The sequence below is a fragment of the Leptodactylus fuscus genome, chromosome 2, assembly GCF_031893055.1.
Source record: "Leptodactylus fuscus isolate aLepFus1 chromosome 2, aLepFus1.hap2, whole genome shotgun sequence".
NCBI lineage: Eukaryota > Metazoa > Chordata > Amphibia > Anura > Leptodactylidae > Leptodactylus > Leptodactylus fuscus.
In genome coordinates, this window is record NC_134266.1 from 100,273,799 (window position 1) to 100,345,887 (window position 72,089).

The window sequence follows — 72,089 nt, forward strand, 5'->3', positions numbered from 1 at the left end:
GAGCAGCCTCACCTCATCATATCTTCTCAAGAGATGAGCCCCTCAGATTTCTACTCTGCACCTCCACTGCATTGTTCAGCTGCCATGTCTTCTCCAGTTGTCCTAGCTGCAGTGGTGAACCTAGCCTCTCTGCTGCCTGAGGTGGACGATCGAAAGACGCCCGGGGGGGGGGGGGGCTTCGGGGTGATGTTCATCTTCTGATCGTCAGCCAAAGACAGCAGGGGGGGGGGACATTACAATAAATACAATGCAGTAATACTCACAGGAGATGTCTCCCCACATTTCCAGTCTCTTCCCTTTGGACCGCCATGACCACTTCTTTCAGCTGTGACTTGACTCTGTAAAGTTTGAAACATAGACATCTTTGACGCCTCAATTCTCCACGCACCCAACCCCTATATATATATATATATATATATATATATATATATATATATATATATATATATAAATATCCCACAGCGGCCCCTGCAGCCTATATTATGCCCCACAGTGGCACAATAGAGGTTGCAGGGGGGCTGCTGTGGGGCATAATAGAGGTTACGGGGCCACAGTGGACCCTCCAAGCTCTATTATGCCCCAAAGTTGCACACCCATGAACTATTATTATACTCAGGGGTCTTTTCAGACCCCCGAGTATAATAATCGGAGCCCCAGGGGAGATGAGGGAACATAATAAACACTGTTACTCACCTCTCCGGGACCCGATGTTAAAGAGGACCTTTCATGGGTTTGGGCAAAGGCAGTTCTATATACTGCTGGAAAACTGACAGTGCGCTGAACTCAGCGGCCTGCCCGGGCCTACTCACTGCCAGTCTCCGCGGCCTATAGTACAAGGGGAAGCGGGGGCGGCAGTGAGCAGGTCTGGGGAGGTAGGTAAATAGGCCGCTACCTGCTGGAGATACTCCAGCAGGTAGCGGCCTATTATAAAACAAAAAAAGAAGTTTTTATACTTACCGATCTTGTTGTTGCTCCCGCCGCCTCCGCGATCCTCTTCTCATGCAGGCTGACGTCTGCGTAGACGGCGTCACTAGGCCGCCTACGCACGCTGATACGTACTCAGACGTCTAGGTATCAGCGACGCCGCCCACGCTGATACCTAGACGTCTGAGTACGTATCAGCGTGCATAGGTGCAAAATACATGTGTAAAAATGAGACTCCCATTGACCTCAATGGTATTTTTTACATGTGTAAAAATACACCTGTAAAATGTCATTGAAGTCAATGGGAGTCTTATTTTTAAATGTATATTTTTACACGTGTATTTTGCAAAAATACATGCTCGTTTACTCCATGTGAAGACTCCCTAACCTTGTGTCCAGAAGTCAGTTGCCTGCACATTGCACATGGGTATTCCAGTAGAATCTAGGGTTGTGGGATAACAGAAACACTAGGGCTGCATATATTCTGCCACGTGACCCAACATACCCACATAGCCTAAACAGTGTTACGCCTGGTTACCACATACACACACCTACGCACATACATATACACATACACTTATTTATACTAACCCATGAAGAGCCGCCGCGTCGAGGCAAAGCTCACAGTCTGCAGTCAGTGTAGGCCGCGGACCACGGCCTACACTGACAGCTTTCAATTTTCACATCCTGTACCGGATTCCCAGTTAGTGAACCATCCAGGTGACGTCGTGCGGGCCACATGTGGCGGGCTGGACAAATGTCCGTGGGCTGTAGTTTGAGGACCCCTGCCTTAGTCAGTCCCAAGAGGAAGCCATAGCAAAAGAATTGAATGATCTGTTAGATAAGAGGCTAGTAATCCCCATCAAAATACCACTGAACCTGATTTGGAAAAAGACCCGAAAAAGGAACTCCTACAAGTTTCCTAATGGTACATGCTGTAATGTAACTGTGATCAGTACTCCTCAAGTGCCCAATTCATACACCTTGCTTATGTAACATTCAGGAGAGCCAGGACTGATGTCACGAGTAGTATGTCAGATGTGGCCGACTTGTAGAGAGGCCCTTGATCCCAAATGTGCGCAAAGCCTTTTTGATGTCCCCGACTACCCGCCCCCACATGGTACCTGACAGTGACAACAGACAACCAGGTCTCGGGGGTAGTCGTTGCTCTTTTTACTAGCAGGACGAGGTAATACAAATGTACAGATGGAGTAATTCTTCATGTACAATTCTGTGATCTCTGCAGGTAGTGTCCAGTTAAGCAGGTGATGGAGCTTGGAGCAGGAATACTTTGGGCTTGATTAACTAGTAGTTGCTTGGGTAGTTAAACTTCGATATACTTGTAAAGATGGCCTGTATCCAGGCGGTTAGTCCTCAACAAACTGGGTACACGTATGTAGAAGAGGAAATAGTGGTGTTGACAGCGGGAGACCCTCAAATTCTGTCAGACTAGCTATGGGCTCCTTAAATATAGATTTGTCCCAAAGATTTACTTGCATAGAGATACATGCGGAGTTCCCAGATGTATGGATAACAGGTCAGTATACTTTAGTACTTGCAGACTTGGGTCTTCAGAGGAAAACACTCTTTGAGGAGAATCTTGAGCACAGAGGAAGAGACATCTCTGGTTCAAGTGCTCTGATGCTTGGCTAACATGTCCAACTCTGCTCCACATGTGCAGATCTCTTCACACACACACACCGATCAACAGAGTTTCCAACCCTCTCCAGAGAGGGCTGTAACTCAACTCCTCCTCCAGGCCAATCAAGGGAGCTTGATTGGTTTTGAAGGTCACCTGATCATACTGGACACTCCTTTACATTAGCACACTAGGATGATGCAACCACAGACATAAATTAAAATGGAAAGTATAAGCAGGTGCAGTTCACAAAACATCCACAAGATGGTGAATTAATAGACCCCCATGTGTTCTGGCTCTTGTGAAATATATATATATATATATATATATATATATATATATATATATATATATATATATATATTAAATATATAGGAAGGAATGGGGAGATACCTCTTTACTTCATATGCAAATGTCCATACCATCTTGGTCTGCAAGGACTATTATAGGGAATGGGACGAGCAGTACCGGGACATTACACTTAATCAGGTACCTTTGTAAGATATATGTTTTAGTGTCATTGACCTCATATGTACTTTTTTCAGTGACCCTCTTCATCAGGACTGTTGGCCCTATTTTACTTTCTCCTTTAGAGGGCAGCAGTATGCTTGGGTTGTATTGCCAAAAGGTGATACTAACTCCCTGACATCTTTTCTACTGCTCTAAAATCTGTATTACAGAGCTGGCACCCTACGCATGCAGATACAGTACTCATACAGTTCATTGATGATCTTTTGTTGTGCTGTATTGACTCACAGAAATGCAAAGATGAAGGTTTTATCTGCAAATCCCTTGCAAATGATGGTTGCAAAATCTAACAAATCCAGAAGACACCAGATACATCCAGCAAATGAGAGAACCAAAGGACTTTGTATAAAACCTAACATATAATCACCATGATATAAAAGTACAGATCCATCAGGAAAATTAATACAACATGAAAACACAGTGAATCACTTACATGTTTAGGGCCTTAAAGTCACATAGTCATAGCACAAGACTCACTGCAAGAACATTACCTTGAAAACCTTTCAGGTGAAACCAGGGTCAGACTGGGGTGTCTAGGGCCAACTAGTGGAATTGTTTCTAGGGTCCCACCACCAGGACCACTCCAGATCAGCCGTACTTAGACAAAGCAGCTAAAAGGTAGTGACATTTCAGGAGTCATGCTGATCACCCGCCATACAATGTTTACTACTGCACTACCTAAACCCACTGCTACATCCTAGAATTGTCATCATTACCTGTAGCCGTCCTGTCCTGTAAAATGGCTGTCAGACCCCTGCAGATGTAATATTGATGGTATATCCTAAGGGCAGGCCATCAATGTTAGAAAAATGGATAACTCCTTTAAAGATGTTGTCCAGGAATTGGAGCAACCCATGTAGCAAGCGTTGGGTGTAAAATAAAAAATAAATAAATAAAAAAGCATATTCACCTGTCCTCAGCACCCTGTTGTCTGCTGACAGTATTCATTCAGTCTTGTGCTGGAACCTTCTTGCTGGCAGTCCTGCACCTCATGTGACTGCTAAGACGAATTAGGTATAGGATTTCCAGAAATGAGGTGTTGCCATGGGACAGGTGTTTTTTTTAATTTTTACACCTCCCTGGCGACCACAGTGGTCATTCCAATTTATGAACAACGTCTTTAAATGGGTTGTTTGGACCAAATTTGTTTCTGGCCACTTCACTGGACCCCCCATACAGTGGCCTCTTCACTGGTCTCCCAAACCGTATGGAGAGCAGTGATGGGGCCATTATATTATGTGGGAGCAGATATGGAGGCGAATATCTTGTGGGGGGACATTAAACTGTGTGGGGCATATTAAAGGGGTTGTCCAGGGTTTATTATTTTTATGGCCTATGCTCAGGATAAGCCATAAATACCTGATTGGTAGGGGTCTGACACATATCCCCCATCAGCTGTATGGAGTCACTTCTGGTGCACGTTCTGTACACAACAGAGGACCAAAAGCAGAAAGCTTCATCAGCTGTATAGACGCCCAGCGCCTTCACTGCAGCTCAGATCTCACTGACTTAAATAAGTGTTGAGATGCAGTGAAGGTGCCCAGCTAATATACAGTAAACGGAGTTTTCTGCCAAGTATTGTGTACAGGACGGGTGCTGGAAGTGACTCCGTACAGCTGATCGGTCCAGGAACCAGGTATCGGCTCCCTACAGATCAGGTATTTATGGCCTGTTCTGAGGATAAACCATAAAAAAATGATGTATGGACAACTCCTTTATGATAAATCCTAATATCCCACACTTTAAAGAGGTTGTCCAGCATAATTGTTTTTTTTTTTTTTTTTTTTTTTTTTTTATAATTAAAGGGGTTGACCCAAAGCAAGGATCCTATCTATACTGCCAGTTTATGTGGATTTAAGACTTTTTCTAAATACATTGCTTTATCAAAACTGCTTTGTTTGGCCGCTATCTTAATTTATTCACTTCATTGTTTACATGCGTTTCTATGACCACGGGCCCCGGACCATGGACTTATATGCTCAGTCCCTCAGTGATGTATGCTGCTTGCTCTAAGGGGGGGAGGGAGGGGCTGAGTGCTCAGCAGCAGCTCTGAGCTGTGTATGTCTGACAAGTAATGGAGCTCCTCAGATAGGGGAGGGGGGGAGGTGAGAGCTCCAAAATTTTTGAACTTTTTAACTCCTACTCTTCCACTTATCAGCCGGTTTAATTGAATTTGGCTGATAAGGGCTGAGATAGGGAGTCCAGTACCTATGTATGTATTACAAACTGACTCAAATCCTGCTCTGCTACATCAGTTTCTATGTCAACTTCATACTGTGGTAATGCATTTACAACCAATCCCTCATTACTGACTGCAAACATAGCAGATAGCAGAGCAAGTGAAACCCTGCTCACCAATGTGCCGAGAAAACCAGGAAGTGAAGAGAGCACACAGCCTGCAGGTTGGTGAACAAGGGTTATGGGAATACCTCTTTAATCTGGGAGAGATGGGAAAAAAAAATCAAACATACAAAAAACAAACATACCTGTTCCTAGTGCTCCAATGTCCTCCTAGCATGGCCCGGTCCTGCGGCTCCGCTGTCTTCTTTTGCCAGAAGTCCACACTGGCTGTGATGTCCCATATTCCTTCCCTTAGGCATCTGATTGGCAGAGGGAACTTCCGCTTGAAGAATACAACAGGGGTACAGGACCGAACTATGCTGGAAGACACTGGGGATAAGAGAGCGATGTCCAGGCTAAATTTTTAAAGTTTAAATCTGCTGGGGGCAGTGCAAAAATTTTTTTAAAAAAATTACATACTCACCTATCCCAGTTGCTCCGTTGTCGTCCCATGCCTGCTCTCCCGGGTCTCTTCTGGCATTGTGCTGAAGCCACTGATTTACCTCAGCGGCCTCAGGAAGAGGACCCATGATGTCACAGGTAGTGTCATTCAGGCTCTTCGCTGATTGGCCTCAGCAGTCAGCAGCTTCGGCACAATGCCAGAAGACACCATGGGAGCAGGTAAACTGGGAAGCACATTTTTTTCACTGCCCCCAGCTTAGTTAAACTTTAAAAGGATTGCCCATTTTTGCCTGAACAACCCCTTTAATGTTCCCCAGGATATTGGCCTCCGTCACTGACTCCTTTCCATCCACATTATAATGACCCCATCAATGGTCCTCATACAGTATAGGGGGAGTCCACTGAAGTTGCCACTGTATGGGGGGGGGGCACTAGTGAATTGGGGGAATAGTGAAGGGGCCACTGTATGGGGGGGCAGGTGAGTTGGTCAATATATGGGGAGAATAATGAAGGGGCCACTGTATGACCCATAGAGTATCCCCTTCACTGGTTCCCCCCCATGGCAGCATTAGGTCAGTACTTACCTGTATGCACACTGGTCCTGCTCCTTCTTACTCCGGGTGCACTGATGTGACATCATGTGTACTCGGAGCAGGAAGAAGCAGAAGGCACCGGAGCAGTCAGGTAAATATTGGGGATTAGCTTTGTAGGCCTGTGGCCTACAAAGCCATGAATGGTAGAACAAGAAGCCTGTGGCTTTCTGTTCTACTAGTGGCAGAACCAGGTCGGCAGCACCACTTCTCCCCTGTTTTGCAGTCCAGTTATTAAAACTGGATCGCAAAACTGAGGAGAACCTGGCGGCATCCCTTACCTCTCCCCACTCCTACTTGTGGCCTCTCCTCTTCCTGCTTCAGCCTGGGCCCTGTGTGCTGCATATTACAGTGATTTTTGTGACATTGCTGTAAGTTAAGTATTTATACACCACCATTTCATAGCGGTTATTTATTTGGTATTTACTGTATATGTTAATGTTTTATACTTGGTTTAACAAATCAGCTTGTATAGTCCAATTTTAAATTCAAAGATGGAGTCCTGGTCTTTATTGAAGGGGTAAGCCAGAAATGAGGGGAAGAAACGGTTCAAATCTGGTAAGCGAGAGGAGTGGAACTATATTCCTCCTCCTCGAGTCATGTCTCTGTACTTCGTCCGATCCATTCACTCTATTAATTATCTTGGTCATCGTTCTCTGCACTCTCTCTAGTTCAGTTATGTCCTTCTTGTATGGTGAGGCCCAAAATTGCGCACAGTAGTTATGTGTAATCGGGTTTTATTGAGATTTTTACAGTACAACAGAACAAAATAAAGGAAAAAAACAAGGGTCATCAAACCAGGCACGCAGGCCCCAAACAGTATAAATGGGGAAGGGGGGGAAGCCCCCTAACCTCGCAACTCAAAAGACCACATGGGCCGCGTAAACGCAAAAATAAGGGAAGGAAAATAACAAAAACAGGCCAAAACCAGGCCACATTAGGAGAGCAAAAAAAAAAGAAAAAGGTGGGAAGGGAAATACAGCAACAACCACTATACGGGGACAAAAACGACCAACACAACAACGAGACAGCCACAAAAGGGAGGGAAAAGGCAGACACGGAGGGAAAGGAGGGTAGCCAAGAAGGAGGAGGGGGAGGGAAAGGAAGGAGCAGCCAGAGACTAGTCAAGGAAGAAAGACGAGAAAGCAGAAGATTCCTGAAAGATCACCCAGGGCCGCCAGAGCCGATCAAACCGGGAGGAGTCGGGAGAGTCCTCCGCGATCAGAGCCTCCATTCTACGCATGAGGAGAAATTCCTGTAAGAATTCAAGCATCGAGGGAGGCGTAGAGCTACGCCAATGTCGCGGGATGACGGCCGTGGCGGCAATGACAAAATGACCCAATAGATTCTTTTTAATCTGGAAGAGCTTACCAGGTATAACTGACAGTAAGGCCAGCTGGGGAGTAGGAGTGACAGGATGATCATATACCTTAGCATAGAGTGAGAAGACTGCATCCCAGAAGGGCCGAAGAACGTCACAGTCCCACCAAATGTGGATCATGGTGCCCCTCTCAACTCCACAGCGCCAACACTGATCAGAAACAGCAGGGAAAATCCTGTGGAGAAGGTCAGGACACCTATACCAACGGGTCAAGATTTTAAAATTCCGTTTGTGCGCACTACAAGGCAAAGCCAATCTATGGGACAACGTGAAAGATTTACTCCAATCGGCAGACGGCAGCCTCGAAGGGAGATCAGAATTCCAAGACTTCACAAAAGAGGGAAGCCCTGGGGTGGCGTCGTTAAGGAGGAGGTCATAGAGGGCTGAAAGCGCGCGCGGAAGGGGAGCCGAACCCGCAGAGTAGGATTCCAGCACAGTCAAGGGCGAGGAGAGCAAGGGAGGAAGAGAAAACTTCCCAAGAAAGGACGACAACTGACCGTATTCCAACCAGGAGAGGTGGACATCAGGATGGGAGAGACATAACTGAGCAAAAGGGGGAGAGAGGAGTAACCAGCAACCTGACGAAGGTAGATGTCGTCTTCTCTACGCCAACAGAGGAAGTTAGCCACAGATTGGCCCGGAGGAAACATAGGGTTGCCGAACAAAGGAGACAGAGGTCCCGGAACCCTAGCCAACCTCCCATTAGAGCACACTAGATCCCAAACTTTAAGGAAGTGGAGGGAGAGAATGGAGTGGCCCGTAGATTTGGGCCGAAAATGAGATGGGATCTACGGGAGGGAAGAGAGCGAGGGGGAAATCAAGTCTGCCTCTATGGAGACCCACTGTTTGTCATTGAGGTGGAATCGCCAGTCAAACAAGCGGAGTAGCACCGAAGCACGATAGTGCAAACGAACGCCAGGCAGGCCCGCACCCCCCCTCTGTTTACGCCAAGTGAGGGTGCGAAAATTAAGCCTACTTCGCGACGCCCCCCAAACAAACTTCCCAAACAACGATCGAACCCAGCTAAGATAATCTCGAGATAACGGAATGGGGAGGGTTTGCAATAAGTACAAAAAGCATGGGAGAATGTCCATTTTAAGAGCATGAATGCGACCGAACCAGAACAAGGACTTAGCGCCGTAGGCACGCAGATCAGACGTAACCTTATCGAGAAGCGGAAGGTAGTTGAGGCGAAAAAGGAGGGAAGGGTCCGGGGGGATATGTATCCCGAGGTATTTGAGCGACGACGACTGCCAACGGAATGAAAAGTCACGCGCCAGATGAGCGACTTCTGCCGAGGGGAGAGAGACGTTAAGAGCCTCCGTCTTCGACAAATTAACCTTGAAGTTACTAAGGCGTCCCAAGCGAGAAAACTCCCGAAGGATGGCTGGGAATGACACGCGCAGTTGCGAGCCATATAGAAGAAGGTCATCCGCATACAATGCTGTCTTAACAACACGGGAGCCAAGTTGCAGGCCATGAATCTCCGGGCAACTCCGTATCGCAACGGCCAAATGCTCCATAACCAAGGCATAAAGCAATGGCGATAGGGGACAGCGCACAGTAGATATAATGGCCATAGCAGTGATTTGCATAGCGGCACTACTATGTTCTTGTCATCTATTCTTTTTTTGATGCATCCCATTTTATTTGCCTTGGCAGCAGCTGCCTTGCACTGTTCACTAAAGGTAAGCTTACTGTCCACTAAAATCTCCAAGTCTTTTTCAGTGGGAGTCTTACCAGTAATTTACTATTAAGTACAAGATCATATATTTTATTTCTTTGACCAAAATACATTATCTTATATCTGTCGACATTAAACTTTGCCCATGCTTCCATCTTCAGCTCCTGTATTCCTCCTCAGTTTTGAATACTTTACAGATTGTAGTATCCTTGCAAATATGGACACCCTGCTCTGTAAACTTCTACCAACCCATTAATAAACCAATGAAAAAGGAGAGGTCTCACTACCAACCCCTGTAGAACCCAACTGGTGATTGTGACCCAGTCTGAGTATTTTCTACTAGCTAGTACACTGAGCCAGTTATTAACCCAAATGCATATCTTTTTTGTCAATCCCAACATTCTCATTTAGTAATTTTGTATACGAACATTTTATGTGGTACACTATCAAAAGCCTTTGAAAAATCCAGATACACCATGTCCACTGAATTACCCATAATAAATCTAGAACTGACCCAGAGCTATAGCTTGAAGCTCCTGGCCTCCGATGCAAAATATGAAGTAAAGCCCCTCTTTACCCTGTGGCGATTAGAATAGTAGTATCTTTTATGAGTTATACGACCCCACATAGCCTGCTACTGCTGCACCCCGCATAGCTACACCAGTAATCTTCATAGACGCTGATCAGATTAGTCATGCTGATTTGGTGTTATAATATTATTTTCATTGAGATAGCTTTAAAATATTTTACCCACCACTATAGGTAAGCCTGTATCACTTTTTGTATATTGGCATACATTAACTATGTGCCACTTTTGTGGGACATAGCTTGATGCTATAGAGTTCTTAAATATTAGTTGTAGGGGTCTATCACTATGTTTAATTCTTTCAGAACTTAGGTTGAATACCATCCGGATCCAGTGATTTGTCTATTGTAGTGCTTTTAAAACACCCCCTTGCATTTGCTCCTGGGTTAAACGGGTGACATTTCATAGAGAACTTGTCATACCAATCCACTCATCTACAATCTAAAATTTGAGAAGAACAAACAAATTAGATAAATTAGAAATAAAAATTAGGAATACACTCCTTTAAGGCACCAGTCAGAAGTTTATGTATATTAGTGAAAGCATGATACCTAAGTATCTAAAGTTCACATTTAGCCCTCTAGATTTTTAAGCAAAAAGAGCTTCATTTTTTCTGATTTATAGTTTCCCAATTCTTTCCTGTATTCTTCCACTCTGTTCTTTCTGTTTTTCCTGTTCTTGCTGATCATATAGTACTAAGGAATGCTTGGCTGTCTCTCCTGTAAAAAATCTGACTTTTATTAACACAATGCAGAACCCAGGGAGCCTAAGAGACCTGTGCGCTGGCCCTGACGTTTGGTCCAAACAGAAGCGCTGTGCTTGCAGTTATTATGTGACTATTTGCAGCAAACTAATACTATTAATGTAAATGAATGGATTACACAAACACACACAGTACATTAATAATGACTGTATTACAGTTATATTGTATGTTTAAAGAACATAGAGAATTCATCTGAGGTTTTCTTTAAGACTGAAGAAATCACCTGTGGATTTGGATACTTTATGGAATTTTTATGAGGATTTCTCCTCTTTCCCTGACACCAGAGCCCATAGGGGTCACAAAGTGGATGTTTTAACAGATTTGTCAGTACTTACCATCTATCTGCATATTTCCCTTCAGACAACATTAACACATGCATTATTTTATACAAGGGAAGAGCAGGGGATGTCTCCTCTTTTATACCTTTGGACCTTCTTCTAGCTTTGACTTGGAAAACTGCGTGAAAAGCAAGTGTGAGTTCAGCCTTAGCTAGTGCATAGAGCCTCTACAGCTCCTTAGTACAGACTCTCCTTACGAATTGGTGTAGATTTCCAGTATGACTCATACCAGAAGACTGGCGTGAGCTATAGTAAATATATCGGGCTGAGGCATCCCTGTCCTGGCCCACCCCGCTCCAGAGGGAACAGGGAACCTTGCGCCAAAGATGCAACATATTCTCTCCTGCTATGCTAGAAAACTATGTAGAGGGGAAAATACATTCCCCCCAATATGTCTTAAAGGGATTCTACCATTAAAAAACTATTTTTTCTAGGTAACACGTTGGAATAGCCTTTAGAAAGGCTATTCGTCTCCTACCTTTGGAAGTGCTCTCCGCCGTGCCGTTCGTTCGAAACACCGGTTTGTACCGGTATGCTAATTAGTTCTCTCGCAACGATGGGGGCGTCCCCCAGCACGGGAGATGCGATGGAGGTGTCCCCATTGCTGCTCGAAAACCGACTGCAGCGCCTAATCTTGTCTGAAAGTTTAGTTATGCTTTAAGGGCTAATTCACACAGAGTTTTTTGCAGGTGGATTTTGAGGTGGATTCTGCCTGCAAAAATGGCTCCCATTGACTTCATTGGGAGCCGCTTGCTTTTTTTCCTTGCTAGGTAGTAGCAGAAAAAAAAGCGAGATGCCCTATTGCGCCGCGGATTCCGAAGCAGATTCGGCCACGATGTCCACGGGCCTAATCAGGAGCCGAATACCGCAATGGAATGTTGATGCTGCAGTGGCATCCCATTGCGGTTAGCTACGCAGAATGTTCACAAGGCGGAAAAGGTTTCCACGACCTTTTCCACCATGTCAACATGCCCTTAAAGGAGTCTATCAGCAGCTACAGTACAATACAGAATAAAAAATACATCTATGGATAGTGTAGCTGCCCTACAAGGTCATTAGTTTGATACTGATTTTCCTGCTGACAGACTCTTTTTAACTAGCACATCAAAACTACCTCCTTTTGTTGCTCGGGACAGGTAGACTCTAGTGAAAATTTTTCAACTGTGCTGGAATCAGTGGAGCAGCACCTATTAACCGATGCTAAGAGCTGGAATTGGTGGAGGTGACAAAAGGTTCTCTTTAAAGGGTTAACAAACTTTCCAAATGTGGTTTTGAATTACTTAAGTGGTACAGTTTTAAAAATAAGGTGATTTATACAAATTATAGTATGAGATAGTATGTTGGTGGGAGGCAGCGACTTCTAGTATCGTAGATAACTATACTGCAAGGAGTCGTTCAGGCCAAGTAAAACTTGGTCATGTGAATCGAGGGTTAGAGAAAGCAAACTAAAAGATAAAAACATGATTTTTATTCTTAAACTTTTGAGTATATAACACTTTTTTAAGGGGAAACACTAAACTGGAAAGTAACTTATTCATAAAATTTATATGAAAAGGAAAAGATGCAACACTGAACGATCTAAATTGTCTAAAATAAGCAACATGGAAAAAAGTGATGAATAAAGAAAGACTCAAGTCAGAAAAACATTCTGCTGCTGTGTCATTCTGAATACATGTTGAATGGCTTTATTTGATTCTGCGGCCCATCAGACTGGGCCACGCGTAATAATCATTTCAATAATTATTTGTGACAATATATTTGTGTTTCAAATGGGGTTTTTTTTGTTTTATTTTATTTTAAACAGATGAGCCAGGAAGTCTGGAAGAAGATAAAACTAGATTTTTTCATCAGAACATTTTATCATGAAAGATATTTCCAACTAACATATTACACATCTCTCTTTCTCTTATGTTAAAAGCTGGATGTATCATTCTTCTGTCTAAGCCTTTGAACTATTAAGTCACATGTGGCATACATGGTATATACTTCATAAATGTACCAAGGTTAATTTATATTTCAGTATATCTAGTTTCGTAGTGCTATACATTACGACATGGAATATAGGCTATAAAATTGATGTATTATTCCCTAGATGTAGCCATGACACCCACAATGATGAAATGAACTGCTTACATTGTTGGCTGCAGTCAAAGAAATGGAAATGATTTTAATAGGATTTTGCTTTTACAAAAGACATGTGTAGAAAACAATGATTGACCCCAAGGCCATGTGCGCAAAACTGTTCAAGGACCTAAGATCTTTGAAAAACAGATATATCAGTCTGTTTTTGTCTGTATTCGCAAGAGAAACCTACATCATGTAAAAAACTGCCACCATATGACCATTTTAACCCCTTCCCGACATGCGCCGTAATAGTACGGCACGTGTCGGGTCTGTAACTATGGCGACCGCCCGGGAGCCGGGCGGCCGTCATAGCCGCCGGGTGTCTACTGCTTTAAGCAGCAGACAACCGGCTCTAATGCCTCCGATCGGTCCCCGGACCGATTGGAGGCATTAACCCCTCCGGCGCTGCTGTCAAAGGCGCCGGAGGCGCCATTTTCCCGGCGGCGCATGGGCGCCGCCATTTTGGCAGGGATCGCCGACTCCTGGAGCATGCTCCAGGGCCGACGTCATGTTGCCATGACAGCCGGGAGCCTTGTTAAAGGCTCCCAGCCGGACTGCAAATTCTATCTTTTGAAGGTTGGTCTATGCAGCCTGCAAAAGAGATGATGATTTTTTGCAATGCATTGCAATGCATTAGCATTGTAATGCATTGCATTAGTGATCAGACCCCCTGGGGTTCAACACCCCTAGGGGGTCTAATAAATGCAAAAAAATATAAAAAAATATAAAAAGTATTAAAAGTTCAAATCACCCCCCTTTCCCTAGAACAAATATAAAAGTAGTTAAAAACTGTGAAACATATACATGTTAGGTATCCCCGCGTCCGAAATCGCCCGCTCTACAAATGTATAAAAATATTTTTCCTGTTCGGTAAACGCCGTAGCAGGAAAAATAGTCAAAAGTGCCAAACCGCCGTTTTTTCACTGTTTTGATTATGATAAAAATTTGAATAAAAAGTGATCAAAGCAATAACATTTCCCGAAAATGGTAGAACTAAAAAGTACACCCGGCCCCGCAAAAAAAGACGCCCTATGCATCCCCGTACACCTATGTATAAAAAAGTTACGGCCGTCGGAATATGGCGACTTTTAGAAAAAAATTTTTTAACACCGTTTTGGAATTTTTTTTAGGGGTCAAAATGTAAATAAAACCATATAAATTTGGTATCCCTGGAACCGTACCAAAACACAGAATACAGGGGGCAGGTCATTTTGGCTGCACAGTGAACGCCGTAATACCAAAGCCCGTAAGAAAGTCGCAGAAATGCATTTTTTTTTCAAATCCACCCCATTCTGAATTTTTTTCCGGCTTCCCAGTACATTATATAGAATAATTAATGGTGGCATCATCAAGAAAAATTTGTCCCACAAAAATTAAGACCTCATATGGCTCTGGGAGCAGAGAAATAAAAAAGTTATGGGGTTTAGAAGGAGGGGAGTCAAAAACGAAAAACGAAAATCAAAAAATGCCATCGGCGGGAAGGGGTTAAAACCATGAAAATCTAGTAAAAACTGACAGTGAGGACCCTCTAAAAAGTAATCTGCGTGTAAGGATGGAGCAGAATGAGGAACATCCAAATCTATTAAGTGCCTTCTTCTCTACTGTATTTACAGAAGAAAATCCAATGGCCAGCAACATGGTTAGGGGGAATGCAAACTCTCCATTAAATGTCAGTTATTTGACCCAGGAGGAAGTGCGTCGCCGCCTTCAAAATAGTCAAATAGAAAAACTGCCAGGTCCAAATGGCATACAGCCCTGCGTTTTGAGAGAATATTTAAGGATTCATATAATGACTGGTTCTGTTCCGCAGGATTGGAGCATAACAAATGTGGTGCCAATATTCAAGACTCCAATATTCAAAATGCAGTCTAACAGTGAGCCTGGATACTATAGGCTGGTGAGTTTGACCACAGTAGTGAGTGTTATTTGAAGGCTTTCTAAGAGATGCTATCCTGGAGTATCTCAATGTAAATAATCTGATAACACCCAATCAGCATGGGATTATGAAGAATCGGTCCTGTCAGACTAATCTGATCAGCTTCTATGAGGAGGTCAGTTCCAGACTGGACATGGGTAATGCAGTGGGTGTGGTGTACCTGGACTTTTCAAAGGCTTTTTATGCTGTACCACAGGGTTTGTATGCAAAATGAGAATGGTGGGATGAGGAAAATACAGGTATATTGGGTTAACAACTGGTTCAGTGACAGGCAGAAACAGGATTCTTGTAAATGGTAAATACTCAAACTGAATCACAGTCACCAGAGCAGTGCCACAGTGATCACTATTGGGTTTTATCCTTCTTGATGTGTTTGTTAATGACCTGGTGCAGGGTTTACATAGCAGTGTTTCCATCTTTGCAGATATGATTTGCAAATGATACTAAACTCTGTAAAGTAATAAAAACTGAGGAAGATAGTAGAATATTACAGGGGGATCGAAGGAAACTGCAAGCACGGGGGGAGACTTGGCAAATGAAGTATGAAGTGTAATGTAGACATTATGTATTTTGGTCAAGGAAATAAATTGTATGTTTATGTATTAAATAGTAAACTACTGGCTGAGACTGCCACTGAAAACATTTTTGGTGGACAGCAAGCTTACCTTTAGTGAGAAGTGCCAGGCAGATAGTGCCTAGGCAAATAAACTGATACATCAACTGATATATTAAAAGAGGCATAGATTTTCATGACAAATACATACCGTGTTTCCCCGAAAGTAAGACATCCCCTAATATAAGGCACTCCCCGAAAATAAGGCATGCCCGGCAGTGGTGGGCAGGGCTTAGCGGGGCTTTGGGGGTGGGGCTTAGCGATCCCCACTTCACTGACACAGCAGCCTTGCTCTGTGCTCCGTGTGCACAGCAAAGCCGGCTTCTGCCTTTGCTGTCCGTGCTACTGTAGGATGAGCTCTCCCAGCTCATCCCAGAGGCAGCAGCCGGCATACAGAAGAGGCAGCAGCCAGCTTTCCTGTGTACATGGAGCACAGAGCACGGCTGCTGTGTCAGTGCAGTGGGGATCGCTAACCCCCGCCCACGAAAGCTCCGCTAAGCCCCGCCCATGAAAGCTCCACTAAGCCCCGCCCACCACTGCCAGGACGAACAGCAGCACCAGCGCTGCTAGGAAGATGGGAAAGGTAAGTATGATACCTTCTCCCCTTCCCCTCCCCTACCTACAACCGGCAGTCAAGTGCTGGCATGACTGCCGGTTTTAATAAGACATCCCCCGAAAATAAGACAGGTCCTATATTTAGGGCGACAATTTAATATAAGACATTGTCTTATTTTCGGGGAAGTGGCCTTAGAGCCGCATATGTCAGTATGGTATGCTATGACTAAGGCTGTCCACCAAAATGCATAAGAAGTAGCTTCAGTTCCTTATTGGAGTAAATAGAGAGACTAATAAACTTGACGCTATGAATCACATGAAGGAACAGCACCTTTCTAATGATCTTTTCTCTCGTTGGCTGGTGACAATTGGTTCCAATGACAAGGAAACATTCTTTACGCCTAGAAGAAAGAACATTCCACCAGAAATATAGACAGAGATTCTTTATTGTAAGAGCAGTGAGACTATAGCATTCACTGCCAAAGGCAACTTCATCTACTATGTAACTATGCAGCATTACATATTACACAATACATCCATAGGGTGAGAATACAGAGGCATCGGAGGGAAGACATGACTAGCAGAGTAAGAGCAGCAGAGGAATTAAGTGATTAATGATTAATTAGGCTGGGTTCATGGTTTGGAGGAACAGATGAACGGGTAGGGGGCATATAAATTGAAGGGTTGGACCTGCGAGGAACCTTTTACACCAGTAAAAGATTTGTTTGGTCTTTCACTTGATGGCTGACCAGCCTCCTTTGCAGGGTCTCTGAAAATGCACCACAGCACAGCCCATGATGACTGGAAGAGGAGCTTTAGAGGGCCTTCCTTACGTCAGGACCTCTTGCTGTAGAGAGGGAGCTTTGGTGATGTGATCGTAGAGAGTGGTCCCATGAGGAACTTACCACTGATCTATCCTTGCTTCCCAGGCACCACATATGGAGCCCCATCAGACCCCAGTGTATAATAAGCGGTGGCTCTGGGGAGGTGTTCAAACAAAAAACAGTGTTACTTGCCTCTCTTAGGTTCAAGTGCGACTTGTTGCTGTCTTCCGGACTGTCGACAGGGACCATGAGGCCCAACAATTCATGGTCCCTGACAACCAGGAAGTTATACTCATTCGCCCAACACTAAATAATCATCATTAATTGTAATCGAGGTAAAATTTTGATGTAGGTCATAATAAGATAAGATAATCCTTTAATAGTCCCACAGTGGGGAAATTTCAGCATGTTACAGCAGCATAGTAATACAGGTACAGGATAATACACAGTAATATAATACAGACGTCGTAGACACACATATGCTGAGAAGAGAAGATATACTAGGAGTGCATAGCAGCTAAGGAACGGAAGAGAAAGAAGGAAGACTTCATGGTCATCGTCATAAACATTAGTTCTCTGTGCGGAGTGATCTTCGCTTGGTTTGATGTAGATTATACAGCCTGGTCGCGGTTGGAAGGAAGGATCTGCGATAACGCTCCTTCTCACACTTGGGGTGAAGCAGACGGTCACTTACAATGTTGCCAAGTCCCATCAAGGTCCCATACATGGTATGTGATTTGTTCTCCCGCATGGAGGTCACTACAGACAGTATCCTTCTGTCACCCACCTCCTGTACTGGGTCCAGGGGGCTCCCCAGGACAGAGCTGCCCCCCCCCCCCCGATCAGCCTGTCAAGTCTATTTCTGTCCCTGGTTTATATACTGCTCCCCCAGCAGGCCACACCGAAAAAGATGGCTGAAGCAACCACAGAGTTGAAGAAGGCCCTAAGAAGTGTCCCCTGGACTCCGAATGCCCTCAGCCTCCTGAGCAGGTAGAGCCTGCTGTGGCCCTTTCTGTGCAGCGCCTCCAGGTGATCAGCCAGTCTAGTTTATTATTGAGGAGCACGCCCAGATACTTATAGGTCCTGACTATCTCAATACATGTTCCTTGGATCTCCACCGGGGTCGGAGCACCTCTCCGTTTACTAAAGTCCACCACCATCTCCTTGGTCTTCCCAGCATTAATCCTGAGCTGGTTCCGCTGGCACCATTCAACAAAATCCTGGTTTAAGTCTCTGTATTCCCTATCGTCGCCATCAGTGATAAGGCCTACTATAGTAGAGTCATCGGAGTACTTCTGTAAGTAACAGCTGGATGAGTTGTGCCTAAAGTCAGCAGTGTACAGTGTGAAGAGAAATGGGGCAAGAACTGTACCTTGTGGTGCCCCCGTACTACAGATCACAGTGTCAGACACACAGTCCTGGGCTCTCACATACTGAGGGCGGTTTGTCAGGTAGTCTAGGATCCAGTTGGACAGGTGATGGTCCACACCATCAAGGTTCAGCTTTTCCCTTAGTAGCCCTGGCTGAATGGTGTTGAACGCACTGGAGATGTCAAAGAACATTATTCTCATAGTGTTCCTGGGTTTCTCTAGGTGAGAGAGAGCTCTATGAAGAAGGTGGATGATGGCGTCATCTACCCCAATGCCCGGCCGATAGGCAAACTGGAGGGGGTCCAGAGCGGAGCTCACTAGGGGGTGTAGGTGTGTCGGGACCAGTCTCTCTAGGACCTTCATCAGGTGGGATGTCAGTGCTACGGGTCGGTAGTCATTGTTGCCCATCGGGTTGGGTTTCTTTGGGACTGGTACCACGCAAGATATTTTCCACAGTCGAGGTACCACTCCCAGCTTTAGACTCATATTGTACATGTGCGTAATAATACCACCTAGGTGGTCACTGCACATTTTAAGAATTCTTGCGCTTATTCCATCAGGTCCTCCGGCCTGGTCTGGTTTAATCTTCTTGATTTCCCTACACACCTGAGGCTCCTGGAGGATCAGATAGTCAGATTGCAGTTGACTGCAGGTCGGTGGGGGTTGGGTCATGGTGTGTGTGAGGAGAGGGGGGTTGTCTGACATTCTGGTGAAGGGAGCGTTGGCTTGGAGTCAAATCTATTGAAGAATAGATTAAGCTCGTTAAGACACTTCCTGTCTCCTTTTATCTGGTGAGCTGCCTTTTGTTTGAGCCCAGATATGGCCTTAAGACTATCCCACACCTCTGAGATTCTACCCTCCCCCATCTGTAGTTCCATCTTCCGCCTGTAGTTGGCTCTTCCTTCTCTGATCAATTGTCTTAGCTGTTTCTGCACCGCCCCCAGGCTATTTTTGTCCCCAGACCTAAAAATTCTCTTTTTCTCCTTGAGAAGAGTTTTAATCTCAGAGTTGATCCATGGTTTGTTATTGGAGAAACACCTCACCTTTCTAGTTGGTACCGTGCTGTCCACACAGAAATTAATGTAGTCCGTTATGCAGTGTGTGAGTCCCTCAATGTGGTCTGGAAATGAGTCTTGAAACACTTCCCATAATGTTATATTAATCGCCTAGCCCTAGATGTCAGATAACACTTCTTACTGAATGCTAAAAGTCACAGAAGGATGAGTCAGTATGTAATCTGTGCGAAAGAGAGCAAGCATGAGACAGACGCTATGGCAAGTCCTATTCAGTTACTTCTTAGCGCATCACATAGAATTTTGTGACTTATGGGATATACCATTGTGAATTGTAGAGATGGAGTTTATCAAGTGGTGACTTAGGCTTGCTTTATCTCTTTTTTTTTGTTTTTTCATGCAGATTGTGAGCCCCATATAGGGATCACAATTTCCTTTTTTTTTCTATCAGTATGTCTTTGTAGAATGACAAGGGGCCCCCCAGAGCTGTTAGCCTGGAGGACACATGGTGTCATGGCCCATAAGGACGCTCTATAATTTAATTTTAGTGTTTCGTGTTATTTGTTATGTTTTTTCGGATACTTTCTGCGCCTTTCTCCCCCTTCTTTCTCCTCAGGTATATTATGGTACTTACCAAGGGTTCCCCTGTGGTCAGCGTATCCAGTGGTTTCAACCACCTTCCAGAGGTTTCCAGAGGTTTCTATCTCCGGGAAGATTATCCAGATGTGAAGAGAAATCAGCTGATTGGTGGTCCAGATGTTTCTCCATCTCCGGGCAGATTAGGAGGAATCAGCTGATTGGTGGTCCAGATGTTCACCGTTTCTGGGCAGATTAGAAAGAGCCAGCTGATTGGTCCATGGACAGCTGAATGGTGGGAAAATGCAATATAAAAAAGGGAGATTTGCAGTGGGGAGGTTGTTGCTTGAAAATAAGACATTGGAACCTGTTTCAGCTCCCACCCACCCGCCCCCTGGCTTTTTATGTACTTTGTAGGACTGTCACGATACTTTATTAGAGGGAAATGGTCACCCAGCTAATGCTGGGTGGACTAGTTTCTTTGGTTTTTATGGTTATTCTGGTTATGGTGAATTCTTGGTTTATAGTTTATTTGATTTGGTTATTCATTATTTATATTGGTTAATCTATCTATTAGTGTTTAAGTGATTGATTTAAATTATTTAATTGATTTAATTAATTAATTAATATAAAATTTAACCCTTAATAAACATCGCGGCCTTTATTCATCCAAATTTTGGTGTAGTGTCTTTTATTTATTATTATTAAGGTCAAGTGAAGTTTAGTCATGCATTGGGTCTATAACACCATGGGAGGAAATGCGCGCAAACACGGGGAAAACAGATAAACTCCTTGCAGATGTTGTTCCTGGCGGGATTCGAAAACAGGACACCAGTGCTGCAGTGCTAACCACTGAGCCACCGTGTTGCCCTGGAAATGGAGGTCTCTAAACAACAACAACAACAACAAAGGCACAATTCTGTTCTTGTTTGGATCTAATATGCACCATTATAGTATCCAGAGGCTGCAGCAACCTCCTCATTGACAGGCTACTATAGTTGTGAGCACTCACAGGCAGGGGTCACTATATATAATCCTTACCATTGTTTTTAGTTTTTATGGCTCCGAACAAGGAATGCATCATCAGTAGAGATGAGCGAACAGTGAAATATTCAATATTCGACATTTGTTTCGAATAGCCCCTCAATATTCGACTATTCGAATGAATATCGAATCCCATTATAGTCTATGGGGAAAAAATGCTCATTTCAGGGGAAACCACTATTCAACTCAGGGCTCGTTCACATCAGCATTCTCCTCTCCGTAGTTCAGGTTTCCGTTTCCTGCCTAAAACAGAGGCAGGAGACGGAAACCTGCAGGAGACTTTCTCACCCATTCATTTGAATGGGTGAGAAAGCTGTCCGGCCGTGAGCGGCAGTGAGCGTTTTGCGCTCTCCGCCGCAAAACCGGGTTTTTTAATCTGGACACAGAGTCGGACATGCAGTACTCTGTGTCCGGAATAAAAAATCCGATTTCGCGGCGGAGAGCATAAAACGCTCACCGCCGCTCACGGCCGGACCCGGTCTGAGCTTTCCGACTTCTGGCATGCAGAAGACGGAAAGCTCAGAACGGACAGGTGAACGCTAGTGTGAGCCTAGCATCAGGAGAGTCACCAAGTCCACTATGACACCTCAGCAAATGATGACAACACCTCTGGAATACAACTGGGACAGCAGGGGAAGCATGCCTGGGTGCACTTAACAAGCCTAAGTCACAGTTTTACCCCACTATCACAGCCTATCAACTAGACACTTTCCACACTCCAAAAAACCTCTATGAAAGTGGAAAAATACCTGGAAACCTTCTTTCCTCCCCAATTGTATGGACTGAAACCCAAATTTTACACTAATGAAACCTTAACAAGCACCCCTTTAAATCACGTTGCCCATGACAACCACAGATGGAATAGGCAATGGAAAATCCAACAGTACCTACCCTTAACTCTTATTGTGTATGTATGTGTGTGTGTGAGGAGTTCATCACAAGGCTGACAGACCCAATTCCAAATGCTGCAGCACAAGCAACCAGCAGTCAACCTAAGATTGTCTCTTCTTCAAGTAAGACACAAGATTCTTTGGAACCAGAACAGGAAAAGCCAGTGATTACCATTGCAGCAGTGCCTAGGCCATCTTTCAGAGCAATTCATTCAGAGATTGAATTTGGAGAAAAATAAGAACATTTACTGTGATCGAGTCTTCATGCACATTAATGGTCATGGACAACCTAATATACAAGATCCTCATGCTGAGCTGGCCTCATAGTTACATAGTAGATGAGTTTGGATAAAGACATGAATCCATCAAGTCCAACCTATAACCCTACAATCCCCTACAGTGTTGATCCAGGGGAAGGCAAAAAACCCCATGAGGCTCATGCCAATTGCCCTATTTCAGGGGAAAAAAATTCCTTCCCGACTCCAAATCTGGCAGTCAGTATAAAACCCTGGATCAACGTGTCCTTAAAATCTAGAGACCATAACCCATTATATTTTTCTCTTCAAGAAAGGCATCCAGGCCCACTTTGAACTTGCTCAGTGAATCCGCCATCACCACTTCCTGGGGCAGAGAGTTCCAGAGCCTCGTTGTTCTTACTGTGAAGAATTCCCTTCTATGTTTCTGGTGAAACCTTCTCTTCTCCATACGTAGTGGATGTCCTCTTGTCACTGTCACTGGCCTAGGAGTAAAAATATCCTTACAAAGTTCTTTGTATTGTCCCTTCATGTATTTGTACATTGTTATTAGATCTCCCCGTAGACGTCTTTTCTCTAAACTGAATAACCCCAAGTTTGTTAATCTATCGTTGTACTCCAGTCCACCCATTCCCCTAATCATTTTGGTTGCCCATCTTTGCACTTTTTCAAGTTCACTTATGTCTTTCTTATATATCGGGGCCCAAAATTGTGCACAATATTCTAAGTGTGGCCGTACCAGTGATTTGTATAGAGGCATAACTATGTCCTTGTCATGAGAATCTAGACCTCTTTTGATGCATCCCATAATTTTATTTGCCTTGGCAGTAGCTGCCTGACACTGGTCATTAAAGGTAAGCTTGCTGTCCACCAAAATCCCTAAGTCTTTTTCATTGGCAGTCTTACCCAGTAATTTACTATTTAGTACATAGTCATACATTTTATTACGTCGCCCAAAGTGCATTACTTTACATTTGTCAACATTAGAGATGAGCGAACACTAAAATGTTCGAGGTTCGAAATTCGATTCGAACAGCCGCTCACTGTTCGAGTGTTCGAATGGGTTTCGAACCCCATTATAGTCTATGGGGAACATATACTCGTTAAGGGGGAAACCCAAATTCGTGTCTGGAGGGTCACCAAGTCCACTATGACACCCCAGGAAATGATACCAACACCCTGGAATGACACTGGGACAGCAGGGGAAGCATGTCTGGGGGCATAAAAGTCACTTTATTTCATGGAAATCCCTGTCAGTTTGCGATTTTCGCAAGCTAACTTTTCCCCATAGAAATGCATTGGCCAGTGCTGATTGGCCAGAGTACGGAACTCGACCAATCAGCGCTGGCTCTGCTGGAGGAGGCGGAGTCTAAGATCGCTCCACACCAGTCTCCATTCAGGTCCGACCTTAGACTCCGCCTCCTCCGGCAGAGCCAGCGCTGATTGGCCGAAGGCTGGCCAATGCATTCCTATGCGAATGCAGAGACTTAGCAGTGCTGAGTCAGTTTTGCTCAACTACACATCTGATGCACACTCGGCACTGCTACATCAGATGTAGCAATCTGATGTAGCAGAGCCGAGGGTGCACTAGAACCCCTGTGCAAACTCAGTTCACGCTAATAGAATGCATTGGCCAGCGCTGATTGGCCAGAGTACGGAACTCGACCAATCAGCGCTGGCTCTGCTGGAGGAGGCGAGGTCTAAGATCGCTCCACACCAGTCTCCATTCAGGTCCGACCTTAGACTCCGCCTCCTCCAGCAGAGCCAGCGCTGATTGGCCGAATTCCGTACTCTGGCCAATCAGCACTGGCTAATGCATTGTATTGGCGTGATGAAGCAGTGCTGAATGTGTGTGCTTAGCACACACATTCAGCTCTACTTCATCGGGCTAATAGAATGCATTGGCCAATCAGCGCTGGCCAATGCATTCTATTAGCTTGATGAAGCAGAGTGTGCACAAGGGTTCAAGCGCACCCTCGGCTCTGATGTAGCAGAGCCGAGGGTGCACAAGGGTTCAAGCGCACCCTCGGCTCTGATGTAGCAGAGCCGAGGCTGCACAAGGGTTCAAGTGCACCCTCGGCTCTGAGCAGAGCCGAGGGTGCACTTGAACCCTTGTGCAGCCTCGGCTCTGCTACATCAGAGCCGAGGGTGCGCTTGAACCCTTGTGCACACTCTGCTTCATCAAGCTAATAGAATGCATTGGCCAGCGCTGATTGGCCAATGCATTCTATTAGCCCGATGAAGTAGAGCTGAATGTGTGTGCTAAGCACACACATTCAGCACTGCTTCATCACGCCAATACAATGCATTAGCCAGTGCTGATTGGCCAGAGTACGGAATTTGGCCAATCAGCGCTGGCTCTGATGGAGGAGGCGGAGTCTAAGGTCGGACCTGAATGGAGACTGGTGTGGAGCGATCTTAGACTCCGCCTCCTCCAGCAGAGCCAGCGCTGATTGGTCGAGTTCCGTACTGTGGCCAATCAGCGCTGGCCAATGCATCCCTATGGGAAAAAGTTTATCTCACAAAAATCACAATTACACACCCGATAGAGCCCCAAAAAGTTTTTTTTTAATAACATTCCCCCCTAAATAAAGGTTATCCCTAGCTATCCCTGCCTGTACAGCTATCCCTGTCTCATAGTCACAAAGTTCACATTCTCATATGACCCGGATTTGAAATCCACTATTCGTCTAAAATGGAGGTCACCTGATTTCGGCAGCCAATGACTTTTTCCAATTTTTTTCAATGCCCCCGGTGTCGTAGTTCCTGTCCCACCTCCCCTGCACTGTTATTGGTGCAAAAAAGGCGCCAGGGAAGGTGGGAGGGGAATCGAATTTTGGCGCACTTTACCACGCGGTGTTCGATTCGATTCGAACATAGCGAACACCCTGATATCCGATCGAACATGTGTTCGATAGAACACTGTTCGCTCATCTCTAGTCAACATTAAACTTCATTTGCCAAGTCTCCACCCATGCTTCCAGTTTCCTTAGATCCCCATCTACTATCCTCCTCATTATTGATTACCCTACAAAGTTTAGTATCATCTGCAAATATAGACACCTGCTTTGTAAACCCTCTACCAGGTCATTAATAAAGATATTACACAGGAGAGGACCCAATACTGACCCTTGAGGAACCCCACTGGTGACTGTGGCCCAGTCTGAATATTTACCATTAACAAGTACCCTCTGTTTCCTATCAGTGAGCCAGTTGCTAACCCAAATGCATATGCTTTCCCCCAGTCCCAACAATCTCATTTTGCATACCAACCGTTTATGTGGAACAGTATCAAAAGCCTTTGAAAAGTCCAGGTACACCACGTCTACTGCATTACCCATGTCCAGTCTTGAACTGACCTCTTCATAGAAGCTGATCAGATTAGTCTGACAGGACCGATTCCTCATATAAACCCAGGCTGATTTGGTGTTATATGATTATTTACATTGAGATACTCCAGGATAGCATCTCTTAGAAAGCCCTCAAATATCTTTCCCACCACAGAAGTTAAACTTACTGGCCTATAGTTTCCAGGTTCCCTTTTACACCCCTTTTTGAAAATTGGCACCACATTTGCTATTCGCCAATCCTGTGGAACAGATCCAGTCATTACTGAATCCTTAAATATTAGATACAAGGGTCTATCTATGACCATGCTTAATTCCCTCAGAACTCGGGGGTGTATACCATCTGGACCGGGCGATTTCTCTATTTTAGTGTTTTGCAGGCGGCGCCGTACTTCTTCCTGGGTTAAGCAGGTGACATTTAATTGAGAGTTTACATTACCCCTAATCATGTTGTTGGCCAATGGATTTTCTTGTGTAAACACTGTAGAGAAGAAGGCATTTAATACTTGTGCTTTTTCCTCATCCTTCTCCACCATTACACCCAGATTATTTTTGAGAGTGCCCACATTGTCAGTTTTTATTCTCTTATTATTTATGTAATTGAAGAATAATTTTGGATTACTTTTACTTTCCTTGGCAATTATTCTCTCAGCCTCAATCTTCGCCTCCTTTATTTGTTTTTTGCACAATTTATTTTTCTCCTTATAGTTTTTTAATGCTGTGTCGCTACTTTCTTGTTTTAATACTTTAAATGCTTCCTTTTTATCCCTCATTGCATTCTGTACTGTTTTAGTTAGCCATATTGGATTTCTATGATTTCTGGCCCGCTTATTCCTATAGGGTATGTGTTTTCTAGTGGTCTTATTTAGTATATTTTTGAAGATGTCCCATTTAGTTTGTGTTCCCGTCACGTTGAGGAAATTGTCCCAGTTTATGCTGCTAAGCTCCTCTCTCAGCTGGATAAAATTTGCCTTCCTGAAGTTTAGTGTTTTTTGTACCCCCTCTAATGAACGTCTTCTTAATGTGTACAAGAAAACTTATTATGTTATGGTCACTATTACCGAGATGTCCCCCAACCTCCACTTTTGATAGTATGTCAGGTTCATTTGTTAAAATTAGGTCTAAAAGTGCCTCTCCTCTTGTTGGGTCCTGCACTAGTTGCGATAGGTAATTGTCTTTTATTACTGACAAGAACCTGTTCCCTTTGTTGGATCTGCAGGTTTCTGCCTCCCAGTTGATATCAGGGTAGTTGAAATCCCCCATAATAATGACTTTATTATGCTTTGCGGCCTCATCTATTTGTTTTATTAGTATATTTTCAGCTTCTTCCATTATATTTGGAGATTTATAACAAACCCCTATCAGTATTTTATTATTTTTTTGTTCCTCCCGTAATCTCCACCCATAAGGACTCCACATAATCATTTTCCTCCCAGATGTCCTCACGCAGGACTGGCTTAAGGCCGGTTTTTACGTATAAGCAAACCCCTCCCCCTTTCTTATTTGTACGCTCCTTTCTAAACATACTGTACCCTTGTATATTTACAGCCCAGTCATAGCTAGAGTCCAGCCATGTCTCACTTATCCCCACCATGTCATAATTGTCTTCTAACATCATCACTTCTAGTTCCTCCAAATTACTCATTCCTCCTCATTACTGAACAAGATCAACCAGGATAATCAGGGCTGGAAACAGCCATCAGATCTTACCGAAAGGAATTACTCTTGGTTTGGAAAGAAGCCATCTAAACGTTGCACCTTTAATTGAGTTGAGCCTTTAACCAGCAGAATGTTAGGACCTTTGGGTGAGTTGAGCCTCTAAACCAGCTTAGTTTTTGGCCCTTGGGGTGAGTTGAGCCTTGCGCCAGCAGTGTTTATTTTTTGGCCCTTGGGGTGAGTAGAGCCTTGCACCAGCAGTGTTTTACTTTTTGGCCCTTGGGGTGAGTAGAGCCTTGCACCAGCAGTGTTTTACTTTTTGGCCCTTAGGGTGAGTTGAGCTTTGCACCAGCAGTGTTTTATTTTTTGGCCCTTGGGGTGAGTAGAGCCTTGCACCAGCAGTGTTTTATTTTTTGGCCCTTGGGGTGAGTAGAGCCTTGCACCAGCAGTGTTTTACTTTTTTGGCCCTTGGGGTGAGTAGAGCCTTGCACCAGCAGTGTTTTACTTTTTGGCACTTGGGGTGAGTAGAGCCTTGCACCAGCAGTGTTTTACTTTTTGGCCCTTGGGGTGAATAGAACCTTGCACCAGCAGTGTTTTACTTTTTGGCCCTTGGGGTGAGTAGAGCCTTGCACCAGCAGAATGGTAGTCCCTTATGGTGAATTGAGCCTTGTAGCAGCAGAGCGTTAGGCCCTTTGGGTGACCCCTAAAACATTGATTTGCAGGCCCTTTTGGGGGAGCCCTAAAACACTGAATTGCAGGCCGTTGTGGGGGAGCCCTAAAACATTGAATTGCAGGCCCTTGTGGTGGGGCCCTAAAAAATTGCATTGCAGGCCCTTGGGTGGGGGGCCCTAAAAAATTAATGAGGTAACCTCATTGAGTTTTTTTAAGTATTACATTAGGGTGAAGGGGTTGGGGTTGGAGGAGGAGGAGGTGGAGGATGAGTGAATTGGGTGCTGGCAGCCCCTCTTCAATACCTGGACTGTGGACTGGATACCCAGCTGGATATCCACGTCCATGTCCTCGCCCCCTTCTGCTACTGACGAGGGGCACTGCTGGCAGCCCCTCTCCAGTACCTGGACTGTGGACTGGATGCCCAGCTGGATATACACGTCCACGTCCTCACCCACGTCCCCTGCTGCTACCCTGCTGCATAATTGGCAGGTTCACTGTATGTCTACAGTGTTCCTGCAGTGTAGCTCTGAAAATAGCTGTTTTATAAGAATGTTTTCCTGCCTAGAAAACGCTAAAATCTGTTTCTCACCCAGAGAACAAGCTCTCCCTATCTCTCCAAAATGAAAATGAGACGAACATGGCCAACACTATTCTTATGAATCAAAGGTCACCTGATTTCGGCAGCCAATGGCTTTTTCCTATTTTTTTTCAATGCCTACATTGTTGTAGTTCCTGTCCCAGCTCCCCTGCACAAGTATTGTTGCAAAAAAAGTGCCAGGGAAGGTGGGAGGGGATACAAATTTTTACTGCGTTTGCCACGTGGCATTCGAATAGCTATTCGATCATGCTGTTCGCTCATCTCTAGTCATCAGTGTTTCTTCTAGATTATTTGTTCTTATGTGTCTCACATTTTAGAACAATTTAACACATCTCTCTATATTATAAAAATGAATTCTTGTATTATATATAAAGTTGTAAGTAGAAATATACTCTGAAACACCACTAAGGCAAGAATTCCAACTCTGTTAAAAATAACTCATGTAACCGCAGGGCACTTGCATAGAATCAGCTGTATACCGTTTATGCCGAATGATGGCATTCATACTAAGCTCCAGCATGATCAGAGAAGAGGCTTTGTGTGGAAACCGGATCATTTCTTAAGTTTCTGTGTGTTTTTCATGGATTTTGGTTTCTCTCGAAGTGTCTCTTTCATTTCCTTTGAAAGAAACAGTTTCTTCCAGTTTCTTCAGGAGACAGATTCCATCCAATTTCGACAGCCCAGACTGTGATGGAAAATAAACAGGGTGAATAATATCAAGAGCAGCAGTAAAAATATTCCATTTTCAGCACAGAAAAGTTGTTCCACTGAGAATTATGCCAACTACATTTCATGCTATGAAGGAACACCCTTTATTAACCTAACTGTGGCACTAGTTTATGAGTAAAATAAAAATAAAGTAAAATAAGGTCTGGCTACTCGGGTCACGTTTACAATAGTGCATACTATACACACTGTTTATATTATTGCTCACCTTAACCTTGATAAACTATTTGCTAATGGAGATCATGGAGATGAAGAAATACCAGTGCAGCGCAAGATCCCAAAGATGTAACCAGTGGCGTAACAGATGATACGAAGATAGGAGGAATAGCCAACACTAGAGAGGAGAGAGAGTGTATTCAAAAGGACTTAGACACACTGGAACAATGGGCTGAGGCGAACAAAATGGTATTTAACAGGGACAAATGCAAAGTTCTACATCTGGGTAACAGAAATGTAAAAAACATATATAGTATGGGAGGAATAGAACTAAGTGATAGCATAGGGGAAAAGGACTTGGGCATAATAGTAGATCACAAATTCAACATGAGCCAACAGTGCGGTGCTGCTGCAAAAAAGGCTAATAAAATTCTGGGATGTATTAAGACAAGCATTGAATCTAGATCAAGAGAGGTCATTATTCCGCTGTATTCTTCCCTGGTCAGGCCACACCTGGAATACTGTGTACAGTTCTGGGCGCCTCAATTCAAGAAAGACATCGATATATTGGAGCAAGTCCAGAGAAGAGCAACCAAAATGGTGGAAGGTCTGCAAACCATGTCCTATGAGGAGCGGCTAAAAGAACTGGGATTGTTTAGTTTGCAGAAGAGAAGGCTGAGGGGAGATTTAATAGCAGTCTACAAATATCTGAAAGGTAGTCACAGTGCAGAGGGATCTACCCTATTCTCATTAGCACAAGGAAGTACAAGAAGCAATGGGATGAAACTAAAGGGAAAGAGATACAGATTAGACATTAGGAAAAACTTTCTGACAGTGAGGGTAGTGAGAGAGTGGAATAGGCTGCCACGGGAGGTGGTGGGCGCTCCATCAATGGAAATCTTCAAGCGGAATCTGGATAAACATATAGCTGGGATGATTTAGGAAAACCTGCACTCGCAGGGGGTTGGACCCGATGGCCCTTGAGGTCCCTTCCAACTCTACCATAAGAATAAGAATAAGAATAATGTCTTGTGGATCTGGGCGCAAACTTTTGTCCGGGGCTCCCTACCTTCTTCCTAGAGCGAATTCTTGATAGTGGTGGTTACAGGTGCTTAAGCAACATCTCAGATACTTGAAAGGGGTACATCTTTAGTACCCACAACTGCAGTTCTCAAGAATATGGTGAATGAGCAGCGCAGCACCTGGCATGTAAACAATACTGGGACAGATTACACGCTCCACAGTAGACTGCACACAGTATTGTATACTCCGTAGTGGCCCACAAACAGTATTACGTGCTGCACAGTGGCCCCAAAACAGTATTATGTGCTCCAATGTGGACCCAACACAGTATTACATGCTCACTAGTGGCCCCAGCAGAGAATTATATACTCACAGTGCCCCCACACAGCATTATGTGCTAACAGTGCCTGAACCCTCATCCTCCATCCACGCCCATTCCCTCCTCTTGCTCACACACAGCCTGCACGACCATTCAACTCTCTTACCTACACACAGCCTGCACACCCATTCCTCCCTCTTGCTCAAAAACAGCCTGTACCCCTATTCCCCCCTCTTGCTTCCACACAACCCATGTTCCCACTTGCTCACGTGTGCTCTTCTTCTTTACCTTCCATCAGTCTCATTCCTTGCAGCTTGTGTACTGTCCTGTACAATCCAGATAGCTCTGCCCACACAAGAGTTTGAGCATATCCTAGTGGGCTAAAGGACCTTTGATGATGTCATGATGTCATCAAAGGTCCTTCAGCCCACTAGGATTTAGCATCTACCGCAAGAAGAGTCCCAGAGTGCATGCTCAGCTTAGGACAGGTGAGTATAAAGTATTTTTTTATTTTTATACACCTCCCCTGGATTGGCATTTAATAGCAATTTCTAACTGTCCTCAGACTCCGTACAGCTTCGGGCCCGGTCGCAGTCGCACTCCCTGCGACCATGATCATTACAGAATTGGATGTAAGTAATAGCTCATAGTCCCTGGTGCAAAAGTAGAATGTAGGACCATCTACACAACTTTTCCTCAACACAAATTTTAGCAGTATTTATACAGTACAAACCAAAAGTTTGGACACACCTTCTCATTCAAAGAGTTTTCTGTATTTTCATGACTATGAAAATTGTAGATTCACACTGAAGGCATCACAGCTATGAATTAACACATGTGGAATTATATACTTAACAAAAAGGTGTGAAACACCTGAAAATGTGTCTTATATTCTAGGTTCTTTGAGTTCTTTGAATGAGAAGGTGTGTCCAAACTTTTGGTCTGTACTGTATTTCACTTTTCTTATGTATATGGGGCCAGAAAAAAATAAAGATTATTCATAACATGTCCGTGTACATATGCTTTCCATCATTTACACCCTCTGTCAGTGCTGTACATACAATAGTGCCACATTTTCTGCCACAGCCTCCTTCTACAGTCCCTCCTTGAAGTGGCGTAACTAGGAATGGCAGGGCCCCGTGGCAAACCAACGCCAAAGACCTTGAGCAACTGACACCCCCCCCCCCGCATTTCTGCGTACACAATTATGCCCCATAGTGACCCCTGCAAACAGTATTATGCGTCATAGTGGCCTCTACACACAGCAATATACCCCATAGTGGCCCCTGCACTCAGTATTATGCTCCATTGTGGACAAACATGAGCGCACGAAAATTCCGCAAATGGAATAATAAAGCGAGCGGAACCCATAGAACTCGATGGGGAGGCGTTTTTTCCACGAGGATTCTGATGCGGATTCAGCATCAAAATCAGTGCCAAAAAACTCTGTGTGAATGGACCCTTAGGTTACTTTCAAACTAATTAGTCAGTGACTTTTATCAATGACTGTGTGCCAAAACTAGATGTGGGTTAAAAACACAGAACAGGTACAAATATTTTATTATACTGGATCTATGTGTAGTCGCCACTCCTAATTTTGGCTCACAATCACTGAATAAAATCAGTGACCAGTGTTTAACTTACTGAGAAAGCAGTAGCAGCCAGGGGACTGGATGCGGCTATTTTTACATCCAGATAGATCATATGGTGTGTAGGGGTTTTTTTTGGAGGGGGGGGGTGGTTTGACCAGAAGTGAGGTATTGTGAATATGTTCAGACAGGTCCAAATACTTTCTTTAGCAAATAGCTGAAATTTGTTTTAGAAAAGAAATTAAGAACATACTTTGGGCAAAGACCCCACCTAGCGAGTCGCAGTCAAAAAGTGCTTTCTGAACAAAGCAGGAGTGGATTGAGCAGAAGCTAGAAGTATAAGAGCTTCCTATATATTTCCCATTCCTTCTGTAGCCATTATTGGCTTTGGCTCAAAAAAATTCAGCAAAATTTGCAACAAAAGTTGTGTTTCCGCAATGTGAGGCCTCAGCCTTATAATGTCTCCCATTGCATGGAATGTGATACTATATCTCTTAACCTTGATAAAAAATTGTCAAAAATATTTTGCTGAATTTCTTAAAAATGATTAAAAACAAACAAGTGAATATGTGTGAACATATCCAATAAGTGACTGCCCAAAACTGATTGTTGATTTGTGGAAATAAATAAGGATGGGTTTACACATTGCTTATTTGCTGAAGAACTGCATGCAGTTTTTATTTGCAGTTATGAGTAATACATGCCTATTATGCTAGTAAATCAGAAGTTCTCTGTGCAATGGCTAAAAGATAAATGTGCTGTAACACGCTACTCATTTCCTCAATTAAAAACTGTAAGTGCTGTTCTTCAGCAAAAAAGTGTGCAGCGTAGTGGGCCTGTCCTGTCATGGGAGCTGAATAGATGCAGGTCACTAGAGCTCCAGTCCTCTCTTCTCCATAATGAGAGATATCTCAGCATCTTTGTGCAAGGCACAGTCCAGGAAGGCACTGGGGGGACTCCTATGCCCACTGGGAGAACTCTGCTGTTCCTCCAACAGTAAGGCCAGTTTGGAAAAGATAGATGCGTCTCCTCCTGCTGCGGCTCCAACAATGCCAATTCCAGTACTCCCAGCTCCTCAACAGAGGCAATAGAAGGCTTCATCCTCCAGTGAATAGAGTGAACCAACACCCCACTTACTAACAGGATCTGGGGTACCAGAGCCTCTTGTATAACCTCTCTGCTTTCCCCCGCTGACTGCAGGAAAGCAGCGGCCATCTTGACTCACAATCCAGGCTATGGACTTTGCACTTGTAATGACTAGAGATGAGCGAACAGTGTTCTATCGAACTCATGTTCGATCGGATATTAGGCTGTTCGGCATGTTCGAATCGAATCGAACACCGCGTGGTAAAGTGCGCCATTACTCGATTCCCCTCCCACCTTCCCTGGCGCCTTTTTTGCTCCAATAACAGCGCAGGGTAGGTGGGACAGGAACTACGACACCGGTGACGTTGAAAAAAGTAGGCAAAACCCATTGGCTGCCGAAAACATGTGACCTCTAATTTAAAAGAACAGCGCCGCCCAGGTTCGCGTCATTCTGAGCTTGCAATTCACCGAGGACGGAGGTTTCCGTCCAGCTAGCTAGGGCTTAGATTCTGGGTAGGCAGGGACAGGCTAGGATAGGAAGGAGAAGACAACCACAACAGCTCTTGTAAGAGCTAAATTCCAGGGAGAAGCTTGTCAGTGTAACGTGGCACTGACGGGCTCAATCGCCGCAACCCAGCTTTCCCAGGATCCTGAATGGAATACACTGTCAGTGTATTCCCGTATACCCGATATATACCCCCGATACCCGTTCCAACGGTGTGCCCCCCCACCTTCACCCCAGAAATACCCTGCAAGTCCCCTAGCAATAGAATTGGGGCTATATACACCCACTATTTTTGCTACTGCCATATAGTGCCAGTTTCTGACTGGTAATTCAAAGAATATATTGGGGTTATAAATACCCTCATTTCTTGCTACTGGTATATAGTGCCATTGTCTGACTGGGAATTCAAAGAATATATTGGGGTTACGTGCACCCACAATTTTTACTACTGGTATACAGTGCCATTGTCTGACTGGGAATTCAAAGAATATATTGGGGTTATAAATACCCTCATTTCTTGCTACTGCCATATAGTGCCAGTTTCTGACTGGTAATTCAAAGAATATATTGGGGTTATGTGCACCCACAATTTTTACTACTGGTATACAGTGCCATTGTCTGACTGGGAATTCAAAGAATATATTGGGAATACAAATACCCTCATTTCTTGCTACTGCCATATAGTGCCAGTTTCTGACTGGTAATTCAAAGAATATATTGGGGTTACGTGCACCCACAATTTTTACTACTGGTATACAGTGCCATTGTCTGACTGGGAATTCAAAGAATATATTGGGAATACAAATACCCTCATTTCTTGCTACTGCCATATAGTGCCAGTTTCTGACTGGTAATTCAAAGAATATATTGGGGTTACGTGCACCCACAATTTTTACTACTGGTATACAGTGCCATTGTCTGACTGGGAATTCAAAGAATATATTGGGGTTATAAATACCCTCATTTCTTGCTACTGCCATATAGTGCCAGTTTCTGACTGGTAATTCAAAGAATATATTGGGGTTACGTGCACCCACAATTTTTACTACTGGTATACAGTGCCATTGTCTGACTGGGAATTCAAAGAATATATTGGGGTTATAAATACCCTCATTTCTTGCTACTGCCATATAGTGCCAGTTTCTGACTGGTAATTCAAAGAATATATTGGGGTTACGTGCACCCACAATTTTTACTACTGGTATACAGTGCCATTGTCTGACTGGGAATTCAAAGAATATATTGGGAATACAAATACCCTCATTTCTTGCTACTGCCATATAGTGCCAGTTTCTGACTGGTAATTCAAAGAATATATTGGGGTTACGTGCACCCACAATTTTTACTACTGGTATACAGTGCCATTGTCTGACTGGGAATTCAAAGAATATATTGGGGTTATAAATACCCTCATTTCTTGCTACTGCCATATAGTGCCAGTTTCTGACTGGTAATTCAAAGAATATATTGGGGTTACGTGCACCCACAATTTTTACTACTGGTATACAGTGCCATTGTCTGACTGGGAATTCAAAGAATATATTGGGAATACAAATACCCTCATTTCTTGCTACTGCCATATAGTGCCAGTTTCTGACTGGTAATTCAAAGAATATATTGGGGTTACGTGCACCCACAATTTTTACTACTGGTATACAGTGCCATTGTCTGACTGGGAATTCAAAGAATATATTGGGGTTATAAATACCCTCATTTCTTGCTACTGCCATATAGTGCCAGTTTCTGACTGGTAATTCAAAGAATATATTGGGGTTACGTGCACCCACAATTTTTACTACTGGTATACAGTGCCATTGTCTGACTGGGAATTCAAAGAATATATTGGGAATACAAATACCCTCATTTCTTGCTACTGCCATATAGTGCCAGTTTCTGACTGGTAATTCAAAGAATATATTGGGGTTACGTGCACCCACAATTTTTACTACTGGTATACAGTGCCATTGTCTGACTGGGAATTCAAAGAATATATTGGGAATACAAATACCCTCATTTCTTGCTACTGCCATATAGTGCCAGTTTCTGACTGGTAATTCAAAGAATATATTGGGGTTACGTGCACCCACAATTTTTACTACTGGTATACAGTGCCATTGTCTGACTGGGAATTCAAAGAATATATTGGGGTTATAAATACCCTCATTTCTTGCTACTGCCATATAGTGCCAGTTTCTGACTGGTAATTCAAAGAATATATTGGGGTTACGTGCACCCACAATTTTTACTACTGGTATACAGTGCCATTGTCTGACTGGGAATTCAAAGAATATATTGGGAATACAAATACCCTCATTTCTTGCTACTGCCATATAGTGCCAGTTTCTGACTGGTAATTCAAAGAATATATTGGGGTTACGTGCACCCACAATTTTTACTACTGGTATACAGTGCCATTGTCTGACTGGGAATTCAAAGAATATATTGGGGTTATAAATACCCTCATTTCTTGCTACTGCCATATAGTGCCAGTTTCTGACTGGTAATTCAAAGAATATATTGGGGTTACGTGCACCCACAATTTTTACTACTGGTATACAGTGCCATTGTCTGACTGGGAATTCAAAGAATATATTGGGGTTATAAATACCCTCATTTCTTGCTACTGGTATATAGTGCCATTGTCTGACTGGGAATTCAAAGAATATATTGGGGTTACGTGCACCCACAATTTTTACTACTGGTATACAGTGCCATTGTCTGACTGGGAATTCAAAGAATATATTGGGGTTATAAATACCCTCATTTCTTGCTACTGGTATATAGTGCCATTGTCTGACTGGGAATTCAAAGAATATATTGGGGTTACGTGCACCCACAATTTTTACTACTGGTATACAGTGCCATTGTCTGACTGGGAATTCAAAGAATATATTGGGGTTATAAATACCCTCATTTCTTGCTACTGCCATATAGTGCCAGTTTCTGACTGGTAATTCAAAGAATATATTGGGGTTACGTGCACCCACAATTTTTACTACTGGTATACAGTGCCATTGTCTGACTGGGAATTCAAAGAATATATTGGGAATACAAATACCCTCATTTCTTGCTACTGCCATATAGTGCCAGTTTCTGACTGGTAATTCAAAGAATATATTGGGGTTACGTGCACCCACAATTTTTACTACTGGTATACAGTGCCAATTTCTAACTAGGAATTCAAAATGCGCAAGGCTCCCGGAAAGGGACGTGGACGAGGCCGTGGGCGAGGTCGGGGGAATGGTTCTGGGGAGCAAGGTAGCAGTGAAGCCACAGGGCGTCCCGTGCCTACTCCTGTGGGGCAGCAAGCATTGCGCCACTCCACAGTGCCAGGGTTGCTTGCCACATTAACTAAACTGCAGGGTACAAACCTTAGTAGGCCCGAGAACCAGGAACAGGTCTTGCAATGGCTGTCAGAGAACGCTTACAGCACATTGTCCAGCAGCCAGTCAGACTCTGCCTCCTCTCCTCCTATTACCCAACAGTCTTGTCTTCCTTCCTCCCAAAATTCCAAAGCTTTACAGAACAATAACCCAAACTGTCCCTGCTCCCCAGAGCTGTTCTCCGCTCCTTTCATTGTCCCTCAACCTGCCTCTCCACGTCACGATTCCACGAACCTAACAGAGGAGCATCTGTGTCCAGATGCTCAAACACTAGAGTCTCCTCTATCTCCGTTCGATTTGGTGGTGGATGACCAGCAACCCACCCTCATCGACGATGATGTGACGCAGTTGCCGTCAGGGCATCCAGTTGACCGGCGCATTGTGCGGGAGGAGGAGATGAGACAGGAGTTGGAAGAGGAAGTGGTGGATGATGAGGACACTGACCCGACCTGGACAGGGGGGATGTCAAGCGGGGAAAGTAGTGTGGATGTTGAGGCAGGTGCAGCACCAAAAAGGGTAGCTAGAGGCAGAGGCAGAGGTCAGCAGCTTAGGCGAAGCCAGGCCACACCCGGAATCTGCCAAGATGTTCCAGTTCGTACCCAGCCCCGAAAAACTCCCACCTCGAGGGCACGTTTCTCGAAGGTGTGGAGTTTTTTCAAGGAATGCGCCGAGGACAGATATAGTGTTGTCTGCACAATTTGCCTCTCGAAATTGATTAGGGGCTCTGAGAAGAGCAACCTGTCCACCACTTCAATGCGCCGTCATTTGGAATCCAAGCACTGGAATCAGTGGCAGGCAGCAACGGCAGGACAAAGGCCGCCTGCCATTCACGCTACTGCCACTGCCTCTGCCACTGCCTCTGCCTCTGCCACTGCCACTGCTGACTGTGCTGGCGATGCACTCCAGAGGACGAGCCAGGACACCACTTCATCTGCCTCCGCCACTTTGTTGACTTCTCCCTCATCCTACCCTGTTCCTGTCTTATCTCCTTCTCCTGCACCATCAAAGGCACCATCAGGCGCTTCTTTACAACAACCCACCATCTCTCAGACATTGGAGCGGCGGCAGAAATACACTGCTAACCACCCACACGCGCAAGCCTTGAACGCCAACATCGCTAAACTGCTGGCCCAGGAGATGTTGGCGTTCCGGCTTGTTGAAACTCCCGCCTTCCTGGACCTGATGGCAACTGCGGCACCTCGCTATGCCGTCCCTAGCCGTCACTACTTCTCCCGGTGTGCCGTCCCCGCCTTGCACCAGCACGTGTCACTCAACATCAGGCGGGCCCTTAGTTCCGCGCTTTGCACAAAGGTCCACATGACCACCGACGCGTGGACAAGTGCATGCGGACAGGGACGCTACATTTCACTGACGGCACACTGGGTGAAGGTAGTTGAGGCTGGGACTGCTTCCCAAACTGGCCCGGTGTACCTCGTCTCCCCGCCTAACATTCCTGGCAGGGACACGAGAAGAACACCCCCCTCCTCCTCCTCCTCTACCGCCTCCTCCTCCGCCACCGCCTCCTCCTCCGCTGTTAGATTGACCCCAGCTACGAGTTGGAAACGTTGCAGCACTGGCGTTGGTAGACGTCAGCAGGCTGTGCTGAAGCTGATCAGCTTGGGGGACAGACAGCACACTGCCTCCGAGGTGAGGGATGCCCTCCTCGATGAGACGGCAATATGGTTTGAGCCGCTGCACCTGGGCCCAGGCATGGTCGTTTGTGATAACGGCCGGAACCTGGTAGCAGCTCTGGAGCTTGCCGGACTCCAACATGTTCCATGCCTGGCCCACGTCTTCAACCTAGTGGTGCAACGTTTCCTAAAGAGCTACCCCAATGTTCCAGAGCTACTGGTGAAAGTGCGGCGCATGTGCGCCCACTTTCGCAAGTCGACAGTAGCCGCTGCTAGCTTAAAATCTCTCCAGCAACGCCTGCATGTGCCACAACACCGGCTTTTGTGCGACATCCCCACACGCTGGAACTCAACGTTTCAGATGTTGAATAGAGTGGTTGAGCAGCAGAGACCTTTGATGGAATACCAGCTACAAAACCCTAGGGTGCCACAAAGTCAGCTGCCTCAGTTTCACATCCATGAGTGGCCATGGATGAGAGACCTTTGTGACATCCTACGGGTCTTTGAGGAGTCCACAAGGAGGGTGAGCTCTGAGGATGCGATGGTGAGCCTTACAATCCCGCTCTTGTGTGTTCTGAGAGAATCCCTGATTGACATCAGGGATAACTCAGATCACACAGAGGAGTTAGGGATAGCATCCGATCCGTCACAGCTGGAGAGTAGGTCCACACATCTGTCCGCTTCATTGCGTTTAATGGAGGAGGAGGAGGAGGAGGAGGAGGAGGAAGAAGAGTTGTCCGATGATGTGATGGTGATACAGGAGGCTTCCGGGCAACTTCGAATCGTCCCATTGTTGCAGCGCGGATGGGTAGACATGGAGGATGAGGAGGAAATGGAGATTGAACTTTCCGGTGGGGCCAGAGGAGTCATGCCAACTAACACTGTGGCAGACATGGCTGAGTTCATGTTGGGGTGCTTTACAACCGACAAGCGTATTGTCAAAATCATGGAGGACAACCAGTACTGGATCTTTGCTATCCTTGACCCCCGGTATAAAAACAACATCTCGTCTTTTATTCCGGTAGAGGGGAGGGCCAATCGCATCAATGCTTGCCACAGGCAATTGGTGCAGAATATGATGGAGATGTTTCCAGCATGTGACGTTGGCGGCAGGGAGGGCAGTTCCTCCAGTAGGCAACCAAGTTCTCACCGGTCCACACAAATGAGGGGCACACTGTCTAAGGTCTGGGACACCTTGATGGCACCCCCTCGCCAAAGTGCCGCCACGGAGGGTCCTAGTGTCACCAGGCGTGAGAAGTATAGGCGCATGTTGCGGGAATACCTTTCCGACCACAGCCCTGTCCTCTCCGACCCCTCTGCGCCCTACACGTATTGGGTGTCGAAGTTGGACCTGTGGCTTGAACTTGCCCTATATGCCTTGGAGGTGCTGTCCTGTCCTGCCGCCAGCGTCCTATCTGAGAGGGTGTTCAGTGCAGCCGGTGGCATCATCACTGACAAGCGCACCCGTCTGTCAGCTGAGAGTGCCGATCGGCTCACTTTGATAAAAATGAACCACCACTGGATAGAGCCTTCATTTTTGGGCCCACCTGTGTAAAGCACCCCAACATGAAACTCCATGTCTGTACTCAACCTCTCCAATTCCTCCGCATCCTCATACTCATCCACCATAAGCGTTGCACAATTCTGCTAATACTAGGCTCCCTCCACCCTGATTTCCCCCAACTCTGCTGGTTAGAGGCTCCCTCCACCCTGCTTTCCCACAACTCTGCTGGTTAGAGGCTCCCTCCACCCTGATTTCCACCAACTCTGCTGGTTAGAGGCTCCCTCCACCATGAATTGGTCCAAACTGGGGTTTTTAGAGGCTCCCTCCACCATGAATTGGTCCAAACTGGGCTGTTTAGAGGCTCCCTCCACCATGAATTGGTCCAAACTGGGGTTTTTAGAGGCTCCCTCCACCATGAATTGGTCCAAACTGGGGTTTTTAGAGGCTCCCTCCACCATGAATTTGCCCAAACTGGGCTGTTTAGAGGCTCCCTCCACCATGAATTTGCCCAAACTGGGCTGTTTAGAGGCTCCCTCCACCATGAATTGGTCCAAACTGGGGTTTTTAGAGGCTCCCTCCACCATGAATTGGTCCAAACTGGGGGTTTTTAGAGGCTCCCTCCACCATGAATTTGCCCAAACTGGGCTGTTTAGAGGCTCCCTCCACCATGAATTTGCCCAAACTGGGCTGTTTAGAGGCTCCCTCCACCATGAATTGGTCCAAACTGGGGTTTTTAGAGGCTCCCTCCACCATGAATTGGTCCAAACTGGGGGTTTTTAGAGGCTCCCTCCACCATGAATTGGCCCAAACTGGGCTGTTTAGAGGCTCCCTCCACCATGAATTGGTCCAAACTGGGGTTTTTAGAGGCTCCCTCCACCATGAATTGGTCCAAACTGGGGGTTTTTAGAGGCTCCCTCCACCATGAATTTGCCCAAACTGGGCTGTTTAGAGGCTCCCTCCACCATGAATTGGTCCAAACTGGGGTTTTTAGAGGCTCCCTCCACCATGAATTGGTCCAAACTGGGGTTTTTAGAGGCTCCCTCCACCATGAATTGGTCCAAACTGGGGTTTTTAGAGGCTCCCTCCACCATGAATTTGCCCAAACTGAGCTGTTTAGAGGCTCCCTCCACCATGAATTGGTCCAAACTGGGGTTTTTAGAGGCTCCCTCCACCATGAATTGGTCCAAACTGGGGGTTTTTAGAGGCTCCCTCCACCATGAATTTGCCCAAACTGGGCTGTTTAGAGGCTCCCTCCACCATGAATTGGTCCAAACTGGGGTTTTTAGAGGCTCCCTCCACCATGAATTGGTCCAAACTGGGGGTTTTTAGAGGCTCCCTCCACCATGAATTTGCCCAAACTGGGCTGTTTAGAGGCTCCCTCCACCATGAATTGGTCCAAACTGGGGTTTTTAGAGGCTCCCTCCACCATGAATTGGTCCAAACTGGGGTTTTTAGAGGCTCCCTCCACCATGAATTTGCCCAAACTGGGCTGTTTAGAGGCTCCCTCCACCATGAATTTGCCCAAACTGGGCTGTTTAGAGGCTCCCTCCACCATGAATTGGTCCAAACTGGGGTTTTTAGAGGCTCCCTCCACCATGAATTGGTCCAAACTGGGGGTTTTTAGAGGCTCCCTCCACCATGAATTTGCCCAAACTGGGCTGTTTAGAGGCTCCCTCCACCATGAATTGGTCCAAACTGGGGTTTTTAGAGGCTCCCTCCACCATGAATTGGTCCAAACTGGGGTTTTTAGAGGCTCCCTCCACCATGAATTGGTCCAAACTGGGGTTTTTAGAGGCTCCCTCCACCATGAATTTGCCCAAACTGAGCTGTTTAGAGGCTCCCTCCACCATGAATTGGTCCAAACTGGGGTTTTTAGAGGCTCCCTCCACCATGAATTGGTCCAAACTGGGGGTTTTTAGAGGCTCCCTCCACCATGAATTTGCCCAAACTGGGCTGTTTAGAGGCTCCCTCCACCATGAATTGGTCCAAACTGGGGTTTTTAGAGGCTCCCTCCACCATGAATTGGTCCAAACTGGGCTGGTTAGAGGCTCCCTCCACCATGAATTTGCCCAAACTGGCCTGTTTAGAGGCTCCCTCCACCATGAATTTGCCCAAACTGGTCTGTTTAGAGGCTCTCTCCACCATGAATTGGTCCAAACTGGGGTTTTTAGAGGCTCTCTCCACCATGAATTGGTCCAAACTGGGCTGTTTAGAGGCTCCCTCCATCATGAATTGGTCCAAACTGGGGTTTTTAGAGGCTCCCTCCACCATGAATTGGTCCAAACTGGGGTTTTTAGAGGCTCCCTCCACCATGAATTGGTCCAAACTGGGGTTTTTAGAGGCTCCCTCCACCATGAATTTGCCCAAACTGGGCTGTTTAGAGGCTCCCTCCACCATGAATTTGCCCAAACTGGGCTGTTTAGAGGCTCCCTCCACCATGAATTGGTCCAAACTGGGGTTTTTAGAGGCTCCCTCCACCATGAATTGGTCCAAACTGGGGTTTTTAGAGGCTCCCTCCACCATGAATTGGTCCAAACTGGGCTGTTTAGAGGCTCCCTCCACCATGAATTGGTCCAAACTGGGGTTTTTAGAGGCTCCCTCCACCATGAATTGGTCCAAACTGGGGGTTTTTAGAGGCTCCCTCCACCATGAATTTGCCCAAACTGGGCTGTTTAGAGGCTCCCTCCACCATGAATTTGCCCAAACTGGGCTGTTTAGAGGCTCCCTCCACCATGAATTGGTCCAAACTGGGGTTTTTAGAGGCTCCCTCCACCATGAATTGGTCCAAACTGGGGGTTTTTAGAGGCTCCCTCCACCATGAATTTGCCCAAACTGGGCTGTTTAGAGGCTCCCTCCACCATGAATTGGTCCAAACTGGGGTTTTTAGAGGCTCCCTCCACCATGAATTGGTCCAAACTGGGGGTTTTTAGAGGCTCCCTCCACCATGAATTTGCCCAAACTGGGCTGTTTAGAGGCTCCCTCCACCATGAATTGGTCCAAACTGGGGTTTTTAGAGGCTCCCTCCACCATGAATTGGTCCAAACTGGGGTTTTTAGAGGCTCCCTCCACCATGAATTGGTCCAAACTGGGCTGTTTAGAGGCTCCCTCCACCATGAATTGGTCCAAACTGGGGTTTTTAGAGGCTCCCTCCACCATGAATTGGTCCAAACTGGGTTTTTTAGAGGCTCCCTCCACCATGAATTGGTCCAAACTGGGGTTTTTAGAGGCTCCCTCCACCATGAATTTGCCCAAACTCTGCTGGTTAGAGGCTCAATCCACCCTGATTTTCAAAACAAATGTTGGTGCCAACCTCAACTTACTACAAGGGCCAAATTCACTGCTGGTGACAAGCTCTCCTCACTGCAAGTGCCAAATACACATGTTTCAAGGTGTTTTCCTACTGTCAGAGAGGTGGTATTGAGTGTGTAAAGTGTGTAGTTGTTAGGCTGTGATGTTGGGGTAATAGAGGGTCTTTGGTGTGTTAGATGCCCCCAGACATGCTTCCCCTGCTGTCCCAGTGTCATTCCAGAGGTGTTGGCATCATTTCCTGGGTTGTCTTAGTGGACTTGGTGACCCTCCAGACACGGATTTGGGTTTCCCCCTTAACGAGTATCTGTTCCCCATAGACTATAATGGGGTTCGAAACCCGTTCGAACACACGAACATTGAGCGGCTGTTCGAATCGAATTTCGAACCTCGAACATTTTAGTGTTCGCTCATCTCTAGTAATGACGCCTGCCCTGGAAGGTTCACCCACCTCTCTCCTCGCTCTGCCACTAAACCTGAAGAGCCCAGAGTACCACTGCACCCCGATAGATCCGGGGGTGCTGGGCAACGCATGAACAGGGGCCTGAATTGGGGCACAAACACACCATTCAATAAACTTCATATTACACCCAGGGGCCACATCTCAAGTTTTCTGTCTCCGGGACCCTGACACATCCTCTGATGAGGGAGTTACTCCACCTCTCACATTCCACAAGCAAGTCTCTGGAGCATTTGACCCCATAGCCTGCCATTCCGCCAGCTCTTTTCTTCTCACTCATTTGCTGCTGCCTGAGGCAGTCTTTCATGCCGTGCAAAGCCACTGTGAACTACAGACTCTCCTGGCTCTTGTTCGCTCTAAACGGAACATGGATGATCTGGCCCATGATGTAAAAAAGGCCTGGCAGGGACCTTATATAAGTGAAAAATGATGTCACCTCTTTACAGCAGTGGGTTCATAACTTAGAACAGTTTGAATCGATTATGTCTACAGTACGGTCTCTGCAACAAGCCTCACATAATGCTACTACTAAATACCACAATTTATGGGCGCATGAGGATGACAAAGAAAACTGAAAGCACTGCAATGATCATAAAGAAAGGCCAAAAGTCTACTGACTTTCAGCCCAATTGTCCCTTTTCCCGTATCGCTCTCTCCACACCCTGCAACAATGAGCTGCCATGAAACCGCTTCTGTCTATCCTACAAGAATGTGGCATCCCATACCGCTGGGGATTTCCATTTGCACTTCCAGTCAGGATAAAGGACGAGCTGTTGGTTTTATTGACCCATGAAAAACTACCTGCCTTCCTGCTCATTCTAGACTTGACCTCAATGACTCTTCCTGACTGGGAACAGCTCCTGGAAGATTCTGCCTCTCCTGCTAATCGCCATGCTTCAAGTTCTTCCATAGCAAATGAAAAAAGTGAAAAAATGCAAACAGCCACAATACCGTCAGGTATAAAGTACTGGTATAAAGGAAATAAAAAATAAAACTTACAATTCTGAGGTCCCGTGTTTTTGTGAAAAAATCTTGTAGTGGAAATACCTGATGTGTGAATCGGATCCAAGTCGTTGGGTGCACGGATGATCCCTTCCGGCTTGAGACGAAAAATGAGTAGAAAAAATATAAACAAATCCAGCGCCCAGGCATCCGATATGGTTTAAAAATAAAATGTAGCTTTTATTACATGGGAGACATGCTCCAAGTAAAAATAAGCAGTAAGTCCAGAGTGCAGGATGGTGCTATCGCATTGCCTACGCATTTCGGAGCGTAAAAAGCCCCTTAGTCATGGCATAACCACTGCCTATGCTCTCCCAGACTTCAGGAAACTGGCTGCAGGTTTCAGGCCATGAAATTCAGATCTAACCTACAATTTTCCTGGACTCTTGCTTTAAAGTTGCTGTTTTACACTTCATTATTATATTACTTTGGTTCTTTCATGTCTTTTTCTCATGGTTTCATACTCTCTTCTCTCCTCATCCACCTTTCCTCAATGTCAAGAAAATGGCTGCCAACCGATCAGGTGACTTTTTTTTTAGGAGGAGAGAGATAGGGGCAGCGTTAATCTAAGGGCATCATTCGATGTCTCCAGTGTTTTTTTTTTTTTTTTTTTTTTCTTTGGATCTTCAAACTTGGATGACACACTGGAACACTGAACACTACATTGCAGACCACAAAATACACATGGTTGTCTGTACCTAGCCTAAGTCCCAGACTCAAACTCCAGTTACTTACATCACTGAGACAAAAATTCTCACTGGCACATATCTGCCATCAACCACTTTACCAACTGACTGTTGGCACCTTCCAAAATGCATAGCCTTTTAATTTTCTGTTGACATTGCTATGTAAGGGTTTATTTTTTGCACAATGAGTTTTACTCTCATTTTGGGGTGCAAATAATATGTGTCTGTGTGAAAAGACCTACAAATCTATCATTATTTCTTGCATGTTGTTTAAACAGCACTCACTCTGTGTAAAAGTAACATGGCAACATTGTCCTGGGCTCATTACACTTACAGCAATACTACATTTATATTTGGTTTTATTATATTTTGCCAGTTTTACTAAATAAAATGCCAACGGTTTGTTTAGGGTGATCATATTTTGATATTACTAACTTTTTTTGCTGTCTTATTTTACCTTTTTGTGGGGAAAGTTGTATTTTTTTTTATTGTAGCTTTCATTTTAGACATTACTAAAACTTAATAGTAGAAAAGTACATTACATTAAACTAGCCTTAGTAATAAACTTAAATTATGTCAAAGGTGCGCCATGTTTATGCTAGTGCTAGTTGTAACCACGTAATAAACTTAAGCTATAGTGCTTAGAAGTCATCAGCTTTTATTTGGAAACTTGAGGGGTGTAAAGTTGAGTGGAAATGTGTTGTTTAGAGGTTTGTGTATGTTTTGGTGTGAATGCATTAATTCCATAGTGCTGTACACTGTACAAACACAATACTAACAGTGACCAAGTGGCACAATGGGATTGAGGGCCCTGCCAAGAGTTTACAGGGAAGAGGGATAGAGAGAGTAGGTGAGGGTAGAGGCTGTTCAGATGCTGGTGTGGGAACAGTAGCATTATTGGGGTTGTAGGCCTTCCTGAATAGGTGAGTCTTCAAGCTCTTCTTGAAGCTTATGAGAGAAGTTTTGGAGACCGTTGTGGAAGAGCAGGTAAGAGCAGAATGAAGTAGAAGGTCTTGGGTGGATCAGAGGTTACGTGTGGGCAGGTAGCGGGAGATTAGTTCGGAGATATTTGGAGAGGACAGGTTGTGGATGGCTTTGCAACATTTTGAACTCTGTTCGCTGGGCAATGGCTAGCCAGTGAAGGGATTAGCAGAGGGGAGCGGTCAATGAAGAACAGGGGGAGAAGTGAATTAAGCAAGCGGCACAGTTTAAGCAAGACTGGAAGGGACTGAGAGCATTTGCCAGGAGGCCATGGAGAAGGGTGTCTAAGTGGGAGATTATGAGGGTGTAGACTACCATTTTTATAGATTCAAGGAAGGAGCGGAGTCAATGGAAGTTATTGAGTTGGAGGCAGCAGGAGATGTTGACGGCTTGGATGTGTGGCTTGAAGGGTAGTTCTGAGTCCAAGGTTATCCCAAGGCAGCCAGCCTGTGGGACTTGGGAAAGCATTGTTCTATTAATTTTGATAGATGGGTCAGGTAGGAGGGCCGTGCGAGGTGGGGCAAAGATGATGAACTCAGTTTTCTCCATATTGAGTTTGAGAAAGCGGGAGGAGAGGAGGGAGGCTACAGCTGCTAGATACTCTGGGACTCTGGACAATGGAGCATTAATGTCTGGTCCAGAGCGATATATTTGAGTGTCGTCAGTGTGGCAATGGTATTGAAAACCGTGAGATCCTATAAGTTGGCTAAGGCCGAGGGTGTAGATAGAGAGCAATAGGGGTCCCAGGACACCTATAGAAGGAGGGAGCGAAGTGGTGTCAAGTGGGAGACATTCATTGTGCAATTGGTAAGGTATGAGGAAATCCAGGAAAGAGCCAAGTCTGTGATGAGAAGGGATGAGAGAGTTTATAATAAGCGGGCATAGTCGACTGTGTTAAAGGTGGAAGAGAGCTCAAGGAGGAGGAGGATAGAGTAGTAACACCTGGCTTTGGCAGTTAGTAAGTCATTTGTGGCTTAGGTTAGTGCAGATTCTGAGGAGTGATGGACTGAAGCCTGACCGTAATCTGTCAGAGTAAGTTGGACGAGAGATAGGATAGTTTATAGTAGATGTGCTGTTCAAGCAATTTGAGGTATTCTGGAGCAATGAGATGGGGCAAAAGGTGGCTGGAGAGGACGGGTTGAGGGATGGTTTATTAAGGTTAAGTGTGACAGTAGAGTATTTGAATGCGGAAGTGTCCTCTGGCTAGAGATAGGTGAAGAGTGTTATTGGCAGGAGTAAATACTTAATTGAGGTTGGGGATGAGATGCGACTGGGTTGGGTTGAGCACACAGGTGGTGAGGTGGGATTTTGAAATTAGGATGGAAAGCTTTTTATCGGTGATGGTGGTGAAACATGTTAAGCATGAAGAGTACTAAACAGTTGAGTGGAATGGTTGTTGGGGATGTAGAGTGAGACCATCTCTGATGGTGTCAACTTGGTTTTGAAATAAGAGCAAAGTCTTCAGCTGAGATAAGTGATATTGGAGGGGGCACAGGAGGAATAGCTGTTTGGTGTTGTGGGATAGGGGAGATATGAGTCTGGTGAAATAGACCTGTTTGAAGAGGTGAGTGGATTCTTGAAGTTGAGAACAGCTTCATTATGCTTGATCAAGTGATCCTGAGAGTGGCTTCTCTTCCAGAAGCGTTCTGCAACTCTTGAAGAACATCTCAGTTTGTTTGTTTTTGTCAGGACCATGTGCTAGAGTTTCCTGTTGATCAGTCAAGCTCTGGTGTGTGTGAAGGGGCCACCACGTCAAGGGCTGAAGTAATAGTGGTATTATAGAAGGCAGTACCAGCATCTGCATCATGGAGTGAGGATATGTCAGTGAGTGCTAGGAGAGTCAGATGGCAACACATCAACAAGGTTTGTTGTTGGGTCAGGGAATGTGGGAGAATTATAGACCACAATAGGAGAGGGAAACTGGGGAGGTAGTATCTGAGGATGTCAGCCATGTTTCTGTGATCCTGAGAAAAGAAAAGTTACGAGAAATGAAGAGATTATGAAAGTAATCTAGTTAATTATGTATCTAAGGAGCATTCCACAGTGCACTGGACAGGGAAAGGGAGATGCAGGAGAGGTAGGAGCAAGGAAGATAGGTGTAAGATTTAGGGGTACCATTTGCTGGAGCTGTTCGTGTGGTAAAAGGAAGAAGATCTGGCAGTAGGGATGTGCTGAGGTGGTCCTGGATTAGGAGATACGTTGTCAGAGGTAAGGAGAAGCAGAGAGGGGGCTAACATGTGTAAGTAGGATAGAGTGTTGGGAGGTTGTATGTTTCTGAGACAGAAAGCTTGCAGAATTGGGAGCAGCCGAGAAGAGAAGGTCAGATGGCGGGGTAGGATAGATGTAAAGATAAATATTTTATTTTTGGCAATGGTGGTTTGGGGTGGAAGAGTGGATTTTTCAAGTAAGGGAAGAATAACAGTGATTAAGGTGATAAGTATTCTTGTTTGTGACATCTACCTATTTTATTTGTTAAGTTTTTTTTAAGTAGGGGATTTTTGCAGTTCCCTTCTGGTTCAATTCTGGCCCAATTCTGATCCAGGCACTGTAAGAATTGCACCTTAGAATGTTGCTTCTGTACTCAGAAGCTAAGGCAATCCTACTGATTTATTACCTGTTTCTGCAGTTTAACAGGCCTTTAGGCTGAGACCCTATGTTGTGATAACACAGCTTTTTTGTTGCAAATTTTGTTGCGATTTTTTAGCTAAAAAAAGGCTGCATTACCACAATGTGGGGCCTTAACCTTAAAAATTTATTGACAAGTACCTCTGCTAAAACCACAAACCATCACAAACATTTTTCTTTTACTAAGGAAATATCAGCTTTATACTTCACTGCTAATGTAGGTAATATAGCATGGGTACCTGCAGCCGGCCTATCTGAAATCTGAATCTGAATTAATGTTTATCTGCTAAATTAAGCTGTTTTATGACAAAAAAATTATAGTACTCAATATAGAAGCAATGTATATGGAACAATAAAGATCTATAAGTAATAATAATTATTACGTATCATACTGTTGGCCTTTCAAAGTGCACAACCAGGCAAACTCTCTATATATTTTATATAAAAGGCACTTGTGAGCTGGTGCAGTGGAAATTCCGACTGTGTTGAACAAGTGCATGAGCCAAGACCTTTTTCCCTGTTCCATCTGCTAAAGTCTAGTAAAAAAAAGAAATATAGGCTTTCAATTGATGAGATGTGCCATGAAAGCACAAGACACTATGAGGTAAGGTCTACAAAGCCAAGCTGATCTGTAGCCCAAAAAGGATGTAAAACACTGAAGGTAGTTTTTGTTAGGCCTAAAGCCGGTTGCACATAACCATGTGCTAACCGGGTGCCGTGAATGCATGGCACGGGCAACGCATGGGACCAGGGAAAATTTTGTACACATTTGTAATGTAAATATACAGAAATTGAGGCATTTACCAAAGGGGAGAATTGTCACTTCAACTGCCTGTATCTCCGGTTCAGTGGCGTAACTAGGAATAGCGGGCCCCCGTGGCGAACTTTTGACATGGCCTCTCCCAAGAGGGGTACATGGGTGTGCACGCTGTAAGTGAACAAGAAAAGGTGTACAAGCAAGAAGGAGGAATGGGGGTGCAAGCTGAGTGTGAGGAAGAGGGTGATGTGGAGGGGGAAACCTCCCATTCCACCACACTCTTGCTCACCCATTCCCCCCTTTCTCACACACAGCCTGCTCCCCACATCACCCTCTTTGCTCACACACAACCTGCATGTTCATGTACTGTTCAAACACAGCCTGCACCACCTATTCCATCCTCTTGCTCACGTAGGACGGAATGGGGTGTGCAGACTGTGAGCAAGAGGGGTACATGGGTATGCAGGCTGTGTGTGAGAAAGGAAGGAATGGGGGTGTAGACTTTCTCACATACAGGCTGCTCACCCATGTACCTCTCTTGCTCACAGTCTTCACCTCCCATTCCCTCCTCTTCCTCACAGATAGCCTGCACACCCATTCTCATTCTGTAATGGCTTGGGGATCTCTGACCACGGACTGGCCCCCGACTGATAACTTCTCAGTCCAGCAAAGGAAAAACACACCAAAAAAAAAAGGAAAATCTGAAGTATGAGCAGTTTGGACTTCTAGTGTGGATCCTCCTACACCCTGCCTAGCACAACTAAAAGTAGCAGTGGGCCCGACTAGCTTGCCTGAATGGGCATGAGCACAGCCGGAGAATTAGCTAACCTATAAAGTGAAATAGAGCCCCTGTCTAGCTTCACGTTTATGAAGGCGAGGCAGATACAGAACAAGCCCCCCACGGATGTCCAGAATTGAACTAACGGTGAACATGAGTAATGCAAAGCATAGGGAGAAAATAAACGTGAAACACAGAATAACTGAACTAAGCAAGGGATAGGAAAAACAGAACTTAGGATCACACACAAAAAAAAAACCCTACCCAAAAAAATTCCAAACCTCCAAACAGAAAAATATCTAGGGCTCGCTGCACCCGGAACACTATGCTTGGATAGGAGCTCAATACTTAATAAACCAGTACTGTGTGAATAGGAGCAAAAAACTGGATGGGCCGGGATGCAGATGGTAGCAGCTTCAGACAACAGACCATTTCTGGAGCACAGGAACAGAAGTTTAAGACCGGCATCAGATAGCATGTACAATAGCCTTATGTAGTAACGAGAAGGCCTCGCCCATAGCCTGTAAGGTATTCAGCACTGCGGAGAACTTAACCCCTTCAGAGGCCAAGACACACCAGGCACTGATCCACCAGGCAACTCACCACGTGATCCACGCCCGAGTGCCAGAGCAGAAACAGCATGTCTGGTGTGAACATTCCCCTGCCATGCATCAGGTGATTCATGCGCCGAATGCCGTCCGGACACTCCGCGCCCGAACCTAACAGGCCGAGACTGCTGAGACCGGCTCATAACACATTCATTGTACACTGACCTGTACAATAAAGTTAGCTCCACCCACACAAGACTGATTCTATCTTAGTAGGTTAAAGGACCTTTGATGACATCATGATACAGGTCCTTAACCCACTAGGATAGATGCCAGCACAAGGCTTAGATAGAAGTTTCTCCTGCCCTCTGTCACCATGCAAGTTCCGGGAGGCAGGGGCCTGGACATCAGGCGGCCCCTACTTGGGTACATTAGTGAAGCCAGCAATTGCTGGCTTCACTACTGTTAAAAGATGGAGTGTGGAGGAGCTCCTCTACACTCCGCATCCATCTTCAGGCAGCAGTAAATAGGGCCTGTTACCTGCTGGATTTACTCCAGCAGGTAACGGCCTATTAAAGACAAAATCTTCAGCGGTAGCAGCTGCCACTGGGCCCCCTTGTATCCCGGGCCCGGTTGCAGCCGCTACCACTACTACCCCGGTAGTTATGTCCCTGCTCCGGTTCTATACCACCTAGAAAGCTGGTTCTGGTATCACAACCAAAACTAGGTTCAAAATTCTGATTGTCATTGTCAAGTGGTGCCAAATTATAGTCTATATATATGGTGGGTACAGTGGGTGTTAAGCAAGTGACAGGAAAGTAAATGGTGTCAATTATAGTAGAGAATGAGTAGAAACAGACAATCATGATAGATCATTGGCTGGAAAAGTGTCTTTACACACTCCTTACTCATCTGCATAATCAAAGCATATTAGTCCTAAGAACTATGTATTGCAAGGCTTGCTGGGACCCTTAGTTCTACATTGGGAGAACATTGATTCTTAGTAGCCCAGCTACTTGCTGGGGGGGCTTCTTATGTAAGCAGTGTTATTCTCATCTCAGACAAGCTACAGACACAGTGTAATGTTGTTCAGTCATGGTGACCTGCACTATGTGATCAAAAGTATCCGGACACCTGGCTGAAAATGACTTACAAGTTCGTGGCGCCCTCCATCAGTAATGCTGGAATTCAATATGGTGTTGGCCCACACTTAGCCTTGATGACAGCTTCCACTCTCGCAGGCATACGTTCAATCAGGTGCTGGAAGGTTTTTGGGGAATGGCAGCCCATTCTTCACGGAGTGCTGCACTGAGGAGAGGTATCGATGTAGGTCGGTGAGGCTTGGCACGAAGTCGGCATTCCAAAACATCCCAAAGGTGTTCTATAGGATTCAAGTCAGGACTCTGCAGGCCAGTCCATTACAGAGATGTTATTGTCGTGTAAACACTCCGCCACAGGCTGTACAGTATGAACAGGTGCTCGATCGTGTTGAAAGATGCAATCGCCAACCCCGAATTGCTCTTCAACAGTGGGAAGCAAGAAGGTGTTTAAAACATTAATGTAGGCCTGTACTGTGATAGTGCCACGCAAAACAACAAGGGGTGCAAGCCCCCTTCATGAAAAACACGACCACACCATAACACCACCGCCTCCGAATTTTATTGTTGGCACTACACATGCTGGCAGATGACGTTTACTGGGCATTCAACATACCCACACCCTGCCATTGGATCGCCACATTGTGTACCGTGATTCGTCATTCCACACAACGTTTTTCCACTGTTCAATCGTCCAATGTTTACGCTCCTTACACCAAGAAAGGCGTTGTTCGGCATTGACCTGCGTAATGTGTGGCACCCAATCACCTGACCATGTTTGAAGTCCGTGAGTACCGCGGAGCTCCCCATTCTGCTCTCTCACGATGTCTAATGTCTATTGAGGTCGCTGATATGGAGTACCTGGCAGCAGGTGGCAGCACAATGCACCTAATATGAAAAACGTATGTTTTTGGAGGTGTCTGGATACTTTGGATCACATAGTATATGTTGTCTGCTGTCTGACCTTGGGTATAGTACACTCTTATCAAGGAACTGTTAGCTTCTGCTGCTTCTATGATTTTTAAGAAACGTAAGAAAAGCAAGCTAGGGATTAAAGAGACATTACATTTCTATAACAGACGCAAGGTAGTACATTAATGCTTGGTGTTGTTATCATTCCTCCACCTTCCAAAATTCTTGACATTTTAGTTGTTCTTGTTGACAAGTGAGGGCTTACTCTTTACATAACAAGTTGTACTTATATTTTACAGCATTTTGGGATACATATAATGTTTTGATTAACTTTTATTAAAGTTTTTGATAGTCACTGGCAGTTTCTCTATATGTATAATAAAAGCAGGAAGTCCACAGAGAAAACCTCAATTAACTTTCTGTCAAAAGCTCAGCAGAAAGAACCGCAATGTGTTGCCGCCACAATTTTTCCCACAGTGCTTTTTTGCTGCGGGGCTGCAAGTGGAGCCTTAGCCTTAGGGTGGCAAACAATTTGGCCCACATTTCATATGTTTTATTTAAGACTGGTGCCTTGTTGAGTGGGTAAAAAAGGGGGTACAATTATAAGTAGACAAGGAATCCCTCTATGTGTTATGTGTAAACCTCTTGATATGGGACTTCAAAAAGAGAATTTTTGAAAGTGTTCAAGTGTAACATTAGGTTAAATAGTTACATAGTAGATGAAGTTGGATGAAGACATCAGTCCATCAAGTCAAACCTATAACCCTACAGTGCCCTACATTGTTAACCCAGAGGAAGGCAAAAAAAAAAAAAACACGAGGCTCATGCCAATTGCCCCATTTCAGGAGAAAAAATTCCTACCCAACTCCAATTTGGCAGTCAGTATAAAAACCCTGGATCAACGTGTCCTTAAAATCTGGAATCGATATTGTTTTCTTTGAGAAAGGCATCCAGGCCCTCTTTGAACTTGTTCAATGAATCCACCATCTCTCCCAGTCCCAACATTGTCATTTTGCATAACAAACGTTTATGTGGAACAGTATCAAAAGCCTTTGAAAAATCCAGGTACACCACGTCTACTGCATTACCAGTGTCCAGCCTTGAACTGACCTCCTCATAGAAGCTGATCAGATTAGTCTGACAGGACCGATTCCTCATAAACCCATGCTGATTTGGTGTTATAAGATTATTTACATTGAGATACTCCAGGATAGCATCTCTTAGAAATCCATCGAATATCTTTCCCACCACAGAAGTTAAACTTACTGGCCTATAGTTTCCAGGTTCACTTTTACACCCCTTTTGAAAATTGGCACCACATTTGCTAAGCGCCAATCCTGTGGAACAGACCCAGTCATTACTGAATCCTTAAATATTAGATACAAGGGTGTATCTATGACCATGCTTAATTCCCTCAGAACTCGGGGGTGTATTCCATCTCGACCAGGTGATTTCTCTATTGTAGTGTTTTGCAGGCGGCGCTGCACTTCTTCCTGGGTTAAACAGGTGACATTTAATTGAGAGTTAACATTACCTCTTATCATGTTCCTGGTCATTGGATTTTCTTTTGTAAACAATGTAGAAAAGAAGGCATTTAAGAGTTGTGTTAATAAGAAAAAGATTCCATGTTTGTTCCATGGTTTTGGAATATTACTGAACACAAGGTCAGATTTAATGAGTATTACAGTGCTCAGAAAGACTCAACATTCTGCCAAATGGACATACTGTCTTGTGCTGTGCTCCAGGTCATATAAATTTGCACATTCACAGCCGTTGTTATAGTGACTTACAATTGTAGTGGCTGACGGGACGTTTCCTTGCATGAATGTACTTTGCATGTCAGTTACTTTACGTATTTAGGTGCTTGGCATTATGTTGTTATTTCTGGCTTATATATGTCGGTTGATGGAAGAATTTTCTGTACAGTTCTCATTAATCTGTACTTTTTACTGTAAAATGCCACATAGCACTTAATTACTAACTATATATTTGCCTGTTAGATGAAAAATTGTCCGTTCACCATCAAAGCAAGTTTCATTTTTGCACTGAATATACTTTACTTTTTTATTTCAGTCAGTCCCCAAACACATAGGTTCTTTCATGGCATTTCAGTCTGAAAGGTAATAACTTTACTTGCTGTTACTCCCCAAAGTTAAACATACTTTTGTGTAATCTAGCTTGCTTTTCCACGTCCAATCCACTCTGCAGACACTTTGCTATAAACAGTCTCACACCTTCAGTTGCTGCAGTGTCACCTATTGTATACATTAGTCTGCAAAATAATATTTTGAAATAAACCGAAAATGTACAACAAAAATATTAAAAACTTCCGGATTTAATTCTGAATATAATTTAAACCAATGCCCCATGCTGAGCTAAAAAATAAGTCTCTATAGATGATGATCACTTTTTGTTAATATACCATACAGTGGGATACATCATCATTAGAGATGAGCGAACAGTGTTCTATCGAACTCATGTTCGATCGGATATTAGGCTGTTCGGCATGTTCGAATCGAATCGAACACCGCGTGGTAAAGTGCGCCATTACTCGATTCCCCTCCCACCTTCCCTGGCGCCTTTTTTGCTCCAATAACAGCGCAGGGTAGGTGGGACAGGAACTACGACACTGGTGACATTGAAAAAAGTAGGCAAAACCCATTGGCTGCCGAAAACATGTGACCTCTAATTTAAAAGAACAGCGACGCCCAGCTTCGCGTCATTCTGAGCTTGCAATTCACCGGGGACGGAGGTTTCCGTCCAGTTAGCTAGGGGTTAGATTCTGGGTAGGCAGGGACAGGCTAGATAGGAAGGAGAAGACAACCAACAGCTCTTATAAGAGCTAAATTCCAGGGAGAAGCTTGTCAGTGTAACGTGGCACTGACGGGCTCAATCGCAGCAACCCAGCTTTCCCAGGATCCTGAATGGAATACACTGACAGTGTATTCCCGTATACCCGATATATACCCCCGATACCCGTTCCAACGGTGTGCCCCCCCACCTTCACCCCAGAAATACCCTGCAAGTCCCCTAGCAATAGAATTGGGGCTATATACACCCACTATTTTTGCTACTGCCATATAGTGCCATTGTCTGACTGGGAATTCAAAGAATATATTGGGGTTACAGATCACTTCAATTCCAGGGAGAAGCTTGTCAGTGTAACGTGGCACTGACGGGCTCAATCGCCGCAACCCAGCTTTCCCAGGATCCTGAATGGAACACACTGACAGTGTATTCCCGTATACCCCATATATACACCCCAAATCCCCGTTCCAACGGTGTGCCCCCCCACCTTCACCTCAGAAATACCCTGCAAGTCCCCTAGCAATAGAATTGGGGCTATATACACCCACTATTTTTGCTACTGGTATATAGTGCCATTGTCTGACTGGGAATTCAAAGAATATATGGGGGTTACGTGCACCCACAATTTTTGCTACTGGTATATAGTGCCATTGTCTCACTGGGAATTCAAAGAATATATTGGGGTTATGTGCACCCACAATTTTTGCTACTGGTATATAGTGCCATTGTCTGACTGGGAATTCAAAGAATATATGGGGGTTACGTGCACCCACAATTTTTGCTACTGGTATATAGTGCCATTGTCTGACTGGGAATTCAAAGAATATATTGGGGTTATGTGCACCCACAATTTTTGCTACTGCTATATAGTTCCAGTTTCTGACTGGTAATTCAAAGAATATATTGGGGTTACGTGCACCCACAATTTTTTGCTACTGGTATATAGTGCCATTGTCTCACTGGGAATTCAAAGAATATATTGGGGTTACGTGCACCCACAATTTTTGCTACTGGTATATAGTGCCATTGTCTCACTGGGAATTCAAAGAATATATTGGGGTTATGTGCACCCACAATTTTTGCTACTGGTATATAGTGCCATTGTCTCACTGGGAATTCAAAGAATATATGGGGGTTATGTGCACCCACAATTTTTGCTACTGCTATATAGTGCCATTGTCTCACTGGGAATTCAAAGAATATATTGGGGTTACGTGCACCCACAATTTTTGCTACTGGTATATAGTGCCATTGTCTCACTGGGAATTCAAAGAATATATTGGGGTTATGTGCACCCACAATTTTTGCTACTGGTATATAGTGCCATTGTCTGACTGGGAATTCAAAGAATATATTGGGGTTATGTGCACCCACAATTTTTGCTACTGCTATATAGTGCCAGTTTCTGACTGGTAATTCAAAGAATATATTGGGGTTATGTGCACCCACAATTTTTGCTACTGGTATATAGTGCCATTGTCTGACTGGGAATTCAAAGAATATATGGGGGTTACGTGCACCCACAATTTTTGCTACTGGTATATAGTGCCATTGTCTCACTGGGAATTCAAAGAATATATGGCGGTTACGTGCACCCACAATTTTTGCTACTGGTATATAGTGCCATTGTCTGACTGGGAATTCAAAGAATATATTGGGGTTATGTGCACCCACAATTTTTGCTACTGCTATATAGTGCCAGTTTCTGACTGGTAATTCAAAGAATATATTGGGGTTATGTGCACCCACAATTTTTGCTACTGCTATATAGTGCCAGTTTCTGACTGGTAATTCAAAGAATATATTGGGGTTATGTGCACCCACAATTTTTGCTACTGGTATATAGTGCCATTGTCTGACTTGGAATTCAAAGAATATATGGGGGTTACGTGCACCCACAATTTTTGCTACTGGTATATAGTGCCATTGTCTGACTGGGAATTCAAAGAATATATTGGGGTTATGTGCACCCACAATTTTTGCTACTGGTATATAGTGCCATTGTCTCACTGGGAATTCAAAGAATATATTGGGGTTACGTGCACCCACAATTTTTGCTACTGGTATATAGTGCCATTGTCTGACTGGTAATTCAAAGAATATATTGGGGTTACGTGCACCCACAATTTTTTCTACTGGTATATAGTGCCATTGTCTCACTGGGAATTCAAAGAATATATTGGGGTTATGTGCACCCACAATTTTTGCTACTGGTATATAGTGCCATTGTCTGACTGGGAATTCAAAGAATATATGGGGGTTACGTGCACCCACAATTTTTGCTACTGGTATATAGTGCCATTGTCTGACTGGGAATTCAAAGAATATATTGGGGTTATGTGCACCCACAATTTTTGCTACTGCTATATAGTGCCAGTTTCTGACTGGGAATTCAAAGAATATATTGGGGTTACGTGCACCCACAATTTTTGCTACTGGTATATAGTGCCATTGTCTCACTGGGAATTCAAAGAATATATGGGGGTTATGTGCACCCACAATTTTTGCTACTGCTATATAGTTCCAGTTTCTGACTGGTAATTCAAAGAATATATTGGGGTTACGTGCACCCACAATTTTTTGCTACTGGTATATAGTGCCATTGTCTCACTGGGAATTCAAAGAATATATTGGGGTTACGTGCACCCACAATTTTTGCTACTGGTATATAGTGCCATTGTCTCACTGGGAATTCAAAGAATATATTGGGGTTATGTGCACCCACAATTTTTGCTACTGGTATATAGTGCCATTGTCTCACTGGGAATTCAAAGAATATATGGGGGTTACGTGCACCCACAATTTTTGCTACTGGTATATAGTGCCATTGTCTCACTGGGAATTCAAAGAATATATTGGGGTTATGTGCACCCACAATTTTTGCTACTGGTATATAGTGCCATTGTCTGACTGGGAATTCAAAGAATATATTGGGGTTATGTGCACCCACAATTTTTGCTACTGGTATATAGTGCCATTGTCTGACTGGGAATTCAAAGAATATATTGGGGTTATGTGCACCCACAATTTTTGCTACTGCTATATAGTTCCAGTTTCTGACTGGGAATTCAAAGAATATATTGGGGTTATGTGCACCCACAATTTTTGCTACTGGTATATAGTGCCATTGTCTGACTGGGAATTCAAAGAATATATTGGGGTTATGTGCACCCACAATTTTTGCTACTGCTATATAGTGCCAGTTTCTGACTGGTAATTCAAAGAACATATTGGGGTTATGTGCACCCACAATTTTTGCTACTGGTATATAGTGCCATTGTCTGACTGGTAATTCAAAGAATATATGGGGGTTACGTGCACCCACAATTTTTGCTACTGGTATATAGTGCCATTGTCTCACTGGGAATTCAAAGAATATATTGGGGTTATGTGCACCCACAATTTTTGCTACTGGTATATAGTGCCATTGTCTCACTGGGAATTCAAAGAATATATGGGGGTTACGTGCACCCACAATTTTTGCTACTGGTATATAGTGCCATTGTCTCACTGGGAATTCAAAGAATATATTGGGGTTATGTGCACCCACAATTTTTGCTACTGCTATATAGTGCCAGTTTCTGACTGGTAATTCAAAGAATATATTGGGGTTACGTGCACCCACAATTTTTGCTACTGGTATATAATGCCATTGTCTGACTGGGAATTCAAAGAATATATGGGGGTTACGTGCACCCACAATTTTTGCTACTGCTATATAGTGCCAGTTTCTGACTGGGAATTCAAAGAATATATTGGGGTTACGTGCACCCACAATTTTTGCTACTGGTATATAGTGCCATTGTCTCACTGGGAATTCAAAGAATATATATATATATATATATATATATATATATTTAATTTTTTTTTAAATGTAGATTGTGAGCCCCACATAGAGCTCACAATGTACATTTTTCCCTATCAGTATGTCTTTTTTTGGAATATGGGATGGAAATCCATGCAAACATGGGGAGAACATACAAACTCCTTGCAGATGTTTTTTTTGCCCATGGTGGGATTTGAACACCAGGACTCCAGCGCTGCAAGGCTGCAGTGCTAACCACTGAGCCACCGTGTGGCCCCTATAGGAATTCAAAGAATATATGGGGGTTACGTGCACCCACAATTTTTGCTACTGGTATATAGTGCCATTGTCTGACTGGGAATTCAAAGAATATATTGGGGTTATGTGCACCCACAATTTTTGCTACTGCTATATAGTGCCAGTTTCTGACTGGTAATTCAAAGAATATATTGGGGTTACGTGCACCCACAATTTTTGCTACTGGTATATAGTGCCAGTTTCTGAGTGGAAATTCCCCAAATAATTTGGGGATTCATTCACCCTACATCTCAGGCTCTTGCCATATTCACCCAGGTTGTCAGTGCTGCACCAGCTCGTTCCCAGACAGCTCGGCCCGAAAAACACGTTACCTATATAGAGGATTTGGACAATGAAGACAACATGTTCTAAATCTAATGTCTGCACCTTCTCCAGAATTAAAATAAAGGCAGCGTTTAACTTTCAAATAGCACTGCACAAAGGAAGATCTTATCAGCTTGTCTCATGACATGCTACTGAAAAGTGTCATTTGTGTATCTTAATGTAAATATAGTTGTATAAGCTTTTTGGGTTTTAGGCACTGCCAAGTTATTTATTACCACCCGCTCCCTTATAATGATGATGACGCCAAAGTCACTGTGGGTGTTCAGAGCTCACAGCTTTGGTTGACATTTGTCTTGCTCTCTGTCGGTACCAGCTGTCTTTTTGGATACCGTAAAGTTATGTTGACTTTATTAACAGCTATAGAAGCTTTAGCCAGGTTGTGACGGTGTGTAACCCTAACAACACTAAGTGGGGTACACATTAATAGTCAGTCTATGTACGCTAAACGTATCACTGAAGTAATTTTTTTTCCCTCTCCCCTAATATAAGAAAGGAACAGACATTAGACCTAGACCGGGGTTCGAGGCTTGTAAAAATCCAGTATTATTTGTTCTTCATGATGTGAAATATGTGTTGAAAAGCAACAAAAGATGAAGTCAGCCATGTGTGCCAGTGTGTTACTTGGCATGCCTTTGCTGGCCCCAACTGTAAGGGTCACTCTCCATTTCCTCCATTTTCCACTCCCCTTCACACTATTTGTGGTGAAGCAATGGGATGCACTGAAGTGCACCCTCTAGCCTCGTGTGGGACAGGGACATCAGATGCCACTCCAACCCCCTCGTCTTCCTCCGCCAGCCAACGGTGCGAAGATGAGAGGAGTGTGCTCTGAATGTTTTCTGCCTAGCAGAGGCTAGTTCTCACTTACGAAAATGGCCCCACTTTGACCTGTATATCAGGCACAATGGTGTAGGTTTCAAAGAAACATGGCACCAACAAGTTGGAAAACGTGGGCCATGCGTGGACCGTGTTTGAGTCTGGCAAGCTCCAGATCTTCTACCAGGTTCCAGCCATTATCACAGGCGCAAAAATGCCAGGCCCCAGGTGTAGCAGGGAAAAAAAAATGCCATCTCAGCCAGGATGGCATCCATGACCTCGGAGGCACTGTGCTGTCTGTCCCCCAAGCTGATCAGTTTCAGCACGGCCTGCTGACATCTCCCCATGCCAGTGTTACAGTGTTTTCCGCTAGTAGCTGGGGTGGAGGTTGCAGCATCGTAGGGTTTCAGTCTACTCCTGCCATGAATTTTGGCCTGGGAGAGGAGATAGGCCACCCCAGTTTGCACCCGGGGACCAGACTCCACCACATTCACCCTGCCTGTCATTAAAGATAAGCACTGCAGCATCCCTGACCACAGGCGCTTGTCCATGTGTCGGTGGTCAAGTGGACCTTGCAGCAAAGCGCAGAGCTCTGGGCCCGACTGATATTATGGGACACATGCAGGCGCAAGGCAGGGACAGCACACCAAGAGAAGTAGTAACGGCTAGGCCCAGCATAGGGAGGTGCCCCAGCTGCCATCTGCTGACGGAAGGCCTGGGTCTCCAGAAGCATAAACAAACACCAACATCTCCAGGGCCAGCAGTTTATCGATGAGGCTGTTAAAGGCTTAGGCATGGGGGTGGGTTGTGTTGTACTTCTGCCTGCAATGAAAAGCTTGGGAAGTGTGGAGTGGCTGGGAAGAGGCTCATGATGGTGCAGGCCAAAAGGGCGCATGAGGGTGAACTCCCCAATGTGTCAGAGATAGGTGTGTAGGTGTCCTTGCATCATATACTTGCACCATATTTGGCTTTGGAAGTTAATTTTGTGCCAAAAAGTGGTTAAGACAGCGATCCCTCAGCTACTCCCGTTACACTGTCTAGTGAAATTACCATCTTTGGAAGTGGACCACCACTTGTAAGATCCCAAAGGAAGCAGGCAAGAGATGTGCAGTGCAGAAAAAAAGATGAGAAAATAAGTGTAGGCTGTAGAGCACAGAGGGATCGGAGAGGACAGAGCTGGTGTCGGCCAGGTATTCCCACAACATGCGCCTATACTTGTCCCTCCTGGTGACACTAGGCCCCTGAGTGGCAGTAATTTGTCCAGGGGGGCCATTAACGTGTTCCAGACCTAGGAATAAGTCTTCCAACAGGGTAGAGTTTTGCATGCCTTTGCTTCTACCCACTGTTTTTGCTGCTTAGCTTCCCTCCACATCTACACTGCTTTCACCCCTAAACATCACCCCAGTTTATGCCTTTGCTTCTACCCTGTTTTTTTTGTTGAATTAGCTTCCCTCCACATCTACACTGCTTTAGCCCCTAAACATCACCCCAGTTTATGCCTTTGCTTCTACCCTGTTTTTTTTTGTTGAATTAGCTTCCCTCCACATCTACACTGCTTTAGCCCCTAAACATCACCCCAGTTTATGCCTTTGCTTCTACCCTGTTTTTTTTGTTGAATTAGCTTCCCTCCACATCTACACTGCTTTAGCCCCTAAACATCATCCCAGTTTATGCCTTTGCCTCTACCCTGTTTTTTTTTTGTTGAATTAGCTTCCCTCCACATCTACACTGCTTTAGCCCCTAAACATTACCCCAGTTTATGCCTTTGCTTCTACCCAGGTTTTTTGTTGATTTAGCTTCCCTCTACATCTACACTGCTTTAGCCCCTAGACATCACCCCTGTCCATGTGGGGTCGGTGGCCTCGTCATCCACCAACTCCTCTTCCAATTGCGCACTGGCCCCTTACTGCAAACCGCACATGACCACAGCTTGCCCTGATGACAACTGTGTCTCATGATCCCCACTTAGGTCCAGACAAGTCGGAAGGAAATGGCGGATGCTGCAGTATTTCTAACACCTGTTCCTGGTGCTCGGGCCTGGTCTGTGTTGTACCCTGCACCCTGATTAACGCAGCTGCCATATACGAAGTTGTGCTGAGAGCATGCTAATGTTTCGTGTCCAGTACAATGGATGGGATGGGATTTCACATAAGTCTGCCACCCATGGCCACTCATGGTTGAGCAACTGAGGGAGTTGACTTTGACGAACCCGAGGGTTTTGGAGTTGGAACTACATCAAAGGTCTGTGCTGCTCACACACTCTGCTCAACACATGATATGTTTAGTGCCAGCAGTGTGGAGACGTCGCACAACAGCCGTTGTTCCAGCAGGTACAGGCGTTGTAGGAGTGCATAGAGGCTAGCAGCGGCAACTATAGACTTTAAAAACTATCCGCACAAGCGCCACACTTTCACCAGTAGCTCAGGAACATTGGGGTACCTTTTTCAAAAGATTAGCAGCAATGAGTTAAAAACGTGGCCCAGGCATGGAATATGTTGCAGGCTGCCAAGCTACAGAGCCGATCCCAGGTTACGGCCATTATCACACATGACAACATGCCTGGGCCCAGGTGCAGTGGCAAAAATCACATTGCCGTCTCATCGAGGATGGCATGACTCACTTTGTAGGCAGTGTGCTGTCTGGCCCCCAAGCTGATGAGCTTCAGCACGGCCCGCTGACGTCTCCCCACACCAGTGTTGCAGCGTTTCCAGCTCGTAGCTGGGGTCAATTTAACAGCGGAGGAGGGTGGTGTTTCAGCCCTCCTCCCAGGAATGTTGTGTGGGGAGACAAGTCAGGCCACCACATTTTGCGACCCGGTCCACGCCTCAACTACATTCAACCACTGTGCCAAAATTGAAAGGTAGCGTCCCTGTCCGCATGCACTTGTCCATTCGTAACTGGTCACGTGGAACTTTAGGGCTAAGCGCTGAATTTAGGGACCGCCTCATGTTTGGGGAAAAGTGCTGGTGTGGACGGCACAGTGCGGTGGCGCAGTAGACACTCTGCCCAAAAAGGGCAGAGTGTCCCCCAGCCGGGATTCCAACATCTCCTGGGCCAGATTTCTTGAGATGAGGCCGTTGAAGCCTTGGGCATGTGGGTGGGTTGCGCTGTACTTTAGCATGAAATGAAAGGCTTGGGAGATGGGGAGTTGCTGGGAAGAGGCGCATGATGGCGCGGGCAAAAGGAGAAATGGCAGGAAAAGGTGAGGATGAGGGTGAACTCCCCAAAGTGTCAGAGGCAGATGTGGAGGTGTCCTGGCTGCTGGTCTGGACTGCAGCGCCAGCCCTGTCAACAGTGGGAGAGGCAGTGGCCGCCAGGCCAAACGACGATTATCCTGCGCTTGCTCTCACCCACTGAGCCCAGGGCTTGCCTTCCAAATGATGGCACCCGCAAGAGGTGGTGAGATTCCTCTCTGCAGATCTCCAACCCATCTTGGACTTGCAAATTGCACTAAATTTGTCATGTAACTGACATGTATATGATGAGTCTATCCATTGTCTGTTCATTTTGGTGAAAGTCAGCCTGTCAGCTGACAGACAGCTGTGCTTGTCAGTGATGATGCCACCGGCTGCTTGTACCCCCAGTTTTTGCTGCTTAGCTTGCCTCCACATCCACACTGCTTTTGCCCCTACACATCACCCCTATCCATGCCTGTGCCTCTAGCCATAAGTCTGCCACCCATGGAAACTCATGGTGCAGAAAGTGAGGGAGCTGACTCTGAGGAACCCTTGGGTTTTGTAGCTGGTACTCCATCAAAGGTCTCTGCTGCTCACACACCCTGCTGAACATACGGTATCTAGGGTTAGAGCGTGTGGTGACCTCGCACAACAGTAGGTGCTTCAGGCAGATGTAGGCCTTGCTGGAGTGTATTGCGGCTAGCTCCAGGTACTGTAGACTTGGGAAAGTGGGTGTCCAAGTGCCACACTTTCACCCTTAGCTCAGCTAATTTGGGGTATGTTTTTAAAAATCATTGCACCACTACATTGAACACATGGGCCAGGCATGGAATGTGTTGGAGGCTGGCAAGCTCCAGAGCCCTCCAACAAGACAAAAAAGCCTGGCCCCAGGGGCAGCGGGGATAAACAAATTGCCATCTCATCCAGGATGGCATCCCTGACCTCAGAGGCAGTGTGCTGTCCGTCTCCCAAGCTGATGAGCTTCAGCCCAGCCTGCTGACGTCTCCCCACACCAGTGTTGCAGCGTTTTCAGCTTGTAGCTGGGGTCAATCTAACAGCGGAGGAGGAGGGTGGTGTTACAGCCCTCCTCCCAGGAATGTTGTGTGGGGAGACAAGTCAGTCCACCACATTTTGCGACCCGGTCCATGCCTCAAGTACATTCAACCACTGTGCCAAGATTGAAAGGTAGCGTCCCTGTCCGCATGCACTTGTCCATTCGTAGCTGGTCACGTGGATCTTTTGGGCAAAGCGCTGAACTTAGGGACCGCCTCATGTTTGGGGAAAAGTGCTGGTGTGGACGGCACAGTGAGGTGGCGCAGTAGCCAGCAGGCCCAAAAAGGGAAGAGTGTCCACAAGCTGGGACCCCAACATCTCCTGGGCCAGAATTTTTGAGATGAGGCCGTTGAAGCCTTGGGCATGTGGGTGGGTTGTGCTGTACTTTAGCCTGGAACGAAAGGCCTGGGAGATGGGGAGTCGCATTGCAAAGTGTGTAAACCACACTCAGTTTGTCCTCGACCTATACATTTAGAAATGATCTCCCCCAGCGAGGAACGTGGCCTCGATGGGGGAATTTTTCTAAGGAAGCTAGAAAAGAGGGCATCTTGGGCCTTGCTGGCTCAGGTCTAGCTTCTGTCATGCAGCTGTCTTCTGCCTCTGGACATCCCTTTGCCTCTAGCCACCTTTTTCCCTGCTTAGCTTGCCTCCACATCCACACTGCTTTTGCCCCTAGACATCACCCCAGTCCATGCCTTAGCTTGTACCCCCAGTTTTTCCTGCTTAGCTTGCCTCCACATCCACACTGCTTTTGCCCCTAGACATCACCCCAGTCCATGCCTTAGCTTGTACCCCCAGTTTTTCCTGCTTAGCTTGCCTCCACATCCACACTGCTTTTGCCCCTAGACATCACCCCAGTCCATGCCTTAGCTTGTACCCCCAGTTTTTCCTGCTTAGCTTGCCTCCACATCCACACTGCTTTTGCCCCTAGACATCACCCCAGTCCATGCCTTTGCTTGTACCCCCAGTTTTTCCTGCTTAGCTTGCCTCCACATCCACACTGCTTTTGCCCCTAGACATCATCCCTATCCATGCCTCTGCCCCTAGCTATAACTCTGCCACCCCTGGAAACTCATGGTGCAGAAACTTTGGGAGCTGACTTTGAGGAACCCTTGGGTTTTGTAGATGGAACTCCATCAAAGGTCTGTGCAGCTCACACACCCTGCTCAAGATATGGTATTGTAGGGTTTCAGCGTGTGTGAATGACGGACAACAGCCTGTGTTTGGACAGATTTAGGCCTTGCTAGAGTGTTTTTAGGCTAGCAGCGACTCCTGTGCACTTGCAAAAGTGGGCGCACAAGCGCCGCATTTTCAACAGTAGCTTCGGTACATTTGGGTATGTTTTCAAAAAACTTTGCACCACTAGGTTAGACGTGGGCCAAACATGGAACGTGTTGGAGGCTGGCAAGCTCCAGAGCCGTTACCAGGTTCCAGCCATTATCACAGGCGTAAAAATGCCAGGCCCCAGGTGTAGCAGGGAAAAAAAAATGCCATCTCAGCCAGGATGGCATCCCTGACCTTGGAGGCACTGTGCTGTCTGTCCCCCAAGCTGATGAGCTTCAGCACCGCCTGCTGACGTCTCCCCACACCAGTGTTTTAGCGTTTGCCGCTAGTAGCTGGGGTGGAGGTTGCAGCGTCGTAGGGTTTCAGTCTACTCCTGCCATGAATTTTGGCCTGGGAGAGGAGATAGGGTACCTCAGTTTGCACCCCGGGACCAGACTCCACCACATTCACCCTGCCTGTCCTTAAAGATAAGCAGCATCCCTGACCACAGGCGCTTGTCCAAGTGTCGGTGGTCAAGTGGACCTTGCAGCAAAGCGCGGAACTAAGGGCCCACCTGATGTTGAGTGACACGTGCTGGTGCAAGGCGGGGACGCCACACCGGGAGAAGTTGTGACGGCTAGGGACGGCATAATGAGGTGCCACAGTTGCCATCAGGTCCGGGAAGGCGGGAGTTTCAACAAGCCGGAACGCCAACCTCTCCTGGGCCAGCAGTTTAGCGATGTTGGCGTTCTAGGCTTGCGTGGGTGGGTGGTTAGCGGTGTATTTCTGCCGGCGCTCCAATGTCTGAGAGATGGTGGGTTGTTGTAAAGAAGCGCCTGATGGTGCCTTTGATGGTGCAGGAGAAGGAGATAAGACAGAAACAGGGGAGGATGAGGGAGAAGTCAACAAAGTGGCGGAGGCAGATGAAGTGATGTCCTGGCTCGTCCTCTGGAGTGCATCGCCAGCTCTGTGAGCAGAGGCAGTGGCATGAACGGCGGGCGACGTTTGTCCTGCCGTTGCTGCCTGCCACTGATTCCATTGCTTGGATTCCAAATGACGGTGCATTGAAGTGGTGGACAGGTTGCTCTTCTCAGGGCCCCTACTCGATTTCGAGAGGCAAATTGTGTAGACGACACTATATCTGTCCTCGGCGCATTCCTTGAAAAAACTCTACACCTTCAAGAAACGTGCCCTCGATGGGGGAGTTTTTCTGGGCTGGGTACAAAAGGGAACATCTTCGGACATTCCGGGTCTGGCCTGGCTTCGACAAAGCAGCTGACCTCTGCCTCTGGACATGTCTCTGCCTCTAGCTACCCTTTTTGGTGCTGCACCTGCCTCAACATCCACACTACTTTCCCAGCTTGACATCCGCCTTGTCCAGGTGGGGTCGGTGTCCTCGTCGTCCACCACCTCCTCTTCCAACTCCTGTCTCGCCTCCTCCTCCTGCACAATGCGCATGTCAACTGGCTGCCCTGACAGCAACTGCGTCTCATCGTCGTCGATGAGGGTGGGTTGCTGGTCATCTGCCACCAAATCGACCGGAGATGGAATGGAGGAGACTCTAGTGTTTGAGCATCTGGACACAGATACTCGCCTGTTAGGTCCGTGGAATCGCGAAATGGAGGGGCAGGTTGCGGTACAGTCAAAGGAAGGGAGAACAGCTCTGGGGAGCAGGGACAGTTGGGGTTATTGTTCTGGGAAGATTGGGAATTTTGGGTGGAAGGAGGACAAGACTGTTGGGTAAGAGGAGGTAGAGGCTGACTGGCTGGTGGACAATGTGCTTTAAGCGTTATCCGACAGCCATTGCAAGACCTGTTCCTGGTTCTCGGGCCTACTAATCTTTGTACCATTCAGCCTAGTTACTGTGGAACTTTTGTGCAAAGCGCAGAACTTAGGGCCCACCTGATGTTAAGGGACACACGCTGGTACAAGGCTCAACTCACCCTAAGTGCCAAAAACACTGCTGGTGCAAGGCTCTACTCATGCCAAGGGCCTCAATCTCTGCTGGTAGCTCAGCTTAAGGTCCTGTAACTTTGTTTGGAAGGGCTCATGTTAAGTGCTAGAAAAGTGAATTTTGGAAGGTCTTACCACATCAAACACACACACACACACACACACACTCAAAATGACAGTTAAGGGTGAGGGCTTTTGGAATTCCCATTGCCTATTCCATTTGTGGTTGTCATGGGGAACGTGATTTAAAGGGGTGGTTGTTACTGTTTGTTGAGCTTAAATTGGGGTTTGTGTCCATCCATTTTGGGAGTAAAGAAGGTTTCCAGGTATTTTCCCACTTTGATAGAGGTTTTTTTGAGTGTGTAAAGTGTGTAGTTGTTAGGCTGTGATGTTGGGGTAATAGGGGGTCTTTGGTGTGTTAGATGCCCCCAGACATGCTTCCCCTGCTGTCCCAGTGTCATTCCAGAGGTGTTGGCATCATTTCCTGGGGTGTCATAGTGGACTTGGTGACCCTCCAGACACGGATTTGGGTTTCCCCCTTAACGAGTATCTGTTCCCCATAGACTATAATGGGGTTCGAAACCCGTTCGAACACACAAACATTGAGCGGCTGTTCGAATCGAATTTCGAACCTCGAACATTTTAGTGTTCGCTCATCTCTAATCATCATCAGATTCTCAATAGGGTTCTGTGGACACATTCAGCATATGCACCTGGAATATCTTCTTGCAAAGTCATTATATATTCACACATAACATTGTGTGAGCGTAATCTTAGCTTAATAATAATAGTAATTAATAACAGTAATTAGAATTTTTTTTCACTTCAGTTATTACAATATTTGCGATTTTTTACCGGCAGTTTCATCCAGCCCAATCTCAGGCCTCAGCAGTCCCTGATGTCAGTCAGAAGACCCGGAGACAGCAGTGAGTGGTGTCGGAGCCCAGGAGAGGTGAGTAATACTTTTCTATGTTTGATTGTTACCCCTTGAGGCCTCCGGATAATTACTTGTATTATTGCAATGGGTAGCAGCTGATAATTGACTGACCCATCAATGCTTCTGTCCAGGCAGGTCTCCAGGCAGCACCTCCAGGGTGCACTATAGGTGGTGCTGAAGAATGACATGGCGCTAGAGTCTTGGCATTCTTCAGCATTTTCAGACCTAAGTGCATTACCCCCTTGAGGCAACAGTGAAGGCAGGCGCAGGAATGGGTGAGTAAATTATCAGCTTATAGCTATTGCTATAATATAATAAATAGCGGCTGATTAAAAGAAATAATGCCACCCCTTGTTAATTCCATGAGGCACCCGCCATTGCCTCAGGTCACCTTATGGAAGAGGCGACCCTGCAAATACCATAGTACATCACATATAATAGCTGGAGCAACACCAAATAATACATTGCATCACAAATACCTTTTCAAAAGTGCCAAATACCAGTGTGCTGCAAAAAGTACCTCCCAAAACAGTCAAACACCATTGTACAGCGCAACATCTCACTGTAGTAGCACCACATAAAATGCCACGGTGCACTGTAAGGGTACATTCAATGCAGGAATTTGTTCCAGATTTGAAGAATTCCTCTGGAAATCCAGAGGAATTCCTCTTCATTTTCTGCCATGTGACCGTACCCTAAGGTCTCTTAGATTGCCTTTAACTCTTTCCCTGCAACATAGTCATAGCTGGTGCACTGCAGCACTGAAGTTGGCAACGACATCATTGAGCAATTATCAGCCAGAACATATAATCTCACACACTAATAGCAATGTATATTGTGTATTTATGTACTTGCATTCGCTCAGATACACAACAGTGACATGAATAAGTACTGGAGTCTCTCAAAGTCCATGTATCATGATTAGCATTCTATATACATCTCTGGCAAAAATTAAGAGACCATTGCAAAATTTTCAGTTTCTCCGGTTTTTCTCTTCATTGGTATACTTTTGAGTAAAATGTACATTGTTCTTTTATTATATAAACTACTGACAACATGTCTCCGAAATTCAAAGCAAAAAATTTTGTATTTATTTGCAGCGAATGAGAAATTGTCAAAATAATAAAAAAGAAGCAGCACTGTCAGACCTCAAATAATGCAAAGAAAACAAGTTCATATTCATTTAGAAACAACAATACTAATGTTAACTTGGGAAGAGTTCAGAAATCAATATTTGGTGGAATAACCATGATTTTTAATCGCAGCTTTCATGCGTCTTGGCATGCTTTCCACCAGTCTTTCACACTGCTTTTGGGTGACCATATGCCACTCCTGGCACAAAAATGTAAGCAGTTCTTCTTTGTTTGATGACTTTTGACTATCCTTCTTCCTCTTGATTACATTCCAGCGGTTTTCAATGAAGTTCAGGTCTGGAGATTGGGCTGGCCATGACAGGGTCTTGATGTGGTGCTTCTTCATCCACACATTGATTGACCTAGTTGTGTGGCATGGCGCATTGTCCTGATGGAAAAAACAGTTCTCAGAGTTGGGGAACATTGGTCTGAGCAGAAGGAAGAAACGCAGCGTATTTTGTTGCAGATTTTTCTGCGTTTCTTTGAGCAAAATCCATGAGTGGAATGACCAGAAGATAGAAGTATAAGAGCTTCCTCTATATTTCGCATTCCTTTTGTAGTCAGTCTCGGTTCTGGGTTTAAAAAAATGCAAAAATACAAAAAAAGTTATGTTTCCACAACGTGGGAGACCGGCCTAAAAATGATTTTATTGTTAAAAAGTTTGGAACAAAGATACTAATAAAAAAAAAAAAAAAATTCACGTGAATACCATAAGAAAAGGCTCTCTCCAAAAAATGCTTGTACCTGACAAAAAATAAAAATACTTGGTCATTAAAGACCAGAAT